At 35.6% G+C, this 72,089-nt stretch overlaps 5 protein-coding genes and 1 pseudogene across 5 annotated transcripts; 2 read left to right on the forward strand and 4 right to left on the reverse strand.

Annotated features, from left to right (window-relative positions):
* The first annotated feature begins 29,788 nt into the window (after positions 1-29,788).
* On the forward strand, positions 29,789-32,862 carry LOC113338340 (ABC transporter F family member 1-like). The gene is made up of 5 exons (XM_026583786.1): positions 29,789-30,271; positions 30,394-30,467; positions 30,554-30,764; positions 30,856-31,090; positions 31,403-32,862. Exons 1-5 carry the CDS (start codon positions 30,053-30,055, stop codon positions 32,458-32,460), a joined length of 1,797 nt encoding a protein of 598 aa, XP_026439571.1. The 5' UTR covers positions 29,789-30,052; the 3' UTR covers positions 32,461-32,862.
* LOC113338606 lies at positions 32,633-34,742 on the forward strand (annotated as a pseudogene).
* LOC113338607 (putative F-box protein At3g16210) lies at positions 34,460-35,744 on the reverse strand. The gene is made up of 3 exons (XM_026583986.1): positions 34,987-35,744; positions 34,689-34,878; positions 34,460-34,498 (listed from the first exon to the last, which is right to left on the reverse strand). The coding sequence occupies exons 1-3, from the start codon at positions 35,742-35,744 to the stop codon at positions 34,460-34,462; spliced, it is 987 nt and encodes a 328-aa protein (XP_026439771.1).
* Positions 35,745-52,666: 16,922 nt separating this feature from the next.
* On the reverse strand, positions 52,667-54,001 carry LOC113338608 (F-box protein At3g07870-like). The gene has a single exon (XM_026583987.1). The coding sequence runs from the start codon at positions 53,999-54,001 to the stop codon at positions 52,667-52,669; it is 1,335 nt and encodes a 444-aa protein (XP_026439772.1).
* Positions 54,002-62,536: 8,535 nt separating this feature from the next.
* On the reverse strand, positions 62,537-63,592 carry LOC113338610 (F-box protein At3g07870-like). The gene has a single exon (XM_026583988.1). The coding sequence runs from the start codon at positions 63,590-63,592 to the stop codon at positions 62,537-62,539; it is 1,056 nt and encodes a 351-aa protein (XP_026439773.1).
* Positions 63,593-64,008: 416 nt separating this feature from the next.
* Positions 64,009-65,076, reverse strand: LOC113338611 (F-box protein At3g07870-like). The gene has a single exon (XM_026583989.1). The coding sequence runs from the start codon at positions 65,074-65,076 to the stop codon at positions 64,009-64,011; it is 1,068 nt and encodes a 355-aa protein (XP_026439774.1).
* Between the last annotated feature and the right edge of the window lie 7,013 nt (positions 65,077-72,089).

A 72,089-nucleotide genomic window follows, 5' to 3' on the forward strand; every position in this document is an offset into this window, starting at 1 on the left:
CCCAAGTGACACGATTGATGTCTCGTGGTTTTAGTTAGTCAGTTGATGACTTCATGGGACGATGAGTCCATGTATTGCTGAATTGAACGTGATTTGCAAATGTTCTGAGACTCACGAATTGAATGTGTCTGTTGAGATAGAGGTATAATTCTTGAATAAATGTTGATAGCTAAAGTGAACAAATATTGTTCATTTGATGAATCGTTGAATATTGATGGTTGAACCAATACTCCTTGATGCGAGCAAATATTGCTCATCTGGGCAAATGTTTCTCGTTTGATGAATTATGGTAGTTGAACCAATATTCCTTAGTCTGACCAAATATTGCTCCTCTAAGCGAATGTTGCTCATTTTATGAAGTATTGGTAGCAGGACCAAATAAATATTAATGGCGACCGAACCAAGTATAATTAATTAGAGTGCTGACCATGGGATCAACATAAAATTTAGTGTTTGAATCTGGAATTATGAACCTTGGATTCAAAACCCTAATTTTGATCAACCGCTGAATTGATGATTAATTGATGAGTTACTGAAAACCGTTCATGATATGAAGGAGGGACCGGCTACATGGGATGATGAATCGACCGTGTAGCTCCCAAATGCTAAAGTGAGCAAAATACCAAAGTCTCCTGAAGACTAGTTGGTGAAAAGATGATTAAATGCTGGTTTAATCATTTATTAAAATATTGCTCGTGTGAGCGTCAGATAGTAAAACCTGATTATGGAGAGATGAGGGACCAACCAAGGGGGAATGAGACCGGCCCTTGGTGATCATGGGACCAGCTGATGGTCGTTTGACAAAACTTCAAGTTGTTTGGGAAGAGTTTGGACCCAATATGAGAAATTGAGAAAATTAGGTCAAAATTGTTAAAACACGTGGGAACGGATCTTTGCAAGCCTCATGGACAGCCTTGGTCGGTCAAGGAGACATGTACGTGTCACCATAATGTCCGTGTCTCAGTCCTGAGAGTTTCGATATTTTCTGATACGAGTTTGAGCAACATTTTGAGAAAATATGAAGGATTCAGGTTTTTGCTGAAACTGGGGAATCTTAATGAGATGAAAAATAATTAATAAAATAGGGAATTGCAAGGTGTGGGACCGGCCACGGCTAGGGCATGACTGGCCAGCTAGCAAGCTCGGTCCTGCAGCACCTTTCCCAATTTTATTTAATTGTATGTATTTTCCCTGATGTTAGGGAAATATCATGAAACTGAGGAATTTCACGAAGTTAAGGAATTACCATGAGATTATGGAAATAATAATAATAAAATAGGGAGTCATGAAGTGTGGGACCGGCTATGGCCAAGGCATGGCCGGCCGGCCAAAGAGCCCGTCCCAAGGCACTTTTCCCAATTTTATTATATTTTTCAGGGAATTTCCATGAGATGAGGGAAACATAAAAAATAATAATAAAAAAATAAGGAGATTGTGGGACAGGCTATGGCATGACCGGCCGGCTAGGGCCCGGTCCCACGAGTTTCCCTAATTTTTACATTATTTTCATGACTTGAGGGAAATTTCATGAATTCAAGGAATTTTCATGGTATGAGGGAAATAATAATAAAATAATAAGGACTCATGAGGTGTGGGGCCGGCCACGGCTAGGGAATGTCCGTCCGGTTAGTAAATCCGGTCCCACGACATCTTTCCTAATTTATTATTATTTCTTTGATACGAGGAAATACCATGAGACTGGGGAGTTTCCTTGAGACGAAGGAGATTTGCTCAAATGAAGGGATTTTCATGAGATCAGGGAAAATAACAAACTATGATAAAATATAAAATTGGGCGTGAGGACTGTCCATGGCACGACCGGCCGGACGATGGGCCCATTCTCCCAGCTGCTTAGATGCCCGTAAGTTGAATATTTATCATTAACCTATGGAATTATGCTGGGAAGAACCACAAATTGAAGTGATGAAATATTACGAAGAATCGTAGAATATTGTTGAATATTCAGTTAACGATTAGAGATAATTAATTGATGGCTCTATACTAGCAGGCATGCTGTCTAGAAGCATTAATCATCTGAGAATTGAGAGATATGAGCTTGTTGAAACGTCCTATCTCTCATATATAGTCAGGGAAAACGTTGTTGCATCCTGAAGACGTTGTTTCTCTTTACTAGAAGGCATGCTGTCTAGGAGCCGTCCAATCTTTCGATTCTATATAGAAGTAATTACCGAAATTGCGCAGTATTCATGAGATGTGTCGTTGCCTCAGCTGAGAGACTACACATATACATATACTCTAAGATACAACATTTTCGGTCAGAGATTTTGTGGCATGAGCTTTCATGCTTTCGACGAGAGGCATGAGTCTCAATCACTCATTTGATTGCTGGATTAGGAATACTACAATTATGGTTTTACGATTTTAACCCTTGTCGAAAATCCACCATCTACAGATGTGAATCAAGGTTTTGGAAATCTTGTGTTTATTTTGATAAAAACAATTACTAGGTAAAAGTAATATCAAATCAAACTTGTAGATTAGGGATTTTACTTACAATCAGTATACGTACACACAAGGAGTCCGTGAACCTGATTTCCGTAAGTAAACTTGGGTGATTCCAAAGATCAATTTCCAAGTTAAGAAAACCCTAATAATTCTACAATAAGAACAACTAGAATAAATCTAGATATCTTATTTAAAACTTCTTAAGGATTTTTACGAGATACCTTAATCGAAGTTTTCTTTCTAGCTTCCGATTTCGACTAACAAGTGTTGGTATACGATCGGAAATTGAAATCTATCAAAACCTAGGGTTTATGATCAACAACTCTTGAATGGTTTTATATCAGAAGAGAAAACCTTAGAATAGACAAGAGGTGTAAAACCTAGATTACAAGTTGTGTGATCAATAGAGAAGATTAAATCCAACTTGGATTTGTGATCCACAATACAAAGACTTTTATCTCACTCTTGTTCACGAAGAATAGAAGACATGGAAACAACCTGCAAAGCTTACACCAATTTTCCAAAAGGGGATGAAAAACGTGTAAACTCACGAATCCTTTATTTATAGTGAACAATAGCTTGGAGCCCAAAAATATCTTTTAGTCACGTAATTGGGCCCAAGTCCGTGAACTGTTACAAACAGCCCATGGATTGTTCCTTACTAACGAACTTTAACTCATAACTTCATCGTTATAACTCGGAATTGAGTGATTCTTGGCTCGTTGGATTCGTAAGCTCATCCACTATAACATGAGATTCTTTATGAGAATAAAGGTTATTGTCTCCAAGGTCATGAATCAAATAACCTTAAGTATATATACATAAATGTACATTTACCGTCATTGGAATTGTTCCATAGAGTGAGCATTTATCTTGATAGATTAGAAAGGTAGAATTGAACAAGAATACAAATGAAATCAATCACATACCTTTGTTGATGAAGTACTTGTTGATGTCTTCTTGTAGTCTTCAATCTTCAATCCTTTAAGGATAGCTTCGATTCAACTTCTTAGAACTAATCTAGTCCGAAACTATCTTTAGTATGCCAAGTCAAGAATGAATTTTGGAAAATAAAATTGACAACTAACTTGACATACCAACTCTAGTGGGTTCAACCGAGCAGTGCTCTAACAGGCTCTTCCGTTTAGCTCAACATAAGTTCCTTCGTCAGGTCCTTAGATCTATCTTATGTTCAATCACCCAAAGGTAATAGATTAAGATTAAGCCAACAACACCTTTAATTCGAAGAATCGTGTTGATGCCGATCTACTAAATTAATCAATCCAATCTACCACAAGGATAAACCGATTATTAATTGGATCCTCTTTTACCGAAACAAGTATTGTGCACACCAAAGATTATAAAAGCCAAGTAAGATCTTCAATATCTTCTTTGTATTAAAATCTTCTTAAATCTTCAATAAAAACCTGCACACAATCACTTGAAACTCTTGTGATGAATCACGCACAGAATGAAGTCTGTTAACAATGGATTATCACAAGATCGTCTTTAGAACTAACAACAGTATAAATATCCCTGTCGAAACTCTGAACTAGTTTGAGTGAATCTTATATCAGAAGAGAAGATTCTCAAGAATAAACAAACTAGGTTCAATCAGATTTCAACCACCGTTAGTCAATCAAATCAATCGAAAACAAAAGATAAACCACAATTATCTAGTTTCCCACCAACAGGTCGCGCTAGAGCTTATCAATCCCAATGAAGACTTTAAACTGAGCGGTCGTAAGAAATTTCGCCTAATTAGGTTACTCTCCTCTCCGAATAGGCGGCTACACCAGTAACAACAACAAAAGAGTAAATCTGTTGTTACGAAGGATTAGTTTGCTAGAAAGGCAAACTTCGAGTATTTATAAACAAGGAAGTTTGGACACCAAGGAATTTCCAAAACCGAAAATATTCTCAAGATACTCATTAAAGCACAGATTCGGTTTTCATAATTCCTGGAAATGCTCTGTCCAAAAATAACGATCGAAATCACAACTTCATTTAAGAACTCTCCCCCATAAGATGTCATTCCCGAAAGAACAACAAGAGTGACCTTACTCCAGAGATAAGGATTTATATATTGAATTTTAGAAAACCCACAAGGAGATACGAACTAAGAACCAATCATTGAAAGTCTCTCATGAGATCAAGTTACTGAACAATAAAACGATCTCATGGTAATAATACACAATATGTAATCATGAAGATCAAATGTTGTGATCATATTTTATAAGATACAAACTTGTATGAACAATGAATTGATATGCTTAGAAGGAAGAGTAATCTTTTCCGTAAGGATTTACACCAAGAATGCTTATCGTAAGAGTATGAAAAAGATTCTTTGACAATAAAAACCAACATCCATGGGTTTGATAATTGCTTCTAACCTGTTATATTTAAGAATTCCAATCACAAATAAAGTTAGGTAATTAAGACTCATATACACGTGGTATCTAACCATATTCATCTTAACCATAACTAGTTCAAATGACTCAAATGAACTAGTTAGAGAGTTGTTCAATTGCAAGGAAATCTTATGTAACTACACAAGACACAATTGAAGCAAAGACGATTTGATTCACTTGAATCGGTTCATGAACTTTATATCCACGGTTTGCAAAATGAATTCCTTAGTTTATATAAGTATAAGTTCACAAACAATCGTCTTTAGATATAACCTAACTCAAGTTCGCAGACTAGGTTCGCGGACTTAAGTTACCGGGCAGAGTTTATAAACTCCAGCAAAAATGAAGGGATTTTCATGAGACGAAGGAGATTTGCTCAAATGAAGGGATTTTCATGAGACCACCGAAAATAATAAAATATAAAATTGGGCGTGGGACTGACCATGGCACGACCGGCCGGCCGGTGGGCCCAGTCTCCCAGCGCCTCGATTAATATTTTATTATTTATTATTTTCTTCCTATTTTGTATAGGTTCATCGTTGCTTCGTGTTTTGGAATGCTCGTTTGTGCATTCAGGTGCTCATTTGTGCATTATTGCTGAGTACACTCGCACCATTTTGGTCGGGGCTTACTCGAGAGCTGCTCAGATGCCCGTAAGTTGAATATTTATCACTAACCCATGGAATTCTGCTGGGAAGAACCACAAATTGAAGTGCTTAAATATTACGAAGAATCGTAGAATATTGTTGAATATTCAGTTAACGATTAGAGATAATTAATTGATGGCTCTATACTAGCAGGCATGCTGTCTAGGAGCATTAATCATCTGAGAATTGATAGATATGAGCTTGTTGAAACGTCCTATCTCTCCTATATAGTCAGGGAAAACGTTGTTGCATCCTGAAGATGTTGTTGCTCTTTACTAGCAGGCATGCTGTCTAGGAGCCGTCCAATCTTTCGATTCTACATAGAAGTAATTACCGAAATTTCTCAGTATTCATGAGATGTGCCGTTGCCTCAGCTGAGAGACTACACATCTACATATACTCTGAGAGACAACATTCTCGGTCAGAGATTTTGTGGCATGAGCTTTCATGATTTCCACGAGAGACATGAGTCTCAATCACTCATCTGATTGCTGGATTGGGAATACTACAATTATTGTTTTACGATTTTAACCCTTGTCGAAAATCCACCATATGCAGATGTGAATCAGGTTTTGGAAATCTTGTGTTTATTTTGATAAAAACAATTAATAGGTAAAAGTAATATCAAAACAAACTTGTAGACTAGGGTTTTAACTTACAATCAGTGTACGTACACACAAGGAGTCCGTGAACCTGATTTTCGTAAGTAAACTTGGGTGATTCCAAAGATCAATTTCCAAGTTAAGAAAACCCTAATAATTGTACAATAAGAACAAATAGAATAAATATAGATATATTGTTCAAAACTTCTTAAGGATTTTTACGATATACCTTAATCGAAGTTTTCTTTCTAGCTTCCAATTTCGACTAACAAGTGTTGGTATACGATGGGAAACTGAAATCTATCAAAACCTAGGGTTTATGATCAGCAACTCTTGAATGGTTTTCTATCAGAAGAGAAAACCTTAGAATAGACAAGAGGTGTAAAACCTAGATTACAAGTTGTATGATCAATCACGAAGATTAAATCCAACTTGGCTTTGTGATCCCCAATACAAAGACTTTTTATCTCACTCTTGTTCACGAAGAATAGAAGACATGGAAACAACCTGCAAAGCTTACGCCAATTTTCCAAAATGGGATGAAAAGCGTGTAAACTCACGAACCCTTTATTTATAGTGAACAATAGCTTGGAACCAAAAAATAGCTTTTAGTCACGTAATTGGGTCCAAGTCCGTGAACTGTTACAAACAGCCCATGGATTGTTTCTTACTAACGAACTTTAACTCATAACTTCATCGTTATAACTCGGAATTGAGTGATTCTTGGCTCGTTGGATTCGTAAGCTCATCCACTATAACATGATATTCTTTATAAGAATAAATGTTATTGTCTCCAAGGTCATGAATCAAATAACCTCAAGTATATGTACATAAATGTACATTTAGCGTCATTGGAATTGTTCCATAGAGTGAGCATTTATCTTGATAGATTAGAAAGGTAGAATTGAACAAGAATACAAATGAAATCAATCACATACCTTTGTTGATGAAGTAATTGTTGATATCTTCTTGTAGTCTGCTAATCTTCAATACTTTAAGGATAGCTTCGATTCAACTTCTTAGACCTAATCTAGTCCGAAATTATCTTTAGTATACCAAATCAAGAATGCATTTTCGAAACTAAAATTGACAACTAACTTGAAACACAAACGCCAATAGGTTCAACCGAGCAGTGGTCTAACAGGCTCTTCCGTTTATCTCAACATAAACTCCTTCGTCAGATCCTTAAATCTATCTTTTGTTTAATCACCCAAAGGTAATCAATTAAGATTAAGCCAACAACACCTTTAATCTGAAGAATCGTGTTGATTCCGATCTACTCAATTAATCAATCCAATCTACCACAAGGATAAACTGATTATTAATTGGATCCTATTTTACCGAAACAAGTATTGTGCACACCAAAGATTATAAAACCCAAGTAAGATCTTCAATATCTTTTTTGTCTTCAAATCTTCTTAAACCTGCACACAATCACTTGAATCTCTTGTGATCAATCACGCACAGAACGAAGTCTGTAAACAATGGATTATCACAAGATCGTCTTTAGAACTAACAACAGTCAAAAGAGCCCTGTCGAAACTCTGAACTAGTTTGAGTGAATCTTATATCAGAAGAGAATATTCTCAAGAATAAACAAACTAGGTGCAATCAGATTTCAACAACCGTCGGTCAATCAAATCAATCGAAACAAAAGATGAACCATAATTATCTAGTTTCCCACCAACGGTTCGCGCTAGAGCTTCTCAATCCCAAATAAGACTTTAAACTGAGCGGCCGTAAGAGTTTTCGCCTAATTAGGTCACTCTCCTTTCCGAATAGGCGGCTACACCAGTAAAAACAACAAAAGAGTAAATCTGTTGTTATGAAGGATTAGTTTGCTAGAAAGGCAAACTTCAAGTATTTATAGAAAAAAAAGTTTGGACACCAAGGAATTTCCAAAACTGAAAATATTCTCAAGATACTCATTAAAGCACAGATTCGGTTTTCATAATTCCTGGAAATGCTCTGTCCAAAAATAACGAACGAAATCTCTCGAAAAATCTAATTAGTAAATGCACATTACTAATTCTGTAATTTCCCTACAAAATGAAATTAATAAACTTAATTAAAAGATTCTTAACTTACTTATGTTTCGATCCTGGGATTCTCTTCCCTTAGCCGTTAAGGAATATCTTTGAAATTTTAAAGAAATAAACATTCACATCACGTGTTTAGAGTTTGTCGACATCTTAACTTTGTAAGTGTTCTTTCACACTTACAACCTTGAAACTGATTTGCCACACTTCCAAACAAGTTTAAAATTGGTTCATTTGACTTTCAAGAACTTTGTGATTGATCAAACCAACATTCAATCACAATCATGGGTTTACGGTTCTACCTCCATGGGAGTACTGTGCATAGTCACACTAGCTTTCCAAAATTTCGGTTGACTAGGTACTAGGATCGGTTCCCCACATATATATAGTATATAACTTATATGTGTTGCACATGTCCATAGGATCGGTTCCCCTTTTCCTAAAAACGTGTTTCACATGTCCATAGGATCGGTTCCCCTTTCTTCTATAAACCTTGATGCACCCCATACAAGGATCGGCTCCCTTTGATGTATTGCACCCCTTACAAGGATCGGTTCACCTTTCCTATTAATTTGTCAGACATACAAAATCCGATCATACCACAGGTGATTACTTAAGATCGATTTTACTAATAAAAGTTATACCAATACATAAGTCAGGCCTTTGAAAATAGTTCTACCAAGAACACAACAAGTTGTGAGCGGTTATACTCTATTACACACATTGGTTGTTCATAAGATATGCAATGAATAACAATACCAATAACACCTGACAATTTCCTTTTCGGTCCACAAACAAGTTTATGAACTTACTTCCTTAAAAAACATTTAAACATTGTTCCCTAGGATGAAATCCTCACCTCATACTCATACATAATCACAATAGCATTCAAATGACTATGGCGATGTCTTATCTACAAATTTTAATGGTTAAGCAATAAACCTCCTATTATATTCCTTAATACTATGTCTATCTAGAGTTCAAATATGCTTCACAGTTATGTTTTCAATATGCACGACTTAAAAGATACGTTAGGGAATGAAACAGTTCAAGTCAAATATCACTAACCTCAAGTGGAAGGATGATTGTTGTCGTTGTAGCTCCTTGCTTCTTCAAATCTTCAAGACTTCGCAATACTTGTAATGTCTCATATCCTAATACTTTCAAGCTAACCTATACGAATTTGACTCTAGTACATAATCAAGCGACTCTTGACATGAGTTTTGATTCACTAAAATATGACAACCAAACTTGAAATACCAACGCTTGGTGGGTTCAACAGAGCAATGCTCTAACAATCTTCCCCTTTGTTAATTTTAGTTACAAAACTCTTACATCATATGAATAAACAAATTACAAGAATTCATTACAATCCGCTTGATTCCCAATTCAACAGCACAGTAAAATTGCTTACATTCAATCCTTGAAAATGTCGTTATTGACATTATAATAACAAAGCTAATACTCCCCCTAAGGAATATAGGTAAATATTCAATCCCCACGTCTTTGTTATACCAATTTATATGACATGTTACTCCCCCTTAGTCTGTGCTTTCACTCTTTCGTTAGATAAAACATTGAAGTACCAATGTTCTTTTCCCTAGCGATGCCAATCAATATAAAATCAATGCCAGCATTAATTGTTTACTCCATATATTTCTCCCCCTTTTTGTCATAAAAATGACAAAGAAACGAAAAAATAAAGGACAACACAAAAAGAATCTTACAAATCTCAGAATAGACTTGCAAACCTGTAGAGTTAGGAACGAGGGTTCCACACATCACGTTCTGATAACCAATATCAAAACCGAAACTACAAGCAGTCTTATTTTGATATGTTACCAAGGAAACAATTGTCCGAAATAATTTTTCCAATTTAGTTTAGCAAACCAAAAACAACTAGGCGACCCTTTGCTAAAACCGATTGTTCAAAAACAACCGCTTAATTCGATAAGACCAAAATAAAGATAAACTCCATTTTTCTCATCAGGTTCTAATTATCCATAAACTTAAACCTTTCAATTTTAATCAAGACAAGTACTAAGTTAGTTAACTAGCATTCCTTGTTTAGGCATTCGATTAGATTTGAATAACCAAAACCTCACTTTGATAAGACAAACTAAGATCAGAATTAACTTAGTTTCTTATCCGGAATCGAATTGTACTAAAAAACTCATCCCGTACAAAAATTATTTCGTTAAGCCATAAATAATTCATACAAAACCAAAATAAATCAACTTGCATAACTATTCACCTCAACCGGAAGCAATTGAAACAACATAGACATTAAAAGCATCGCAATTGCACCGTAATTTATTAAGCCTAAACAATTGATACCATACAAAAGAAAGATAACAACAGTTTTTCTTAACCGGAACCAATTAAATCACACACACATCAATTGTACCGAAATTTTGTAAGCCTAAACAATTGATACCATACAATAAAGCAAGATAACAATAGTTTTTCTTAACCGGAATCAATTGAAACACACATCCATACACACCAGAACCAGAGCTCGTCTTCCAGTAACAAGTACCGGGTCCGAGCATAGATAACCCGCGTAACGACCTTATCTCCAGAGATGCGGCTAAAGTTTTTACATTGGCTGCCTGCAGGCCTAGACACAACCCACCCGAAGGTAAGGAATAATCCTTGACACATACCGCGTCTCATTGCTTTCGGTACAGAGGGTGTAGTGGGAATCACTTCAGTGGGATTACGCGTTCGCGACCATTCAGTGATGTATCCACATATTCCATGTCCCGGCTGCAGAGCTAATGGGGGGGTCTCCCCCATTCACGATCCCGCTAGCTGCAGAGTTATTGGGGGGTCTCCCCCATTCATAATTCTGCTATGGTTGTTTACATGTTCGCTGTTTAAGCAATCCTACTAATATAAGAGACAGAAATTCAAAGGTAATAGGGTCAGCTCACGTACCTCGTGTACATACCTCTTTCACGTGGATCGCTTCTTTCCACACCCTTCTGTCCAATGCCAACTCTCTGTCCAATCCTCGGTCAGTCAGGTCTCACTTTATCAATTCATCCCAAGTGAGTTTTGGTCATCCCGGACGCTTCATTCTTCCTTCCGGCCGTGTGATGCGTCCTAAACGAACTGGGGCGTCAGGTGGTCTTCGTTGGAGATGCCCGAACCAACGTAGCCGATGTTGTGCCAGTATATCCTTCACTAACGCTGCCCCGAGTTTCCCACATACATACACACACACACACATCATGGAATAAATATCAATTGAACCGAAATTTTGTTAAGGAAAAGCAACAAATATATATAATATAAACTCAAGCTTTTCTTAAACAGTAAAGCAATTAACTAACAAGATTGTTACCTCAAATTTCGCATCCACTTCTCCAATATGATATCATCTTCGTACAGGGATAATTTATATCGAAATATCACCACGTTTTCATCCTTATGCATAAACAAAAGAATAATAACACACCTCAACCTTTACCAGAGAAAGGTTGAAAACCGGTTTTAACAATTGCAAGCAAAAGTTGAAAACCGTCGAAACACATATGCTTTTATGCTAAACCAAAACCGATTCAACATATTGTGAATTTTTCACATATTGTTTCTATCAGAACCCCTCATGATCCTTTGATAAAGCCTACCTACTAGGGATAGAACATAATCCCGTTAAATCAAAAAGTCACCCAAACCATAAGGTTCACAATATATGAGATCGAATATTAAGGTAATAAAACCGAAATCAAAAATCACATAAACATGGATAACAATAAGCTAAAAGTAATTACAGGCTATGTAAACCGAAAACTATCACAAGAAAAATTACTAATCAAATAATTTTATTCATAATAGTTTTATTCATAATAGACCAATACAATCAATGAAAGAAATCAAAAATTGATGTCTATTTTTCCTTGCAACCTAGTCCTTCATGTCAAAACTGAATGAAGGTAGATTACTACTTTTCAGCTTTTAAATTTCTTCAAGTAGAAAACCTTGTTTCTTGACCAGAATCTCTTGCAGATGAGAAATTTTCGTGAAGGATTCTGCAAGAGCATGTAATTTTGTCTTTCATTGAACACAAAAATGTATCAATGCCTCAATACACTGATCTTTCTTCAGAGTATTCTCTCTTTCCTTCTTGCTAAGCAAATCTCCCTTTCTGATTTTACCCTTAATATCAAGAGATAATATGGACTTAGTTTTAGGATGATTTTTCCGATCCTGCATCTCCTCCAGAGAAACCATTTGATCCTGACCATAATTCAGACAAGGAATGATCAAAATAAGAGAAGAATCTTTTTATATTTTTCATACTACCAAAAATATAATATTCCTATAATACGAATATATCAAATATCTTAAAATACTAGATATTATTTCCATAATCTACACAAAAGTGCCTTGAATTTTCTTCTTCCTCACTCAAAATTTGGCACACGAGATGAGGAAAGGATTCTAATACCGATCAAGTGGCATTAGTATGAGATTTTCTCTCATTATGGAATTTTGAACAACCATAGTGTTCTTGATCTAGTATAGTATGAAAGGATCTCTTTTTGTTACCTCGAACCAACGAAGTATCTTGGGATAGACTGAAATTGCAAACACAACTTTTAGCAATTCTGTTTTTAAGACAGTTTTGCATCTTGTCTTATTTCTCCCTTTACCATTAGATGATTTAATAACATTGGAAGACATGTCCATTTTTAAAATGGGTAAATCACTAATGGAGGAGGAAGGAATAAGATTGACAACTAACGCAACATCAGCTGTTTCCTCTTCTTCAGAATCATATGAATCGGAGGACTCGTCTAGAGTTACAGCCAATTCCTTGTTTCCAGTGTATTTCTTAAGATTGGGACAGTATTTATTAATATGACCAAACCATTTACACTTGAAGCACTGCGGCTGATATTCATCATCTTCTTCCTGATCTTTTTTGACAGGAACTTGATCATGCGGTCGAGAAGATCGATAAGTATCCTTAACAAATCTCTTGTTTCTTTTCTTCAAGAGATATCGAAACTGTCTAGTAATTAATGACAATGATTTTTCAATTTCATCATCATAATTTTCTGCAATCTGTTCATTTGAATCATACAACTGTCTATTCATTTCCATTTGAGCTTTTGGAACTTTTGCTTTAAAAGCGATTCCTTTGGTTTGAATAGACTGTGATTCATGATCAAAGATCTTTAACTTACCAACAAGTGTGCTTCGTGTGAGAGTTGAAAGATCGTTTGCTTCTATGATTGCATGTTTCTTAGAATCGTATCTTGATGGCAACGATCTGAGAATCTTGCGTACTATATCTTTTTCAGAAATAGTCTTTCCTAACGAGAAAGAAGCATTAATTATATCAGAGAGTTTAATGTGAAACTCCTCAAAAGTGTCGTTGTCATTCATTCGAAGGTTTTCCCACTCAGAAGTGAGGGTTTGAAGTCTAGCTTCTTTTTCTGAAGAATTTCCTTCGAATACGATCTGAAGATTATCCCAAGCTTCTTTCGAAGTCTGACATGTTGACACGTGATGTTGTAATCACGACTTACAGAATGAATAATAAAATTCAAACCATCTGAATTTTGCTTTGCAAGTTCCTTTTCTTCGTTCGAAAACTCTGCTAAGCGTTTGAGCTCAGTTTCTGAATTTTCTCTCTTTGGAAGGGTATAACCATCGACGACTAGTAACCAAGTATTAAAGTCTCGTGATTGAAGAAAATATCTCATAGAAGATTTCCACCATAGATAGTTTGTTCCATAAAATCTTGGCGGTACGTTAATTGAAGTCGATTCATGAGAACTCGAGTTCATTCTTATAGGTTGGATCGCACCAAACACAGATTGTTGATCTTTTCGTGTTTGCCTGCTCTGATACCAATTGAAAATGAGAGGGTACCCAAATATACCTCAAGATAAAACTTTTCCTACCTATAAGTCCTTTCTCCAAAATTGATTGTCTATGGACTCAGTCGAGACAATAAAACTAATCGGTTCACACTTCGTATGATCGTCTATGGATACGAGATCGAGACAATACAACAACGAAGTATGTTTACTTGATACAAAGGTTCATACTTAACCAAACACAATAGGAATGCTTATCAAGTAAATAGGAATTAACGTTTGTGTAGTTTACTTTAACTATAATAAAATAATTATAATGCGGAATATAAAAGTAAATGACACAGCAAGATTTTGTTAACGAGGAAACCACAAATGCAGAAAAACCCCGGGACCTAGTCCAGAATTGAATACTCTCGGGATTAAGCCGCTACACAAAATTACACTAAATTCGTATAGTTGAGACCAAGTAATTAACACTATAGTTCACCTACTTCCTTTTGTATTCCCACGCCTCCAACTTACAAATAATTCACGTACTTGGAACAATTCCTTTGGTTCGTATTCCAAACAGTAAAGGAACAATAAATCTGTTTGGTATTAACTCTATTCAACCAAGTGATATGAGTCGGACAAAGGCTCTTCCGTTTATCTCAACATAAACTCCTTCATCAGGTCCTTAGATCTATCTTATATTCAATCACCCAAAGGTAATCGATTAAGATTAAGCCAACAACACCTTTAATCAGAAGAATCATGTTGATGCCAATCTACTCAACTAATCAATCCAATCTACCACAAGGATAAACCGATTATTAATTAGATCCTCTTTTACCGAAACAAGTATTGTGCACACCAAAGATTATAAAACCCAAGTAAGATCTTCAATATCTTTTGTCTTCAAATCTTCTTAAATCTTCAATAAAAACCTGCACACAATCACTTGAATCTCTTGTGATCAATCACGCACAGAACGGAGGATGTTAACAATGGATTATAACAAGATCGTCTTTAGAACTAACAACAGTCTAAAGATCCATGTAGAAACTCTGAACTAGTTTGAGTGAATCTTATATCAGAAGAGAAGATTCTCAAGAATAAACAAACTAGGTGCAATCAGATTTCAACCACCGTTAGTCAATCAAATCAATCGAAAACAAAAGATAATCCGCAATTATCTAGTTTCCTACCAACGGATCGCGCTAGAGCTTCTCAATCCCAAAGAAGACTTTAAACTGAGCGGCCGTAAGAGATTTCACCTAATTAGGTTACTCTCCTCTCCGAATAGGTGGTTACACCAGTAACAACAACAAAAGAGTAAATCTGTTGTTACGAAGGATTAGTTTGCTAGAAAGGCAAAATTCGATTATTTATAGACAAGGAAGTTTGGAAACCAAGGAATTTCCAAAACCGAAAATATTCTCAAGATATTCATTAAAGCACAGATTCGGTTTTCATAATTCCTGGAAATGCTCTGTCCAAAAATAACGATCGAATCTCGGAAAATCTAATTAGTAAATGCACATTACTATTTCTGTAATTTCCCTACAAAATGAAATTAATAACCTTAATTAAAATATTCTCAACTTACTTATGTTTCGATCCTGGGTTTCTCTTCCCTTAGCCGTTAAGGAATATCTTTGAACAATTAAAGAAATAAACATTCACATCATGTGTTAAAAGTTTGTCGACATCTTAACTTTGTAAGTTTTCTTTCACACTTACAATGTTGAAACCGATTTTCCACACTTCCAAACAAGTTTAGAATTTGTTCATATGACTTTCAAGAACTAAGTGACTGATCAAACCATCATTCAATCACAATCATGGGTTTACGGTTTTTACCTCCATGGGAGTATTGTGCATAGTCACACTAGCTTTCCAAAAATTCGGTTGACTAGGTACTAGGATCGGTTCTCCACATATATATGGTATCTAACTTATATGTGTTGCACATGTCCATAGGATAGGTTCCCCTTTGCCTAAAAACGTGTTGCACATGTCCATAGGATCGATTCCCCTTTCTGCTATAAACATTGATGCACCCCATACAAGGATAGGTTCCCTTTGATGTACTGCAGCCCTTACAAGGATCAGTTACCCTTTCCTATTAATTGGTCAGACATACAAAATCCGATCATACCACAGGTGATTACTTAAGATCGATTTTACTAATAAAAGTTATACCAATACATAAGTCAGGCCTTTGTGAATAGTTCTACCAAGAACACAACAAGTTGTAAGCGGTTATACTCTATTACACATATTGGTTGTTCATAAGATATGCAATGAATAATAATACCAATAACACCTGGTAATTTCCTTTTCGGTCCATAAACAAGTTTTTGAACTTACTTCCTTAGAACACATGTAAACATTGTTCCCTAGGATGAAATCCTCACCTCCTACCCATACATAATCACAATAGAATTCAAATGATTATGGCGATATCTTATCTACAAATTTAATGGTTAATCAATAAACCTCGTATTGTATTCCTTAATACTATGTCTATATAGAGTTCAAATATGCTTCGCAGTTATGTTTTGAATATGCACGACTTGAAAGATACGTTAGGGAATGAAACAATCAAGTAAAATATCACTAACCTCAAGTGGAAGGATGATTGTTGTCGTTGTAGCTCCTTGCTTATTCACATCTTCAAGACATCACAATACTTGTAATGTCTCATATCCTAATACTTTCAAGCTAACCTATACGAATTTGACTCTAGTACACAATCAAGCGACTCTTGACATGAGTTTTGATTCACTAAAATATGACAACCAAACTTGACATACCAATGCTTGGTGGGTTCAACCGAGCAATGCTCTAACAGTCTCCATAAGTTCACTTATGTTGAGCATTTCCGGTTAAATTAATCATGAGTTCTCTTATGGTTAATTTAATTGAGTATTTTGGATTCAAATTCATACTTGTATGTGATTTTTTATGTCCAAAGAAATCCTTCTTTTCTTTCGAAATTAAGGTCGCTCTTGTTGTTCTTTTGGGAAATACATATTATGGGGGAGAGTTCTTATTTGAACTTGTGCTTAATTGCTAAATCTTTATGGGGAGTGCTGATGTGGAATATTATAGGGGTTATCTTGTATCTTTAAACTCCTTGATGAATGCATTTAGCTTCGGATTTATGATTGCATCTAAATAAGTTGATGTTTTGCTTTGTTTTGGTCAAGAAATATATCTTTCGGAAATTTTAGGATCCCGTTCTTGTACCTTTGCCAATTTTATTGACAAAAAGGGGGAGAATTAATATGTAGTTCACACTACAAATACATATGGTTTTCGGATCATTATGTAAGGGGGAGTGGTTTCCATGTGAGATGGAGTATTGACTAAGGGAGAGTGATACATATCACCATATTATTGTTGTTAAAGTTGTGATACAATTGAACTTTGACGTTGTATAATGATACTATGACACTGTATAACAATGATTGAGAACTATTGTCTTCTTGTTTTTATAGCTACGAACTTTCAACAACGATGGTGCTGAAGTTACAACCTTTGGGATCATTTGAGTACTTGGAAGTGACGAAGATTTCGAGTAATGTTGAAGATTAGACATGTGGAATAGGAGCTACAAAAGTTAATTTATTTATTTTTTGTATTCCATATGTACTAATGGTTTTGTCACTAAAATTTACAAAGAGGGAGATTGTTAGAGCATTGCTCGGTCGAACTCTCATGTGTTGCTATATCAAGCATGTTTGTCAATGTTAGTGATCAAAATTATAAGTCTTGATTTCTAGCCTATCATAGCTAAGGTCTTGGACTAGGATAGAAAGTGTAGTTGAGCTCAAGAACTCCATGGAAATCATCATACAAGGCGAAGGACTACTCAAGAAACTGGTGGAACTTAATCGACTAAAAGGTATGTGGAGACTTGAACTTATCTATCACTCAAAAGTCTATTTACTCTATCTCCCATTCTTGAGACAAAATTCGTTTTGATATATAGACTTTTTTTATACACATTTGCTATTTCGAGCCGAGTTTATCTGGCCTATCTATTTCTCGAAATATGTGTTGGTAAGCTTTTGCTTTAGCAAAATTCATCTTTACCTAGTGACGAATGTTATGTTATGTTATGTTTCAATCACTTTGAAAATTGCTCTGACGAAAAATGGTATGTGAACAACGACTATATAACATCATCTGAGAATGTTTCAGTGGTTGAAATGAGAGTTTAGAGTATATAACCATTGGTAGATATAAGCATTGTTGTGGAAACACATATATGTATAAGTCCTTTTTCCTTGGACCAAAGTTTGCGAACTTTGTTCATCAAGAGAAACGGAATGTGGCGTGAGCCAAGTCCGCGAACTGGCGGAAGTTCTCCACCCGAGAATTTCTACTGGAGTTTGTGAACTCCTTCCGCAAACCCAGTCCGCGAACTTGAGTTGGTTATATCTAAAATCAGTTGTTCTTGAACTCATGTTTATATGAACTAAGGAATGATTTTTCAAACCATGGCTATAAAGTTTATGAACCGATTCAAGTGAATCAAACCGTTTTTGCTTCGATTGTGTCTTATGTAGTTACATAAGATCTAAGCAATTGAAAAACTCTCTAACTAGTTCATTTGAGTCATTTGAAATAGTTATGGTGAAGAAGAATATGGTTGATATGAAATCGCTCATATGGCTAACCACTTGGTTAACTATTGTTGAACCAACAAATGTTCATGTTTGGGAACGGTTAGATAAACCCAAAATAGGACATTTCATTTGTGCGTAACAAGCTAAGTTTTCGATCTAACGGTTGAGAAATATTAGATTGAATCTAATCAAGTTTTCATCTAACGGTGAATACTGAATGCTTTGTTACCAAGCTAACATTGATTGCAAAACATGATTTGAAAGACTATATAAGGTAGAACTCTAGCAACTAGGAAACCTAATCCCCACAACTTACATGTGATACTAGTTGCATAAGCTAGAGTCAATTCTCCTTTAACCTTGGTTTTTCTTCTCTAAACCAGGTTAACGACTTAAAGACTTCATTGGGACTGAAAAGGAAGCAAGGATTCAAAACCTAGCTTCTAAATGGGAAAACCTTCGTATGGACGAGGACGATACCTTTGATGAGTTTGATCAAAAACTATCTGAAATAGTGAATGCCTCTCACGCTTTAGGAAAAACTATGTCAGATAAAGATATTGTGTGTAAAACTCTAAGGTATTTACCACCAAGATACGAGTCTAAAAATCATGCCATCATGGAAGCTAATGATCTTTCCACACTATCTAGAAGCGCTCTAGTTGGTAAATTAGAGATCTTTGATCTTGAATACCAATTCAAGAATGAAGAGGGTATTACCCTTAAAGCTGTAACTAAGACTTGTTCTTCGGATACAAAAACCAAGAACTGTAGTGTTGATATGACTGCACGACAATTTAGAAAGTTATTAAGACAAAAGAAAAGGAGTTCTTCAAAAGTTGCATCTTCTCCTTCTCAAAAATCACAGAAATGTGTAGAGAATAGAGAACAAAATGATGGTGATAGCCTTAACTGTTCCAAGGATCAAGAGAACAGAGCTTTCACTGCAACTGTTGAATGCACGCCTGAAAAGGATATTGAAGTAACTTTAGAGTCAAAGGCACTTGAATGTGATAGAATTTGCAAAGAGAATGAATGTCTTAAATAAGAAATTGATATTCTATATAAGGATATAGAACGTGTAAGCAATGGTCAAACTTATCTTGAAGTCTTGGAATCATTTAGAAAACAAATTGAAAAAAGTGATGATCGAGCATCTCCAGAGCCAAAGACACTCAACTGTGATCTTCGTGAAGAGAATGAAAGATTAAAAAAGGAACTTGATGAATTGGAGAACGATATAGAGATTATTGGTGGTGATAGGTATGTTGAATGCATGAAATGTTACAGAGAGAAAATCGAAGAAATTCATGATTGAGAAGTGAAGTTATACACATAGATGGATAATCTAAAGAACACCAAGGTAAGTAATTTTACCTAATCTGAAATAGATTATAAAGTTCAAATTGAAGGTTGATTTAGATAATGCTCTCGAAAAAATAAAAACTTTGGAGGAAGAGAATATGAGTCTAAAAGCGGACTTGAAAAATTTAGATAGTAGCACAAAACAACTTGACTCAATATTGAAGTCAAAAAGAGTTCCTCGTGACACTCGAGGATTGGGCTACAAAGGTAAACAAACTTTAACAGCTAAACAGGAGACAAAGTTTGTAAAACCTAAAGACTCTGGTGAAGAAATTGCTTCAAAAGTTGCCACAAAAGATTACTCTTCCATAAAAGAAAATTTTGTAGCACCTTCATCTTCAGCAAAAAATGGAAAACATAAATTCTGTCGAACTCCAATACAAGTGGATCCACAGCAAGGTACCACTAAACAACATGATTCGTGTGTTGTTAAGCATTGCTTTTATTGTGGAAATAAAAGACACCTGGAAAGGGGCTATAGATTCCGTAAAAGGAATGAGAAAGCCATAGATGCACGAGTTTCCTCAAAATTGGCTGAACTTAATAATGCCCGTCGTGGTAAATCAGGTCATCATTGTCCTAAAAATGAGAAAAAGAATTATTGTAATGATAGTTCAGAGTTTACTTATCAGGCTTCTACAAAGTTTTCTCACAAATCGCTCAAATAATAAAAGGAGAGATAACTTTGTAAAGACAATATCTGATGTTCCAAATTGGAAAAAGGCTAACTCTCAGAGTTTTCAACATTTCAGTTACCCTAATGTTTCTTCAAGAAATTCATCTTGGATTTCAGGAGGAAATAATAGGAAGAACAAAGCTTCTCCTGTAAAACCATTTCTAAATGGAGTCCAAAGTCTTCTCTAAAGACAACCAGGAAAGTATCAAAACATAGTCACAATGATGACACTCGAATGATAAGTTTCAATACTCATGACATTCAAAATATTGTGCTAAACGTTCTTGATCAAATGAATGTAGCTCCATGTTATCATCGTTATATCAGATAATTAGGTCTCATATCGGTTACCTTTTTATGATTTTGTGACTTTTGATTTAGCATATCTAACATTTTGGGTTTCTTAATCAAATAATCATAAAAGGATGATGACAATTAACCTCATATGTAAGTCACGATTATACTATTATCAATTTATTTGTCATAAGTTGTGTATATAGTATACATATGAGTCTTTGGTATTAGCTTATTACTATTGGCACGTAATAGTTAAAAACCATTTCAACCTTTCTCTGGTAAAGATTGCTTTTGCTGTTCTTATATCCTTGCAAAAGGATGAGAAAACAATGAGGAAAAGATGATGCAAAATTTAAGGTAACAAATTTGTTAGTTAATCGTTTTCCTGGTTAAGAAAAACATGATTTTATTGCATATTTTTATTTGCTTTTGCTTGACAAATTTTCGGTACAATTGGTGTTTATTCCATTATTTGTGTATGGACGTTTGTGTGTGATTCAATTGTTTCCGGTTAAGAAAAATCATTGTTATCTTTTGATATCAATTGTTTAGGCTTATAAAATTTCGGTACAATTGATGTGTGTGATTCAATTGTTTTCCGGTTAAGAAAAACCATTGTTAGGCTTACAAAATGTCGGTGCAATTGCAAAGCTGTAATGTCTATGTTGATTCAATTGCTTCCGGTTAAGATAAACAATTATGCAAGTTGATTTATTTGGTTTGTATGGATTGTTTAAGACTTAACGAAAAGTGTTTTCCGGATCATTTGATTAGTCCAAGTGATTTACGGATAAGAGAAACTAAGATTTTCGGATGTAAGTTTGACTTATCAAATGTGAGAGGATTTGGTTATTCAAGTCTACCTGAATGCCTTAACGAGAATTACTAGTTAACTAACCTAGTATTTGTCTTGATAAAAGTTAAAGGTCTAAGTGTTTTCTTTGTGAAAAACTAGAACCTGATGAGAAAAATAAAGTTAGTTCTTATCTTTATTTTGGTCTTATCGATCAAGCGATTGTATTTGTACAATCGGTTTAGCAAAGAACTATGTGATTAGTCGATTTTTGGTTTGCTAAACTATCCAAAACTGCTTAGTGCAATTGTTTACTTGATAAACATATTAAAACAAAATTACTTGTAGTTTCGGTTTTGATAAATGGTTATCTAAAATGGTGTGCCAAATCCTCATGCTTAACTCTTATAACTTTGCAAGTTTTTTTATTGTAAGATCCTTTCGGTTTGTCCTTATTTGCTCGTACCTTTATCATTTTGTGACAAAAAAGGGGGAGAAATATATGGAGTAAACAAGTGATATTAAAAGTGATAGTGTATTTGATTTGGTATCACTAAGGGAAAGGACATTTGTGTTAAAACGTTATCTAACGAAAAGAGTGACAACACAGACTAAGGGGGAGTAACATATCATGTGATAGTAGTTATGAGGGACTACATGAAATAACAAAGACGTGCGGATTGAAAATATACCTATCTTACCCTGTAGTATAGCTTTGTTATCATAATGTAAACAACGACATTTATTTTTGAATATATGCAGATTAATATGAGTTATTTTTGTAATTCGTTTATCTCCATATGTAATAGAGTTTCGTCACTAAATTGACAAAAGGGGAGATTGTTAGAGCACCGCTCGGTTGAACCCACCAAGCGTTGGTATGTCAAGATTGGTTGTCAAATTTAGTTCCAAAACTCGAGTCGCTAATATGTAACTACAGTAAACTTTGATAGGTTAGACTAGAAATGATAGAAGTATTGTGCTCCAGTTACTCACAAAGATCTGAAGATGGATTGAAGACAACAAAGACATCTCCTTCAGCTTGAGGTTAGTAACTATGACTTGACTTGTTTCTTATCTATCTTGTGTCTTTCAAATATTTTAGATTGAAAACATAACATGCAAAGTTATATTATTATGATCAAAGTGCTAAGGAATTTATTGAATTACGAAGTGAAAAGTTTATCTTTTGAACTTCGTAAATATGACATCGACATAATATATTGGATGTTACTATGACTATGTATATGGGTGTGAGCGAAGATTTCATCCTAGGAAACAATGTTTTTACATTCGTTTAAAGGAAGTAAGTTCACAAACTCGTTTGTGGATCGAAATGGAAATCGCTAGGATTATTGGTATTGTTACTCATTACAAGGGGGAACCGATTCTTTGAACATGTGCAATCGACCTCAATAAATCTCAACCCAATCTGAGCACGTTTTGTGTTTTTAACACAAAAATTTATCCAAAAATAGATTTTCGAATTTTCTATTATTCTAGAAATATTAGAGATACCGAAAATATATTTGGTTAATGTGGATACGTAAATTATGAAAATAAAGGACACCTTATTTACAGGAATTATGAAAACCGAATTTTGCTATTTATTGCATATCTTGAGAACATTTTCGGTTTTGAAAATTCCTTGGTTTCCAAACTTCCTTGGACTATAATTACCTAAGTTTGCATCTCTAGCAAACTATCCTAAGAGCCAGCAAAACTACCTCAGTTGTGTTGTTACTGGTGGAGCCGCCTATTGGAGAGGAGAGTACCCTAATTAGAAGAAATCTCTTATGGCCGCTCGGTTTAAAGACTTCTATGGGATCAAGAAGTTCTATTAGTATCGTTGGTGGGAAACTAGAAGATTGCATTGTTATTTTAGTTTTCGATTATTGATTTTGTTTGACTAACGGCTGTTGAATCTTTGATTGCACCTAGTTTGTTTATTCTTGATAACCTTCTCATCTGATATAAGGCTCACTCAAACTAGATAAAAGATCAATTTTTTTACGGATCTAAGTCTTTCTAAATCCGTAAGATAGATTCATTGATTTTCCATTGTTAACAAACTCCGTTCTGTGCGAAAAATCAATAAGGAATCAAGTTTGTTTTTGCAGGTTGTTACTTTGAAGATTAAATCGAAGATTGAAGACTTTGAAGATTTGAATACTTTTGTTCTTGTGTTTTTATCTTGGTGTAACTTTCTGTGACTTGATTTTCCGGGATTAAAGAGGTTGTTTATAACCCTTTTTAAGATCAACAAGTTTATTTTATCATAAACCTTATAATCAAGACTGATTATTTCGGTAATCATTATCTTGTTTGATCTTGTAACCAAGGAACTTCGGATATGATAACAGGTCTTAAAAATAGAAGATCCTTAACTGTGCTTATATCATATATTTCGGTATTGTGATTATAAAGTGACTTTTGTTACCAAACAGTTTATCTTTTACTGTTTGGAATACGATCCACAGGAATCTTGTCTAATTGAAGGATTAAACCATTAAGAAGATATATTAGATTTAAGTCCTAAAGAGAACGCCTGTTCTGCTAGGATATCTAGTATCAAATATCTATTGAGAACTTCGGTTTTGCTAGATATAATCAAAACTAATATCTATTGTGAACTTCGGTTCTGCTAGATATAGTCAAAACAAGAATACCGCTGAAGCTGAGTAACTAGTATTTTAGTCTACTTAGTATTGTCTACATGAAGTTGCAGGTTTACTTTTTGTAGCGTCTTAATTCAATTGAGTATTCAAAACTGGACAAGGTCCCAGGGTTTTTCTGCATTTGCGGTTTCCTTGTTAACAAAATTCTGGTGTGTGTGCTTTACTTTATTTCCGCATTATAATTGTTTTATAATTAAAGTAAATACAATTGTACGTTAACTAGGAACTTGATATTTATCCTATAAGGTTTCGGTTATCAAGTGAACAATTTGTCGTTGTATTGTCTCGATTTCATATCCATAGACAATCAGACAAAGTATATTGGATTTCTCCACTTGACTTTGATATTCTCACCTTGTTAGGCAAGTCAGTACTAACCCTATTTCAAGTGGACACCGTGTTGAAATATTCCTTGAGTGATTGTTGCTCAAAGAGGTTTATACACGGTATATATTGAATAGGTTGTGATCAAATAAAAATATTTTGGTGTATTTGGGTCCCCTCGTCTTTTCAAGTATTTTTACCATCAACATCTGAAGACTGAAAATGAGACATATCTGCTTGTAACTGAAGAATTCTGTTTAGTTTATTACCAAAAGTATACTTAATCCATTTTGAGATAATATGTCTAGTATTAGATAATTTGTTGGCAAGAATATAAGTATTTGAACCAAAAACATTAAAAACCATGCATACTTTATCTCTTCACAACATTTACCATTTTGCAACCAATGTTCATTTTTTTTTCATTTTCTACCTAATATTATACTAAGAGAGATTTCTTCAAATCAATCTTCACTCTTGTTGTTATCATGCTGCCAAAAACTGACCTGCAGTTTTCTGGGTCAGTCCAGATCTTAGGTCCTAACTTTTCCAAAGTTTCATCAATAACTTGCATTGAGAGGTGTTCAAGAAGCAGATTCTTAAATTGTACATTCCATTATTGGTGAGAAATAACCTAATATTTGACAACAATAGAAGCATCATACTTCTTAAGATTAAGGTGACACTTTTTAACATTTTACAGTCCTTTTTTTGGCACAACTTCTACCACTTCCATAGAATTGAACTTGAAGAGAAATATTTTTTTTATCTAAAGCTCCGACTTCACTTGTTTTTTATTGTTTCCACATCTGAGTTACTTCTTTTCTCACTGAGTCAGTTTCAATTAGATCTTTGGAAAAATTTTACCAATGAGGGTATTACTCCATTCGTCAGTAGCTACAAAGATGACTCTTGAGGTATCAACTGCGCGTCTCATCTTCTTGCAAAAATGTCACGAATATTAACATTTTACATTTGAGAGGTGATTCCAGAAGCTTGGTTATTTGAGGAGGAGGACATAGTTCAAGGGGTTGTATGAGATAGAGAAATCATAAAAAAAAATTTATCTCAAATAACTTTAATACAAATGTTGAGAATATTAAAAATAACCATAATTAGTTATGTTTTTATAACTACTAAAAGATATATAAGATAAGAAAATATACTGATAATAAGGAGAAAAATTCTTATGGTTGAAGAATGTTGGGGTCAACTGAGACGTAAACCGAAGAAAACTGCACTGCCTCCGATTACGCTTGGTTATAGGGGGAAGTTTGAAGTTCTAATGCTTTGGATTGGTTTCTTTGAAAATATACTGAGTGACTTATAAACATCATAATGATCATACACATGAACTAAATCATAATATTGGAACATAGTTTTAAAGTCTATCATATTGATAGATTGCAATAATGCTAAAGAAAATGTTGTTAGCTAGGACTACACGAGACTGCAACAACACTATTGACATAAGGAGATAAGATTGGAAAAATCATGATAGAGATAAGACCTTGCATAAAAAATTAACCATGCATGTGGAAATTAGACATCCTGAAAAAGAATAAGATCATAGAAGAATGAGAGAAAATAATATTTGGGAATCTCTAAAGAAGAAAATTGATAGACAAAAAGTCATGAGAAAAAAAATATTGTTATTATTTTTCTTTTAAAAGAGAAAAAGAAAAATCTAATCTGAGTGAAAATAATATGATAAAACAAAAAAGTTTAAAAAGATTTAGTCATAAGGACGTTAATAGCTAGATGGGAGAACTAAGCATCAATGATAAAACTATCAAAGAATCATTCAAACTTTGAAGTAATTTTGAGAAGAATATTTATACTGAGTTAACACAGTTTTTGCTGATTCATATTTTGTTAATTGTATTACATCTATCTGTCTATTCAGTTAGCAAGAATTGAAATAAAATTAATGAGTGACAAAAATATTGCGTTTATCAAAAGATTCCATACCATCTAAAATAAAACTAGATCTTGAATACTCTACTTGAATATCCGTGACATTTTTAGCCTCTGTTCTTGGAAAGGAAAATTTCCCACCACACAAAACCTACATAATCGAAAACATTCTTGAAGTAAAAATATTTATAGTCCAGCTAATACACCCTGGAGATCATTTGTTGCATCGATTACATTTGTATTACTCCCTCTCATAACTAAATAACTTCAATGCATGGCTTTTAAATTATTCCCACCTTATTGTTTTAAGAGCACATATAACTTATGCATGTCCCTCGCTAGTAACAATAACTTACGAGATGATTTTGTTGATGCTGCTCATGAGTCATGAGACTAATGGGTCTAAAGTATGAAATCAACTCTTTCGCCAATAGTAACTGGGCCACCTCGAGATAACAACAAACCACGACAATCTCTTATAGACCCTTTTATTTCTCTTTTGCCGAAAAGTGCATAGGACACGTTCGGATGGGGCTCTTGAAGCATGGACAAAATGTGAAAGTGCCAAAATTAAAGCTTTTTTGGCCAAGGTCGGCAGTTTGAAAAAACAAATAACTTCTTGTTATCTGCATGAACTAGCCCTAACAGAAGCGTGCATGGTTAGGTTATTTTTCAAGCTTCCTGACTCAAGGAAGAGATTTTGGTTACGCACCCTAACATGAACTAGATAAATTTAATTTTCATTTTCTTTTGTGTTAAGTTGCACCTCCGGTTCCAGTCTCTCGAATGTAATGGTTTATGTCAAGATGCTAGAACTTTAGTACTTTCTTGGAATTTTTCTAATACGATGTATAATTAGATTTTCGTGTGGCGGATCCCACAACTCAGTGAGATTCGGGAGATAAATCACGATTTATCCCTCGGTTGATTTAGCATTTCAGTTTTGAAAATTCTTTTTTATTCCAATAAATTATCTTAATCTCATTAAAAATAAATAAAAATAAGACTATCTTATGAATTTATATAAATAAAAAACATAGTACGTTTAAATTTGTAAATTATGTTTTTTTTATTATGTCAGTAATTGTAGATGGTGAAATTTGGATAAGGGGCAAAAATATCATTTTAAGACGATATGAAACAACTTAACTCAGGGGAGAGGCCAGTGACTGATTTTCAGTACATCATCGCGAGATACACTAGATAGTCATGTCTATTCTAGGCTCTGACTCAACAAACTGAGGTTTCCAAATATTTATAGGGCATCCCCGCGAGACACGCTGGTTATTCTTCCTCAGGGACCTTTCGACGGAATCCTAGAACATCCTTTAGAGATACACTGATCATGTCGTCCCCACAATACGGACACAATTGACTCCTCGCACCTCTCTGCAACATACGTTGGTCAAAGACAAGTGAACCGAAGTTTTGCAAAGACATTATTATGCATGAAAGCTTTCCTTCTCTCCCGACCATGTCCCAGATGAATTCAGAGAGACTTAATCGCGTCAGCCAAGTCTCAGACAGACTCAATCGCGTCATCCAAATCTCAGATGGCCTCAATTACGTCAGTTGAATCCCAGACAGACTCACTCGTGCGGGATAAATCTCAGATAGCCTTAGTCGCGTCAATCAAGCTTCAGATGGCCATATCCGAGCTGAGCCATCTCGTATGAAAAGTCTTACACAGTTGTAAGACCTAGGCACAAGCCTCACCTAGAGATCAATCATATTTCTCAGCACCTCAAACACACTCACGACTAGTAAATTTTTCTTGAAATATATATGTCTATCCAAAAATGTGGATAAGCACCTTTGAGCTCTGCATGCTCAACAAAAGGACCCACAAGCAATAGCACAGTCTCCTTGTGACATGTATGACCGACCATGGAGAGAGGGAGCTAAATCTCAGCTTCTCTCGCACTCTACACACAATTTCGGAGGCATTCCATGTCTTTTCACGTGACTCATCATAGTCATTCTCACAAGTCAGAGAATATCTCTCTATCTCGGCCAATTTGGTTATAGAGAATATTTCTCTCTCTCAACACATCGTCGCAAAGGCTGACTCAGCTTCACACAAACAAATGGATATCAATTAGGGCTTTGGTATGGCGGTCTACGACACATGTGAGAAATACCTGTCCTATTTCTCACCGCAGAAGAGAGTAAAGGCGGTGAAATAAAGAGATAAACTCAGACTAGTTTATCTTCACCGACCCGAGATTAGAAAATTCAGCTATAAATAGGTCATCTATTTTCCCAAGCTAACAACAACTTTCTCATAAACTCTCCTAGCAATTTTTCTTCAAACCCTAGAATTCTCTTATCTCTCTCTTCTTCTGGTTCCCTCCCCAAGACCAGCCTAACCTCTCATTGACTGAAGCAGTCTTTGAACGGCCACTGTCCATGGTTTATGCGAAGATTGTTCCTGCTTAACCTCTCGCAATTCACTTTCAGAAACTCTAGATTCCCATTTTAGCTTCTCACCAATTTTAGGTAACTACAACAACGAAAACATAGTACATTCAAATTTATAAATTATGTTAGTAAATGAAATGAGTGTGAACCACTTCTTTTGTTATCATTGTTAACCTCTAACTAATATTACTATACATTTAAGAAACCACTGCTATTACTAGGTGGGTTTGAACAAAAAGTTGTTCATACATTACTCGAACATTTTCGATCCATCAGCATCTTTCCCTCACCTGAAACAATAAGCCAATTTCATAAATTCTGCTATTACATGTTTAGAACTACGCGATCAAATTCAATAGCAACACAAGTGAAATGAAATGAGGCGGCAATGGTTTAACTACTAGTCAGTCAAACTGTGATTTGGGGGAGCAATTACGGAAGTGATTAAACAGATCCATACGGGTAATTTTAGAAAAGAAAAACAGAAGAAGGTATCCTATGTATCTTAGCTTATAAACATTCAATGCCCTAACTAAATCCATCTCCATAGATTCTGTATCTCCAACACTCATGTAGGACCACGTTCAAAATCTTAAATTTTCGACACGTTTTAACTACAAAAGTAACATAGATTCGTAAGAGACTGAAACACTTCGACTTTATGTTTGACAACCAAATTCCCAGTTACTCTACAACTCTGACACCTGACCACTGCCATTATATACTCCCTTTCTCGAAACTTCTACCCAAAATAAAGAAAAAATCAGCCAGAAAAAAAGAAGAAATTAGATAGATAGAGTCCGGAAAGTAATCTACAGAAAACCCTAACTGATTAGGGCAATCAATCCTTCCGAATCGAGTCCCAAAATTCCTTGGTTTTTTAAGGGATTTTGGTCGATCTGATTTTCTGATTGAATCAATCTATCTAGGGTTTTGGTATTGTGAGAGAGAGGGAAAAGGATGGTTTCAGAAGCGAGTAAGAAGAAAGCAGCACAGAAGAAAGCAGCAGCAGCTGCAAAGAGAGGAGGGAAATCAGTTTTGGCAGCAGCCTCATCGAAATCAACTGAGAATTCTTCAAATGGAAGTGAGAAATTGGCGAACGGTGTTGCTTCGTTGCAGATATCTGATAGAACTTGTACTGGTGTTCTTTGTTCTCATCCACTCTCTAGAGATATTCGTGTATGTTGTTGCCCCCTTCTTATCCATAATCATCTTCTTCTTCAGATTTATTCAAATTTTGATTGCCCTGTATTTGAGATACTGAAATTTGCAAATTGTTTGTTTGTGTGGATGTATTGCAGATAGAGTCATTATCTGTTACTTTTCATGGGCATGATCTGATAGTGGATTCTGAATTGGAACTTAACTATGGCAGGTTTGTTTTTTCAATGGATTGCTTATGGTGATTTGTGTGGAAATTTTTATATCATGTATATTGACTTGTGTTTTGTGTGTGGATAGGCGGTATGGTTTGCTTGGGCTGAATGGTTGTGGTAAATCTACGCTGCTTACTGCGATAGGTTTCAGAGAGCTTCCGATTCCAGAGCATATGGATATTTTTCATCTGACCAGAGAGATTGAAGCTTCTGACATGTCTTCGCTGGAGGCGGTTATAAATTGTGATGAAGAGAGGATTAAATTGGAGAAAGAAGCTGAAGTTTTGGCAGCACAGGTGTGTTTTTATGTAATTAGTGCATGTTTCTTGTCTTAGGAAATTTTGGGCAATCCTAACTTCATGTTCAATTTTGTTTTTGTGACTCCAGGATGATGGGGGTGGAGAGCAGCTTGAACGTATATATGAGAGGCTGGAAGCATTGGATGCTTCGACTGCCGAGAAACGTGCGGCCGAAATCTTGTTTGGTCTTGGTTTTAACAAAATGATGCAAGCTAAGAAAACACGGGATTTCTCCGGAGGCTGGCGAATGAGGATAGCATTGGCACGAGCGTTGTTTATGAACCCAACAATCCTGTTGCTCGATGAACCAACAAACCATTTAGGTAAACTGTGAGAGATTTTAATTCATGTTGATTTACATTCTTATGTGTATAAGTGCTTTATCTGATTAACCGGCTATTTGAATAACTAATTCTGAATTGCATGTATAGAATAAAATTTATACTCCACATAATGGAGTTATTGACTAATATTTATTGCCCTTTAAGGGTCAGTTACGATGATTTGTTTCAGTTGCTTCCTTTACTCCATCAATTCCTTGTCTTTAATGAAGTTTAGTTTCTTGGATTCACTTTTAACTTTTAAGTCTATGTTGTATCTAATCCAACTATGACATGACTTCTTTGGTAACACAGATTTAGAAGCTTGTGTCTGGTTGGAGGAAACCCTGAAGAACTTTGACCGTATCCTTGTTGTAGTGTCTCACTCCCAAGACTTCTTGAATGGTGTATGCACAAATATCATACACATGCAGAACAAGAAGCTGAAACCCTACACTGGTAACTTTGACCAGTATGTTCAGACACGGGCAGAACTTGAAGAGAACCAGATGAAACAGTACAAGTGGGAGCAGGAACAGATTTCCAATATGAAGGAGTACATTGCAAGGTTTGGGCATGGATCTGCAAAACTTGCTCGTCAAGCACAAAGCAAAGAGAAGACACTGGCAAAGATGGAGAGGGGTGGACTTACAGAAAAGGTTGCCAGAGACAGGATTTTAGTCTTCCGGTTCACTGATGTGGGTAAGCTCCCTCCACCAGTCCTCCAATTTGTGGAAGTCACATTTGGTTATACAGAAGATAATCTTATCTACAAGAGCATCGACTTCGGAGTGGACTTGGACTCGAGGATAGCGCTTGTGGGTCCAAATGGTGCTGGGAAAAGTACGTTACTAAAGCTGATGACAGGGGATTTGGTTCCTCTTGATGGCATGGTTAGGCGTCACAACCACCTGAGGATTGCTCAGTTCCATCAGCACTTGGCTGAGAAACTTGATCTGGAGTTGTCTGCACTTCAATACATGCTGAAGGAATATCCTGGCAATGAGGAAGAAAGGATGAGGGCCGCTATAGGAAGGTTTGGGTTGACCGGCAAAGCACAAATAATGCCGATGAAGAACCTGTCTGATGGCCAGAGGAGCAGAGTCATTTTTGCATGGTTGGCATGGAGGCAGCCTCATCTGCTGTTGCTGGACGAACCTACCAACCATCTTGACATCGAGACAATCGATTCTCTGGCGGAAGCGTTAAATGAATGGGATGGTGGGTTAGTTCTTGTCAGCCATGACTTTAGGCTTATCAACCAGGTAGCTGAAGAGATTTGGGTGTGTGAGAATCAGACCCTGACACGTTGGGAGGGTGATATTTTGGACTTCAAGGAACACCTCAAGAGCAGGTCTGGCGTATCTGATTAAGTTAGTGAACTGAGTTGCAGCATCGGATAGTTATTCTGGTATATTACATAATTATTTCACCATATCATCTGGGGCTGTGGTATTACCTTACGCACTACTGCTGTCACAAGAGACTACGGGGGTGATTGTAGCGATCAAGATGATCATATTGTAGGTCTGTGTTAAGGTTTATATGTCTGGGGATTTTCCAGATTTTAGGTTAGTTCTTTTAGTAATATTTGTTTTGTGTGGCTTGATGATGATGAAAGAATGTTATTCCTGATTTCTGAATCCTTGACTATTTCGTAGGATTTAGATTGTAAGAAGAAAGAGGCATTTAGAGCTTCTTAATTTCATTTTGCCGCTTTTTCTGTTGAATGTCTTGCCTTCAATTCTGAAACGGAAGTTGTTTTACTTGTGTGATATTGGTCACTTACAGTAAGCTCTGTCTGCTCGTGGGTATCCAAGAATTATTTCTGTGTCTTGTACCTTTTAACAGTTGGCGCCGGATGACAAAGGTCTTTGCGATTTGACTCAGTTTCTGCAAACACAACTTCGTGTTGCTGGTGGCTGGGTCCGCGATAAGTTACTAGGAAAAGATAGTAACGATATTGATATTGCATTAGACAATATGGGAGAAGAGTTTTGTCGTAAGGTTAATGAATACTACTCATTGTTTAATGGAGAAGAGAAGCAAAAGATTGGTGTTGTTGAATCCAATCCTGATAAGTCTAAACACTTGCAAGCAGCAAGGATTGAAGTGTTTGGCGTACAGGTTGATTTTGTAAACTTGAGATCTGAAACGTATAGCGAGAAGAACAGTCGCATTCCTAAAGTCAAGTATGGTTCTCCAAAAGATGATGCGTATCGAAGGGATTTGACTATTAATAGTTTGTTCTATAACATTAAGGAAAGATTGTAACTCCTTTACATCCATTAACGACATTCTTGGATGATCCGTTAAGAGTATTTCGTGCTATTCGCTTTGCTGCAAGGTTTGGTTTTGTACTTTACGAGAGGTTGGAGGAAGCTGCTGCAAGTGATGTAGTCAGAGATGCTATTAAAAATAAAATTAGCAGGGAGCCCATTGGTGACGAAATCAATTTCATGATGTGCGGCAATCGACCTGTTCAAGCAATGATGGATATCTGTAGGTTGGAGCTATTCTGGGTTGTATTTGCTCTTCCTGAGCTTACTGTGTCAGAAGAATGCGACAGGCTTTGTGCTGCATATGTGGATGCTGCATGGAATCTATTAGAACGGATTGGATGCTCGCGTTTTGATGATGCGCAAAGTAGGCTTTACTTGTATTCAGCACTTCTTCTTCCAATTAGAGAAAGGGGAACTGCGTATTACATCATTCTGGAATCTCTTGAACGGACGAAAAACGATGCAGAAATGGTTCGACGATTACATAGTGCATCGGAAAGATTCATATCATTGATTCCATTGTTAACAGAATTACCCAATACTGCTGTAGCAACTGGTAACGCAGATGAAAAACCTGATGTAACAGTGACATCAGATGTGCGGGTATTGACAGGACTGCTATTACGAGATATCGAGGAGCCTCACAAGAAAAAAAAGGGCATTGAGAGTTCGAGTTGGTGGCGTATTGCCTTGATGATTTCGACATTATTGTACCACCCCATGACTGTTGATCCTCTTGAAGTTTCTGCAGACAAGCACGAGCATATTGAATTAGGCATGCGCAGAACCTTGTTTACAACAGTTGAAAATGCCATTGTGAAACTAGGACTCGAAAAGGTGTGCGAAATGCCATTGGCGGGTGGGAAAGAAATCATGGAAATTTTGCAGATCAAGGAAGGAGGATCAATTGTTGGTGAATGGAAGCAAAAATTGCTTGAATGGCAGCTTGCCGATCCCTCTCGTACCCCTGAGCAATCCCTTGATTGGATGAGAGGCTGCCTTTCGAACTGTTCAGAGGTGGAGTGACTGCTCCGCTTGTGGTGAATTGTGGCTAACTTCAACTGCGGCATCGACCTATCTCAGGAGTTCTTCAGAGAAGTTCATCAATGACATCTGCATGATCCAGCCGCTATCCAATCCAAGCAGTGAGTATGGAATGGATGCGAATGAGCTTAAGGATATTTTCAGCAGAAACACTTCTAAATTTTACCCAAAAGAGAAAGCACAAGAAAGATAAAAATCAACTACACATTAGCTGCAGCAGTTGGTATGGTATACGCTTTCTTCTGAACATTTGTTACATTTTCTTCTTATAATACCTTCAATGAAACAAAGCTGTGAACGTGTGATACTGAGTTTAAACCGGGGATCATTGTATTCTTTAGATTCCCAATCTTTTCGAAGGTTGCAGTTTTTGGATCATAAAAAGTGGCAACAACAACATTTTTATTATTATAAGCTGCAATTAGAACTTCACCCCTTTTAGTGACAGCCAACGGAAAAGCATACCTTCCAAGCCAATTATTCTCCAAAGTAAAGTTTAAGTGGAAGAATGCACTGTCTATACCAACTCCAGGGTTCGGAATGTTGTTCATTCTTAGTACTTTTATTTAATACCCCATAAATCTGCTTCTAGAACCCGTCTTTGATGAAAAAGACAGAGCGAGTCTCCCAGTACTTGAAGATGAAACTTCTCGTACCATTCGAAAGTTGATAAACCAGGTAAAGAGTACGTAGAACTCCTCTACCAAACCGAAAGGCACAATTTTCCCTGTCCAATCCAGCCAGTGAAGAGCTCCATTGACAAACACATTCCTTAATTCCATTATAAGCCGGTAATCGAATTTTCCTTTATCTCTCCAGACACTGCCAGCACCAAGAGTATATACTTGTAGCTTAGAATTCAACCGCTCATTATCATCATAATACTCTATGATTCTAACAACCTTGTACTCGTTACTTGAAGGAACATAGCCAAATCCGGATAATATTTTGTGAACTTTCATCCCTTCATCCTTAATGAGAAACTTTGGAAGTTCCAAATATTCGCTTGATGAAATTATGGCTTCTGTAGGCATGCCGAAGCAAACCAAACCGTTGCATGAACTAACCAATTGCGTGATTTCAGTCGGAAGGGGAAAGTTGATCCTTGTCAGTTTCTTGCGAGATTTGTCATCGAAATCTACATTATAAATAGAATACGATGCATCGAGGAAAATAAAACTCAACCTATTACATGTTTGTTGTTGCTGCGCTCGTAGATGCATATCACTGAAATATTTATCATCTAACGTAAATAGATTTCTCCATGCTCTACAAACTTGTCTGCAAGCTAATGCCGACTCTGCTGGTAGTCGAGAAAGTATGTTTACCATGATATCTGAGTTCAAAAGTAGTATGTATGGTTTATTCTTCTTTTTGGAGAGAAACCTCCGGAATATCCACCAAAGTGAAATACTCCGTCCGTCCGTACCTATCATATAAGCGGAATCTTCATTCTTCTTTGCACCATTATATAGGCGGAGTCCAAATTTCAAAACGCTTTTTTATTTATATTACCCCTATTTATTTTCTTGGGAATCATCACAATTGAATATATATCTCTAGCATTGGGAATATAATTAAGGACAAAACAGAAAAAAATATAAAAATTTATGAAATCAAAAAAATTTCTTAATCTAAGAAAATTAGTCCCTCCGTCTATATATGTGGTACGGAAGGAGTAGTTTTTCTTTTTTTCCTTTCAAAATCAATCATGTTAAAGGGGCGGCGGATTCCATTGGAGGGGCAGCAGTGAATAGGACAAAAAGGATCATTACATGGTAATTCGAAGTGCCCATTATAAAAAAAACTGAAAATGACTAATTAACCCTTACATAGTTTGGTGTTGATAAACTAGTTTAGTGTTGATAATCAAATTTCACTTATATTAACTCTAAAACAAATCAAAATCAGATTTTTAGAGCTTAAAAAAAAAGCTTAGAGGAGAAGAAAAGAAAAACTTTTGTGATATTTGTGAAAACCGTAGATTTTGATTCACTCAACCAAAATGAGTGATTCCAGTGACAAATTTGAGATGGGTGAATCTCTCAATTAGTTCCCATTAGCTTTTTGTCGCTCAAAATTATCTAAAGTACGTACAAAAATAGAAACTTTTAAAATTTCAGAAGAACTTACTGTAGCGCCCCCTAAGCTAGCAGCTGACTAATCCAAGAGATTAACTAAATAAAGAGGCATTACGAATCTAATTCAAATACTTAAACATTCAATTAAGAAATCTTCTACAAAATTTATCCCAAAACTAACCCCACTCAGAATATATATACATGAACTTCTCTCAAATGATACATATATAATAGTCAATTGGTTTACAGATACAATAAACAACATAAACATAGCGAAAGTTAACTAATTAACGGAGTCAACATTTGTGGCTTTCGCTGCGCAACTCTGACCTGTCTATGAAAACTGAAAGTGGGAATAATTAACATTTAACTTCTAAGTAATCATAAACAAGATTAAGAAAAAAAATAATGTTTTCTCAGACATTAAGTAGTGACCAAGTCACTGAGATACACAAACACGAATACGGACAATCTCTTTCTTCAAACAATGTATACTATGATTGCAATTCCGAACTCGCAAATACACACCTAATCGTAAATATGGATGTCGACAATTCCGAACTCGCGAACTATCGACCAATATATCATAAAAGCTCTAGGTATAATTGTGAAAGCGCATATCCTCACAGAAGTAAACAAACATTATATGGACAAACTCCTTATTCAAACAATGTATACTATGGTTGTGCAATTCCGAACTCGCAAATCCACACCTAATCGTAAATATGGATGTCGACAATTCCGAACTCGCAAGCTGTCGACCAATATATCCTAAAAGCTCTAGGTATAAATGTGAAGGAGCGTATCCTATATACCACACCTGGAAATTCTTATTTCCCATAACAATTCATATTGACCACAATACATTACAGGTCCTTTCCAAACCATGGAAAGATTAACAGAATCAACAGAATTATCGTAAAACAAGTTAAACAATGCATATAACGCACAAACAGAAATACATGAGTTTGTTAAACATAAAATTTTGTAAAGGAAACAATAATGGTTACCAAAGAGTCAAATGTATTCCCACCTCTTTTGATGACAAGCCACGCCTACCTCGAGGTCCATGATCCACTGGTTCATCTTTTGGATCGATCGTTGTTAATAAAGTCTAACTGTTAATCACACAAGAAGTCTAAGAAGCTAGCCAAAATGGCTCATACAAGAATCGTACAAGTCTATCTAATTTCTCTAAGCCCATTTATGGTTCTACACTTCTTTATTATCCATCTCTTGCATATCTAAAGGTTTAATTAATCCAATTAGATTGATTCTATAGTCCATAGTTAAGTCTTATGAATATCTACAACTTTGTAGAAGAAACCAAATGCTAAATCAGACCATAAGGGTCCAATACATCAAAATGGGAACATTAAACCTAAACCCAAGTCCAACTAAACAAGCCCATTACACAAGGCCTGGTCCACTAGGGTCAACTAACGGTCTCTAACAGTCAACATGGTCAATTAACGGTAAACGTCCAGTCAAGGTCAAGTCCTGGTCCAATGGTCAAATCTAAATCGGTCAACTGAGTCAACTCTGGTCAAGACAGGTAACTCAGTGAGTCCACTAGTTCCAACTCAGTCAGATACTTAGTCAGATAAGTTCATTAAGATAAGTCAGCTAGCAGACTAGATGATCTGATACAGGCCAGTGCATAGGCCAAGGGTACTATTGCACCATAATGGTACATCACTCTAGCTTCAAAACTCTATTACAAGCATTCTTATAACTTTTGACTAAGCAACAACAACTCAATCATTTTAATTCATAAATCAAAACTCAATTAAAATTAAAAACTATGCCTACCTGCATTGCAGCTTTAAGCTTCTACATGAGAGATTCAACTCCACACATCCATCTAGAAATCATCTAATACCTCAATCACATAACTTCTTCTGTTGGATCACTATCAGTTCACCCAAAAATTCATTCCATGTACCCTCACCTATTACAGCTCCTTCCAGCACAATTAACTTCAGCTGAACTCATTACAACTTCATCATCTCACAAGCAACTCCAACAACTACAACGCCATCCAGTCCTGCACCTCTAAATACTAACATCAACAATTCCATTTCACATAATTGCAACCCTAACAATCCACTTCTATCAGTTCAACAGTATAATCACCAAATTAAACTAACCATAACATCAACTCAATTCCATTAACAACATCATCTTTACAACTACATATCTTCATCTCAGTATTATTCAACCACAACAACTCAGTTCTCTTCGGCACGACTCAAGACATCTCAAAAACACATATCCAACAAACCATTCCAATTCTTAATTCATAAAGAAGTTTATAAACTCAATAAGGAACTTGAACTGATTAATACTACTAAAGACAATTACCTCAATTCAGCTTTACCTAACCATGGCCTTCAACAGTTAAATTTGATTTTTCTTTGATTTCACTTGGCTCAGCAATTCATCTCAAAACACTAACAAACCATCATTCTTGTTCAATTAACACTTAGTAAGCATCAGCACCAATATTAATTTATCGAACCCTAATTATCTTTTCCTTTCAATTCAGCTTCAGAACAGCTTCACTTCATCAATTAAACACCAACCCTTTCCTCAACCAGCCAAACCCAATATTTAATTCTTCTCATACATATTTAATTTGAACTCTAATTCAATTCTTTGAGAAACCCTAACTTGGTTCTATGATTCATCTTTAAAACGATCTCAGAACTCCAATTCAGGTTAAACCCACTTCAAATCAATAGTTTATAACCTCAATTTCATCATCTGTGACTTTTCATAACAAACCCTAATTCCATTTCATCACAGAAACCCTGTCTCTTCAATTAGACATCAATTAAGAGTAAACCCATCTCTAATCAGTTCTTTAGACCTTCAATTTCATCTTCCCATCCTCTTCTGCAATTCTCATGAAACCCTAACTCTTTCATTCTTCGATTCATCTTCATAACAACTTCAATTCACAAACACAGCATCAACCCATTCGATCTTCATCCATTAACAACTAGAAATCATCATTATCAGCTCCATGCAAATCTAGCTTCAAATCCAGAAACCCTAATTAAATGATTTATTCCAGAACATCTTCAAGACTTCAATTAAACCTCAACCCATTGCTTCTTCATCTAGCAGCAACCTAATTACCCTATCAATTCCTTACGAACTCAGTTAACTAGTTTTACAAACCCTAACTGTAATTCCCTTGATTAATATCTTCGATTATTAATTGTTCTCTTCCCAACTTACAACAGCACCATCACCTTCAACCTCTGCATATTCTCATCAACTGATTCTCTCAAACCGAATCTCAAACTCACCTCTCAAACGTCGGCAGAAAAAAGAGCAAAGAGAAAAGAAAGAGAAGAAGAAGGAGGAATGAAGAAGAAGAAGAAAGAATGAGAGTCATCCTCTCGAGTTGGCTATAGATAAGGTCAAGGTTTGTTAATGGGACACCTCAAAATGATAAGGACATCTGGGTCGGCTAAAACACCAAATGCTTATTTTTCCTTTCAAACGGTTCCGATGATATCTTCTTCGTCTAGTAACCGAATTACACGTTCGAGTAGTCTAATCCACGTAACTTTTCAAGATCTATCCATCGGTACTAGTTTCGTATCTAGGTCGTTGTTAGATTAATTCCTATTAATTAACGTTCGTGTTACACTAATCGAGATACTATTGTCTAATATGTCTCTTGACTAGTCTAATAGCGTTGACGAGCTTCGGGGTCCTTCCATTCTCCCCACCTTATTCATTTTCGTCCTCGAAAATCGAACCACCTTCTGGTCTTCAAAACTCCCCACCTTAAAGAATAATCCACTCTTTTCTAAGCGCAAACAACATAAAACAAAACACAAACCTATACGGATTTCTACTACTACGATTTGCGGCTCTAGGTTCAACTATACTAATTTCTATTTGATAAGATAATTGTCTCTAATTACAAGGGAGATTCCCTACGAATCTTTATAAGTGAGATTATATCTATCGGTTTCTAAAAGAGTTATACCAAATTTCTATGATCGGTCATCTCTGAATGAAGTTGCCGTGTCAAGGTTGGCCAGTCCTAACAATGCCTTCCTACGAACAGAGAAAACACAACCTTCGTTATTCCCCAGTGCTGGATTAACTAATTATTAATTTATTAAAATTAATTATTCTCTAAACTTTTATTGTAACTGATTTGACTTAAAAAATTTACTTCATAAACTATGTACATAATTCACATCATTTTAACAGTTTAGTTATCCGAGTCATTTATTTTATTTCCATAAATTTTTATGATTGCTAAATAATCCTTGAGTTGTACTATTAACAAAAATTACATTTTGTTATTACTATCCTATAAAGTAGTTAGTATTATATAATGTTATTATTTGTTGTTACTATCTTATCAAAAATTAATGCCTTAATTATATTATCATTTTCATTATTCTTAAGTTAATTAATCCAGATGATACACTAAGCCTTAATCTTCTAATTATAAATCTTCATTTATGTAAAGATTGCTATAATAGATTTTATATTCATATTTGATCAGTATTCTATATATATCTTGTTAAATATTGTGTTGGTAATTTAATATGATCCAAATTCGAGTCTTCATAAAATTATAATATATCCTAATAGTCTTTAGATTTGCTATCAAGTAAAGTATCTGATTAAAATACTAATTTATTTTCTTTTAATTAAAAGATTACACTAAACATCTGATATTAACTTTTATTACTTCGTGTATATTTGTTTCATTTTAGAGAGTTGCTGAAATGAATACTAACACTACTAACAAGTTGAGTCTTTCTGTTTTATTTATTATGTCCTCGCTTTCTTAAGTCTAACGCCTAATAAGTATGGTACTAATTATCTACACATATCTCTAATTTGTAATTAGTTTAATTTATAAAAAATTAATCGAAGATAAGCGTTATTAATTTTATGTAGCTCTTTAATCATAATATTATTTTTATTGTTATACATATTTAATGAAATATTAGTTAAGCTAAGTTCAATATGACACTGATTAATAAATGCTAATCATTACTTTATTAAAATTATTATTACTATTATTATCATCATTAATTACTAATATAATATTTTATTATCGACATTGATGGTCAAACTATTATTCTAACTACTCTTCCAAATATTATTGAGCCCCAAAAATATTATTAACATTTATGTAATTATAAACTGTTGACTCTACGTATAAGTCAAGGTGCTCAATAAATTTCTATGTGACTTTCAAGATCTATCAATAATACTAACCTCACTATTTTTAGTATTAGATTGTTTACGTGTTCATACTTTTTAGATCAATTCTTCTCAAATCCATATCAACTAAATCTATTGGTGTACCCTACAATTTTTACTTCATTACAAACAAACAAATCAATCAATCAAATAATTCCTTTAATTGTAGATAGTTTTTAGTGGTTAAGATTTATCTCACAACCCAACCCAGTTCTAAACTAATCTAGTTCACTAACTGGCACAGGCTATTCCTATTGTCACCCATATAAGATTTAATAGTGAGCTCTGATACCAACACTGTAGCACCCCCTAAGCTAGCATCTGACTAATCCAAGAGATTAACTAAATAAAGAGGCACTACGAATCTAATTCAAATACTTAAACATTCAATTAAGAAATCTCCTACAAAATTTATCCCAAAACTAACCCAACTCAAAATATATATACATGAACTTCTCTCAAATGATACATATATAATAGTCAATTGATTTACAGATACAATAAACAACATAATAAACATAGCGGAAGTTAACTAATTAACGGAGTCGACACTTGTGGCTTTCGCTGCGCAACTCTGATCTGTCTATGAAAACTGAAAGTGGGAATAATTAACATTTAACTTCTAAGTAATCATAAACAATATTAATAAAACACAATAATGTTTTCTCAGACAATAAGTAGTGACCAAGTAACTGAGATACACAAACACGAATACGGACAAGCTCTTTCTTCAAACAATGTATACTATGGTTGTGCAATTCTGAACTCGCAAATCCACACCTAATCGTAAATATGGATGTCGACAATTCCGAACTCGCAAACTGTCGACCAATATATCATAAAAGCTCTAGGTATAAATGTGAAAGAGCATATCCTCACAGAAGTAAACAAACATGTATATGGATAAAATCCTTCTTCAAACAATGTATAATATGGTTGTGCAATTCCGAACTCGCAAATCCACACCTAATCGTAAATATGGATGTCGAAAATTCCGAACTAGCAAACTGTCGACCAATATATCCTAAAAGCTCTAGGTATAAATGTAAAGGAGCGTATCCTATATACCACACGTGGAAATTCTTATTTCCCATAACAATTCATATTGACCACAACACATTACAGGTCCTTTCCAAACCATGGAAAGATTAACAGAATCAATAGAATTATTGTAAAACAAGTTAAACAATGCATAGAACGCACAAACATAAATACATGAGTTTGTTAAACATAAATTTTTGTAAAGGAAAACAATAATGGTTACCAAAGAGTCAAATGTATTCCCACCTCTTTTGATGACAAGCCACGCCTAGCTCGAGATCCACGATCCACTGGTTCATCCTTTGAATCGATCGTTGTTAATAAAGACTAACTGTTAATCACACAAGAAGTCTAAGAAGCTAGCCAAAATGGCTCATACAAGAATCATACAAGTCTATCTAATTGCTCTAAGCCCATTTATGGTTCTACACTTTTTATTATCCATCTCTTGCTTATCTAAAGGTTTAACTAATCCAATTAGATTGATTCTATAGTCCATAATTAAGTCTTATGAATATCTACAACTTTGTAGAAGAAACCAAAGGCTAAATCAGACTATAAGGGTCCAATACATCAAAATGGGAACATTAAACCTAAACCAAAGTCCAACTAAACAAGCCCATTACACAAGGCCTGGTCCACTAGGGTCAACTAACGGTCTCTAACAGTCAACATGGTCAATTAACGGTAACGTCCAGTCAAGGTCAAATCTTGGTCCAATGGTCAAACATAAATCGGGCAACTGAGTCAACTCTGGTCAAGATAGGTAACTCAGTGAGTCAACTAGTTCCAACCCAGTCAGATACTTAGTCAGATAAGTTCATTAATATAAGTCAGCTAGCAAACTAGCTGATCTGATACAGGCCAGTGCATAGGCCAAGGGTACTATTGCACCATAATGGTACATCACTCTAGCTTCAAAACTCTATTACAAGCATTCTTATAACTCTTGACTAAACAACAACAATTCAATCATTTTAATTCATAAATCAAAACTCAATTACAATTAAAGACTATGCCTACCTGCATTGCAGCTTTAAGATTCTACATGAGAGATTCAACTCCACACATTCATTTAGAAATCATCCAATACCTCAATCACATAATTTATTCTGTTGGATCACTATCAGTTCACTTAACCCAACAATTCATTCCATGTACCCTCACCTATTACAGCTCCTTCCAGCACAATTAACTTCAGCTGAACTCATTACAACTTCATCATCTCACAAGAAACTCCAACAACTACAACGCCATCCAGTCCTGCACCTATGAATACTAACATCAACAATTTCATTTCACATAATTGCAACCCTAACAATCCACTTCTATCAGTTCAACAGTATAATCACCAAATTCAACTAACCATAACATCAACTCAATTCCATTAACAACATCATCTTTACAACTACATATCTTCATCTCAGTATTATTCAACCACAACAATTCAGTTCTCTTCAGCACGACTCAAAACATCTCAACAACACATATCCAACAAACCATTCCAATTATTAATTCATAAAGAAGTTTATAAACTCAATAAGGAACTTGAACTGATTAATACTACTAAAGACAATTACCTCAATTCAGCTTTACCTAACCATGGCCTTCAACAGTTAAATTTGATTTTTCTTTGATTTCACTTGGCTCAGCAATTCATCTCAAAACACTAACAACCCATCATTCTTGTTCAATTAACACCTAGTAAGCATCAACACCAATATTAATTTATCGAACCCTAATTATCCTTTCCTTTCAATTCAGCTTCAGAACAGCTTCAATTCATCAATTAAACACCAACCCTTTCCTCAACCAGCCAAACCCAATATTTAATTCTTCTCATAATCTTTAATTAGAACTCTAATTCAATTCTTTGAGAAACCCTAAATTGGTTCTATGATTCATCTTTAAAACGATCTCAGAACTCCAATTCAGGTTAAACCCACTTCAAATCAATAGTTTTTAACCTCAATTTCATCATCTGTGACTTTTCATAACAAACCCTAATTCCATTTCATCACAGAAACCCCGTCTCTTCAATTAGACATCAATTAAGAGTAAACCCATCTCTAATCAGTTCTTTAGACCTTCAATTTCATATTCCCATCCTCTTCTGCAATTCTCATGAAACCCTAACTCTTTCATTCTTCGATTCATCTTCATAACAACTTCAATTCACAAACACAGCATCAACCCATTCGATCTTCATCCATTAACAACTAGAAATCATCATTATCAGCTCCATGCAAATCTAGCTTCAAATCCAGAAACCCTAATTAAATGATTTATTCCAGAACATCTTCAAAACTGCAATTAAACCTCAACCCATTGCTTCTTCATCTAGAAGCAACCTAATTACCCTACCAATTCCTTACGAACTCAGTTAACTAGTTTTGCAAACCCTAACTGTAATTCCCTTGATTAATATCTTCGATTATTAATTGTTCTCTTCCCAACTTACAACAGCACCATCACCTTCAACCTCTGCATATCATCATCAACTGATTCTCTCAAACCGAATCTCAAACTCACCTCTCAAACGTCGGCAGAAAAAAGAGCAAGGAGAAAAGAAAGAGAAGAAGAAGGAGGAATGAAGAAGAAGAAGAAAGAATGAGAGTTATCCTCTCGAGTTGGCTATAGATAAGGTCAAGGTTTGTTAATGGGACACCTCAAAATGATAACGACATCCGGGTCGGCTAAAACACCAAATGCTTATTTTGCCTTTCACACGGTTCCGATGATATCTTCTTCGTCTGGTAACCGAATGACACGTTCGAGTAGTCTAATCCACGTAACTTTTCAAGATATATCCAGCGGTAATAGTTTCATATCTAGGTCGTTGTTAGATTAATTCCTATTAATTAACGTTCGTGTTACACTAATCGAGATATTATTGTCTAATATATCTCTTGACTAGTCTAATAGCGTTGACGAGCTTAAGGGTCCTTACACTTACGGTTGAAATTTAGCTCGTTACCAACCGTAACTCTTAGTTACTGTTCCAAAAGTATCGAATACCAACCGTAACTGGTTCAATTTGGGTAAAACCCAATCGTAGTACAAGTTACGGTTGGTAGAATGACAACATATAGAAACCGTAACAAATTGCGGTTGGTAACTAATGAATCGGGATCAACCATAACTAACCTACGGTTGGTAAGATAATTTTAGTTACAAGTCGTAACTCAAATATGGTTGATAACAGTGATGCAATTACAAACCGTAAAAAAAAATGAAACATCCAGGACAACTTATGTTTCGTAACTTAAGTAACGAGACCAACCGTAAGTAATTTCCGGTTGCAAAAAAATTTCGTAACTGAACATTTTATCTCAAAATCAAGAACTTACGGTTGGTATTTGAGCTAAATGAACCGTAACATCAACCAAATCTATAGTTATGGTTCCAATTGGAGTTATTACCAACCGTAACTCACATGCAACACAGAAATTTCAATTTCAATTTTGATCCAAAACCCTAATTTTTGATACAAAACTAACTTAAATCAAACAAAATAAACTAAATCCTAACTGGGTCTTTTCGAAATATAGTTTTCAATCAACGATTATCAATTTTCAAATTGTTGATTAATTGAGGACGATGAAATTTCAATTTTAATGAAGGAGGAGAAGAGAAGATGAAAAAATCAATAAAGTTTTTTGATTTTTCTGATTCCATTAGGTTAAAAATTGGAGAAGGTAATCTAGTGCATTTACACCCCTTATAGGACACCCCCCAAGCAATAAGAAGGACATTGCTATCACACTTTCCGCCCCTCTAATGAAACATGCCGCCCCTATAACAGGGTTGTTCAAAATAGTCTAGATGACTGCTCCCATCTCTCAGGCCTTTTTATTTTAAATTGACTAGTTTATCACCCGTGCGATGCACGGGTCTGTTTATTGCTTGTGGAATATTGAATGCTCTTTTTGTACAGAGATTATATATCACAAAACCATAGTAATCCTAATAAGTGTGCAAGAAAATAAAATGAACAAAAAAGGGCCAAAATTATTGATAATAATAAAATTTTAATATTGGTGATTCATCAACCAACAAAGAATTGATCGAAAATAATAAACATTCTTTGTCGTCTATGGTTTTGATGGCTCCTTAGCTGTATTCCCGATTATTAAACTTGTTTTGGTTGGTTGAATAAAACCATATCATTCTTATCAAATCGAAGATTCACATCCTTTCGCCTATGGTTTCTTTGTCGTCTTTGTATGTCTCTTCTTCTTTTTTTTCTTCTAGTCGTGAAGTTCTTCAAGGTAGAGATAAGTATACTTTTCCTTTTCATATTGTTCTGCAAGTCTTCTGTGTTCTTTCTTTTGTGAATCTGTTGTTTTCTGCCATTTTTTGTTGTTGTTCTTGATTACCGCGTGTAGGTAGTGATACTTGTACCTGTTTATACTATGAAGATTTTCTAGTTTCATCATGTGATTTTTTTTGGTTAAAGATCGCTTACATTTGGTTTACATATATAGAGGATAACATGGTGTAATTTTTTTTTCTTTGTAGTATTCATCTCTTTTTCCTACTATAAATCCGATGTTTGCTCAGTTTTGTGTATACAATGCAGATATAGATAGAGAAGCAAATCTCAAGAGGAATGTGTTTGTGAAGGCACATGAGGGAAATGCGGGTTCGTCAAAGAAGCAGGCAAGTGTGTCCTTGAAAAAACAGGGAAATGCAGGTTCGTCTGAGATGCGTTATTGTTTGGAAATTGCGATGCGTCTAAGTGTGTAAGAAAAAAATGAATAAAAGAAGGCTAAATATGACATTTATTAAAAGGGAACCATAACATTTACTAAAAGGAAAACTATAACAAAGTTGGAATTGTTTGTGATTTCTAAAAAAATCTATTTCTAAGAAAAATAAAAACAAAACTCACTTTCCTAATTAAATATAAAGCTAAACTCTAATTAAGGACCCAAATCATTCTAACCTTCCTCTACTCATGATTCCCATCATAGGCCACTGCTTGGAGAACTATATGGTCTATAGATCCGAAATTTTCAGGATTGTGTTGATGGACAATGGTTTTGGTGTATCCATCTGGTAAATCATTCTTTCTGATGATAATGATTTTTGTTTTCATGGTTTCTTAGTTGTATTTGAAAAGCCAATGTATGACGGATTATCATCCTCCAAGTAAAACCCAACACTGTGTAAGCTTTGTGCCTTGCATCTATCAATGTGCATTGCAAAGGCAATTTTCACTGAAAACTGACATCTAGTTAGTGGTACGGTGTCCCTTGATTTCATCACACTTTTCCTATCACCACTTATTCCCCGACTGCAGCTCCTGTTAACACTTCCGCAACAATTTCATGTTCTTGTAGCTCTGTTATAATCAACCTTGTGCCCGCAGCAATGTCTTGGTCCCTGGTTAGTCCACTCAAGAGAATAATTGGCAGTCCAATTTTTAATTTTAATTCATGAGGCGACATGTACGCGTTTTCAATCTTTTTTAGAAATTCTTTATGATACAACTGCGCTGCTTTAGTGTAATTATTAGCAGTAAAAGATACATAATCCATGCTCAGGTATTCACGTCCTTCTCCTGGAAACAGGGCCGCCATGCGTTTATTTATTTCATTGATCTTGTCATCTTGAAGAGAGAGAATAGCAGCATGAGCGACGTACTATTTTTTGAATCTATTTCTTACCAAATCTCCATATGAGTCTGCGATTACTTCATTGAGAAACTCACTCTCGGTGGACAGAAATGTCCGGGTAGTAATTACTGCCTGAGCTCCTCCGTTAATGGTACTTAAAAGAATTCTCAAAAACTGCTTCTATACCCGTGGTTCAACAAACAGTAAGCCATAAAAAAAAAACAAATCTAGAAGACATCAAGTATTGGATAAGTATTTAAGCTTGGTATTTTTTGCTTTGAAATGCAGAGAAAAACTTATTTCTTAAATTGAGAAGAATGTGCTAGATGATTTCTCAACAAAAGCTACTTTCGTATGATATATAACACTTCATTTACATAAAAAATACATAATCGACTTTGTCATTGAGATTAAACTTGAATTAGATGAACACAAATCATGTAAAAGTATAGGAATACAATCGAAAAATGTCTTCTAGCTTTTGTTTGACTGTTCAAGTTGTCTTCGTTAATTATGATCGGATTTTGTATTGTTCTGTGACTAAGTGAAAATTGAAAAAAATCGCTAACAAAACTATGGAAGGATGCAAACTTTTCGAGGGATTTCCATTTATTTCTCTATGAACGGTCATCGAAATCTTCAACTCTAGATCATGATCCGTTTTATATCCGTCTTTAGACAACTCATTAACAAATCAGAAGTTGCCATATATCTGAAAATTGAAATCCTTATCTTTGCCAGTCATCTGTAAAGTGAACAATTAACTTAGGACCCTAACTCAAAGTAAAAATGTTAATTAACAAAAAAACATCAAGTGGGACAGCTTACTCGTATAACATTCGGCACTTACCTTTTTCAGTATACCACTACATGGAAAATATAGGGACAAATATACTCCCACATAAATACAAATAGTTAGAGAGAAAAAAATTTATTTGTTCAAGTTTTTGACCAATAATTAACTCATATAGTTAGAAAAAAAGAAAATGGACTATTAATTACTTACTTTCTTCCTCCTCGATGGACTGATGATCTTCATTTAAAGAAATTGACTTCCTTGTCCTAAATTTTACAGGATAAGCGAATCAAGATCTTTTCCAAATCCTTGTTAAACCCGTAAGTTTTACGTGTTATACAAAAAAAAAACGAAGAATAAATATTATGATGTTGATATTACCTTTTTTTTAATCGAAGCTAGAAAATAAAAACGATTTTATCCCGCACAAAAATTGCGGTTGCAACATTTTAAAAAATGATTTCATCACGATCACGTACTGCACTTACAGTGGTGCACCAAAGATTTTTCTTATAACTTTAAAGTCGCCATCCATCTTATCTACAAAACAAACTTTGTATAAAAATTTATCTCCTTCCTTAAACTCTGCATGAAATTACTATCTATCGGTTAACAAAGGGGAAAAGGAAAGCCAAAGAACATTTTAAGTGAGGATATTTACCATTCAAATGACATTAAGCATTTACAATACCGATCAAAGTTTAGAGATACCTACAAAATAACAACATACCGGGATCAGATAACAAAATCAGGAAAAAGGAAAAAAAAACACCATTAGAAGAGAGAAGCGGCGTTAAACGATGGGATTTGCTTATGCTCGATTCTTTATATAAAGAGATATATTACCCACAATAAAAATATTTTGTCTAAATACAAAATAATAAAATGTCTAAAAATATAATACATGATTTTTATTTTTACGGCCTGCTGCATTTACATGTTGTGTTATTTTTGGCAAGTTTAGATTATGAAAATCACGGGTCTACCTTTAGCTTTTTACCAAAGGTATTTTACCGTAAATATCATGCATCCAATATCTTTTGCCATTTTTACATGCAAAAACATAAAACAATATATTATATTTTTGGATGTCCACTATGTTTCGAATTGCTACATTTATTTGTTGAGTTATTTTTCCAAAATAACTTCCACACTTCCGAAAATAGAAATTTCTTTAATTTTCTTTTAATATTTTTATGGGTCGAAAGTATTAAGAATTTCTTTTTTTGTTATTTTTATGCAATGATAATATTCAGAAAAAATGGCATGAATCATTTTTTCTCCGCAATCTTATTACTACATTTTTTTGTTTGCTTATTTGCTTGATTATTATGTTCTAACGCCATCAACATGATTTCCTCTTAATGATTTTGTATTCTCTATAATTGTACAGGATAAACAAAGCCTTTTATAAGCCCCAGAGAAAGAAGATCCCCTTATCTAACGGCGACCATTCACAGATCAGGTATTCTTCTTTTTATTGTTGATATAAATTTGATCAATAATTTGATAATTTCATATCATTTGGATGGGTAATTAAAATTTTAAATTAGGGGTTTTAATTATCGGTAGTCTGGAATTGTAAATAGGTGAGTTTTATTAATAAGTTATAAGAAGTGTAATTGGACACTGAACTTTAGACATTTTTTTTTTAATTTTTATGATCGATTTAATTTTATGATGAAATCACGATGAATACTTCATAGTTAATTTTAACAAAAAAAATTTCTATTTTTTGGTAGTGTTATTTTTTTTTTTTGCGTTTGTTTGGTAATTTTTTTAGATTATTTAAATTTTATAATTTTAGATAAATAATTTATAGAATATGATTGGCCAAATAATATTTCGTGGGACCAAAAGATTTTCTCGAAATTTTATTGGCTGAAATTTAAAATGGTGGGGCCAGAATCAATCAGAAGCTCCGATTAACCACGTTGCTCGAAAAAACTCTGTTTTTATATAGATAATTATTCCCTACTTTCCTAGACTGATTGCGTCAAATTATTTTGTTGAGTTTGTATAGGAAATGGAATTTCCGACCCATACAACGGATACAGTATTTGGCAACCCTTATTGGCTAAAGCTCTTCAGTTTTTGCGGGTTACTTTTCCAGACGAGAATGTATAAGGCTTTTCGAGGCGGACATCTTCAATTCTCTTATGCTGAACTCTAAGATCATAAGAAAACATCCTGGAAAAAATAAGAAAAAGATAGACGTGAAAGGCGATAGTGGTAATTTTTTGCAGGTAAACTTATGGTGGTCTTTTTTACTGTTTTTTTTGTTTTTGTTTTGTTTTGTTTCTTTCTTGAAAATTCTTGCTTGCAGTGTATAGACATACGAAATGTGATTTTTAGTAGTCTTAGGAGTTGAAAAATATCAGTCATAGGCTTGGTTTTGAAATATATCGTAATTCTTGCTGGAATGAAGAGATCTTTCTAGTTTACCTGCTATAGCTGTTCGGGGTCTTAAATTGATAATATAGTTCTTACAACCAACAAAGGAAGAAAATGTCGCAGAAAATTGATACATACAGTTCCATGATATATATAATTAAATTCGAATAAAAATATAATAAAGAGAGCACAAAAAAGGTGGAAGAATCAAAACATCTCAGAACTTTGAGCCTTATCTATTTATTATGGGGAATTTTGATAAAGTATCCCTGTTTTTTGATATCCAAAAAATAAATGCTCCCATTTTTTTACAATTTGTTAAAGTGTTCAGGGTTTAAGTGTCCTCACGTTAGTTTTTCCATCTAGTGTTAGTTAAGTCTAATTTATTTTACATATTTGCCCTTTATTTATTCCCACATTGATTTTATACATCATTTTTCAGGCTTTTCGAGTCCAGTTCAGGATTGTTACACCGCTTTCAGGTTCGTTACTTCATTCCCCAAAAAGGGTTCATCATCTCAAGTGTTTTGGGGTTTTTGGTTGGAAGAAATCGACCGTCTACGACATATTTTTAGGTTCGTCGAGCCCGGTTCAGGATCGTGACAACGCTTTCAGGTTCGTCGAGCCCCGTTCAGGATCGTTACACCATTTTCAGGATCGTCGGAACATTTACCCTCCCCTCCAAGGAGATGCAGCTCAGGGGTAAATAGAATTTTTAATCGGAAAGATAACTACCACCTAGCACTTAACTGGATGGAATTTGCCTTTTGAACTAAACGGGGTACTTTAACAAATTTCAAAAAAACGGAGCATTTTTTTAGTGTAATGTGAAAAGTAAGGGTACTTTATATAAAGTAGGGGTACTTTATATACATGAGCACCCCTAAATAGTTATCATGAAGAAAATAAGATATCGAGATTCATTGACTTCTACTCATCTTCTTACCAAAACACTGTTGAGAGAAATTTTATTGAAATATATTTCTTCAAAACACTGATAGAAATTTTACATATTTATTGCATATTAATTCTAAACTACATTGAAAAAACACAAGAAAGAAAACAGTCAACTACACACTGGCTGCAGCAGTTGGTATGGTAAATGCTTTCTTCTGAGCATTTGCCACATTTTCTTCTTCTAATGCTTTCAATGAAACAAAACTGTTAACGTGTGATTCTGTGTTAAGATCCGGGACAATTGTATACTTTAGATTCTCAATCTTTTTTAAGGTTGTAGTTTTTGGATCATATGAACTGGCAACAATATCTTTTTCATTATTATAAGTGGCAATCAGAACTTCACCCCGTTGAGTAACAGCAAAAGGATAACCTCTCCTTCCATGCCACCATTTATGCCACAAAGTGAAGTTAAGCGGAAGAGTATACCGTCTATGCCAACTCCAGGGCTCGTAATGTTGTTCATTCTTAGCGTAACTAGTATTTTTGGCTAATACCCATATATCTGCATGCCTACCTCTTTTTTGATGAAACAGACACAGCGACTCTCCCAGTACTTGAAGTTCAAACTTTCTGTGAATTGCTCCAAATGATGAACCATGTAAGCACGGTGGTGTTGCGAGTACGTGGAACTCCTCCTCTGCCAAACCGAAAGCCACAATTTTCCCTCTCCAATCCAGCCAGTGAAGAGCTCCATTGACAAACACATTCCTTAACGCTATTATAAGTGGATGATCGAATTGTCCTTTATCTCTCCAGCCACTGCCAGCACCAAGAGTATATACTTGTAGCTTACAATTCAACCGCTCATTACCATCATAGTACTCTATGATTCTAACAACTTTGTACTCGTTGCTTGAAGGAACGTAGCCAAATCCGGATAATATTTTATAAACTTTAATATCTTCATCCTCAGTGAGAAACTTTGGAAGTTCCAAACATTCTCTTGTAACTAGATTGCAAATATAGACAGGATCAACACATGATGGAATTATGGCTTTTGTTGGTATGCCGAAGCAAACCAAACCGTTGCATGAACCAACCAATCTCTTAGTTTCAGTCGGAAGGGAAAAGTTGATCCTTGTCAGTTTCTTGCGAGATTTCTCATCAAAATCTACGTAGTAAAGAGAATAAAACACATCCAGGAAAATAAAACTCAATCTATTACATGTCTGTTTTTGCTGCATTAGTAATCGCCTAAGATGCATATCACTGAAGTATTTATCATCTAACGTGAAGAGATTTCTCCATGCTCTACAAACTTGTCTGCAAGCTAATGCAGACTCCGCTGGTACTCGAGAAAGTATGTTTACCATGATATCTGAGTTAACAAGTAGTATGTATGGTTTTTTCTTCTTGTTTTCCATGATTTCTGAGTTATCAGGTGGTATGTTTGGTTTTTTCTTCTTTTTGGAGAGGAACCTTCGAAAAATTCCCCGGAGCGACATTGTTTTTTATTAGGTATTCCCCTCAAGATATTCCAGCTGACTGCCCCGTCTCTCTCCTCTTTATTCTAAATTGATATGGTAGTATCATAGTAATAGTCAAATTACTTTGTTGTTGAGTTTGTCTAGGAAAAGGAATGTGTGGGAAAATAAATCGGTTTCCCTGTTTGATAGTTTTGTCTTATTTCCTTACGTAATTCGTCATTGTCAGTTCCTTGGCTGGGAAATTCTGGCCAAGAGATGGCCTTCTCCATTTGGTCGGATCCTCACAATCCGGCCAAGTATATTTATATCAAAAAAACGAAAAACATTGGTCTGATACTTATTATCTGGCAAACTCTATCCGGCCATAATATCAGTTTTTTCCAGTTAAATTTTCTCTATGAGATGCTGCAAAAAGTTTTACAGAGAGAGAAAACTAAGGTGTCAGTTGGTTGTGATTTAGCTACCATAACAGTTGCATTTCTCTATGGTACTTGCTCGTAGAGATAATTTTGAGGACCATAGTACTTGCCCCCGACAGTAATTTTTGTGAAAACAAAATCTTAAAATTGGTGAACCCTTGTGGTGAATGTCAAAACTAAGGTATAATTTGAGTAGCGCTACACAATAAGCCGGATCTTCGGGTGCATATCGTTTTTGCTTCGGCCAAAATTGATGCGATGCAGAATGAATAAGGCTTTCCAAGACGAGAAACAATATTTGCACTTACCAAATTAAAATAAAAACTTCAATGCTTTACGTGAAGGGTAGGCGGTAGTCTATCAGATTCCAGAACGTCGATATGTATTCCCTAGTCTTTCCTCCTAGTGCTTCCAATGAAATAAAGCTGTTAACATGTGATACTGGATTAAATATGCATGCAGAAAGATATATTCTTTAGATCCCCAATCTTTTTAGAGGTTGCAGTTTCTGGATCATAAGAATCGACAACGACAACTCTTTTTCATTGCAAGCTGAAAAAATCACCCCTTTTAGTAACAGCAAAAGGAACACCGTGCCCTCCGTTGAAACTGAAGTCAATTGACAGAGTGAACTGTCTATTCCAACTCAAGGACTCGTGATGTCGCTCATTCTTGTAGCCCATAGACGTCATCCTGTACAAACTCACTACGATAGTACTTGATCATTCTGAGAATTTTATACTCATTATTTGAAGAAACATAACCGAATCCTGATAACATGTCAGAAACTCTTTTATTCTCTGCATTGATAAATTTTGAAAGTCTCATGCGTTCTTTTGTGATGATATTGCAGATATAAGCAGGGTCAGTATTGCCAAATGTTACGGGTTCAGTCGATATGCAAACCAAACCGTTGAATGAACCAACCACTCTGTGAGCTCCTCCAGTAGGAGGTGGCAAGTTGATCCTTGTCAGTTTTCTTTGAAATTCAGCTTACTCATCAAACTCAATATAGTACAGAGATTCACGCATACTACGCATGTAAATAAAACTCAATGTACTAATTTAAAAAATAGAATTAGATGCATAACCTTGGTGGTTAGCATCTGTGTGCGTTAGTAACCGCTGTGGATGCATCCTTCTGAAGCATTTATCATCTAACAAGTTTAGATTTCTCCGTGTTTTGCAAACTCTTCTGCAGTTTAATACTGACTCCACTGGTAGCCGAGAAAGTATGTCCACCATGATATCTGAGCTAAGAAGAAGTATGTTCTTTGGGGGTGAAACCTCCAAAAATTCCAGCAAAGTGACATTGGTTTTTCTTCCTCAAAAACATTCTGGTCGACTCCTCCCATCTCTACTATTTATTCTAGCGGAAATTAAGATCCTAGTCGTAATCAAATTACTTTGTGGAGTTTGTCTATGAAAAGGAAATTTGTTTTGCTTTTTTTGATGAATAGCCAGACGTCTTAAGAACTAACCAACATTTTTCACAAAATTTCACAAAACGGGTGCATCAACCCTGACAACACTATACCGAGTTCAACTGGTGGTTGGTTTTGATGTACTTGCGAAAAATGGGGAAAAAAACTATATAATTGGTGTAAAGTGCAAACAAAGACGAACATAATATAATTGGTACAAACAAACATTACATAACCGATCACAGATATTTCTCATAGCCTTACGGGCATTTCAGACGATTGATATAATTGTTTCAATTATATCAAGGACGATTTCTTTCGGCATTGACGTTATTCTACATTCGCATGAAGACCTATGACTACGGGACATGTGACAATGTTGTTTTGTGCTTGTTACTCCCTTATGAAACAATTCCATCTTAACGAAGAGGATAACTGTTGGGTTTACTCCTTAGGGACCCAACAACCCAGTGTCCCCTTATCAAATGGGGGGAGCTAGTTATCAGTTGACTTGTTAGGATATAACAAGTGAAAACATCCAGGAGATGTTTCATCTTTTTCTCAAGTCGTGAAGAAAAGAAAGAGAGGCAGTAGAGAAAGAGAGTGAGGGAGAAAGGTTAAGCCACCATTTTTGGTGAGATTGAAGTTATCTTGAAGAGAAGAAGAAAGGGTTCTTGTCAAAGATCCGTTTGGTTCGTCGTGGTGAAGATTGTTCCATCAATTTCTACATCACTTCAAAGGGGGGAATCTAGGATTTGCTAAAACTCTAGTAGTAAGTAATCTTACTCTTGCTATTGTCAAATTGATAGTGAATCTCATCTTATTGGTGAATGAATTGTTGATCAATCCTTAAGGGTGAGTGTAATTAGTAAAATAGGTATCCAAGTGCTATATGCACCTTGAAGTTGTAGTTATCCCCAAATTGGGAGAATTGTGTGTAACCCATTATTGTCATAGTGGAAGATTTTCCCGTGGTTTTTTACCCTTCACCTTGGAGGGGTTTTTCCACGTAATTTCCGGTGTTGTGTGATTGCTTCTATATTGCGTAGTTGTGTATTTTCCGCATTTGTGTTTCAGTGTTTTTGTAGGTTTCGTATTGCGCATAGCGGCTCGGATTTGGTAAGTCTCCCCCAACAAGTGGTATCAGAGCTTTTGGGTTAAGCTAATCTTGTGCAATGACGGAAGCCAGCACTAGCAATAGAATGGTCAATTTGACCGGTGAGAACTTTGTGATATGGAAGGCGAAGATGGAAGACTGGTTATATTGTAAAGATCTCTATGGTCCAATAGAGAATAAGGGAGTGAAGCCTGAGAAGACAACTGGGAGAATTGTGTGTAACCCATTATTGTCATAGTGGAAGATTTGCCCGTGGTTTTTTACCTTTCACCTTGGAGGGGTTTTTCCACGTAATTGTCGGTGTTGTGTGATTGCTTCTATATTGCGTAGTTGTGTATTTTCCGTATTTGTGTTTCAGTGCTTGTGTAGGTTTCTTATTGCACATAGCGGCTCGGATTTGGTAAGTCTCCCCCAACAAGTGGTATCAGAGCTTTTGGGTTGAGCTAATCCCGTGCAATGACGGAAGCTAGCACTAGCAATAGAATAGTCAATTTGACCGGTGAGAACTTTGTGATATGGAAGGCGAAGATGGAAGACTGGTTATATTGTAAAGATCTCTATGGTCCAATAGAGAATAAGGGAGTGAAGCATGAGAAGACAACTGATAAAGATTGGAAAGTTACTAACCGTAAAGAAGTTGGTTTTATTCGTTAGTGGATTGATGATGGTATTTTTCATCATGTGGCTAGTGAGACACTAGCATATTCTTTGTGGACCAAGTTAGAGAAGATATATGATCAGCAGTCTCCTTGTGCAAAAACTCATCTATTCAAAAGGCTTGGAAAGCTGTGCTACAAGGAAGAAAGTTCAATGACGCAACATTTAAATAAAATAAAGGGTATTATGAATCAGCTTACATCTATGGAGCTCATAATTCCTGAAGAGATTCAAGCTTATTTGTTGCTAAATACTTTACCAGACAGTTGGGAGCCATTGAGGAATTGTCTTAGTTATTCTGCTCCAGACAGGAAGTTGAACATGATTGTTGCAACAAATAGTTTACTGAATGAAGAAGTTAGAAGAAGGTCGTTAGACTCATCTTATTCAGAAGCTCTTGTTACAGAAAATCGGGGTAGAAGAAAAGACAGAATACAAGTTGGTCGTAGCAAGTCAAGGGGTAAATCAAAGTCCAGAAAGGACATTGAATGTTTGAACTGTCGTATGAGAGGTCATTATTCAAATGAATGCAGGAATCCGAAGCAAGAACATAAGAAGGGGAAAGGAAATGATAAACAAGACAATGATGTTGCAGCTATTGCAACAGATGGTGATATCATTTTATTCTCAGATTGTAATGATGTTTGTGTGAGTTCTGCAGGTTCTGATTGAGAGTGGATAGTTGATTCAGGTGCATCTTATCATGCTACTCCTCATGAAGATGTATTTACCTCCTACAAGGCTGGTGATTTTGGTTCAGTCAGAATGGAAAACAGTGGTGTTTCGAAGATTGTAGGAATGGGTGTGAAGGTTGAGACCAGTGTTGGCTGCACATTGGTTCTCAAAAATGTGCGATATGTACCAGATCTTCGTTTGAATCTAATGTCACCTGGAGTGTTAGATGATGAAGGGTACAACAATCACCTGGGTGATAGAAAATGAAAGCTAAGCAAGGGCTCCATGGTTATTGCAAGAGGCGAGAAGTGTGGCACATTGTACAAAACAAGAGAAGGTGTTGAAAGGTGAGTTGAATGTTGTTGACAAAAATTCAACCTCCGAGCTGTGGCATAGAAGACTTGCTCATCTCATTGAGAAGGGAATTCAAATCCTCACCCAAAGACAAGTCTTTCGAAAGGCGAAAGGTATGCAATTGGGTAAATGCACTCATTGTTTAGTTGGTAAACAAACTAGAGTCTCTTTTCATAAAGCTTTACCCAAGCGCAATTCTGGTATTATTGATCTTGTTCATTCTGATGTATGTGGACCTTTAAGGGTCAAAACACTTGGTGGTGCTGTTTATTTTGTTAATTTTATAGATGATGCTTCAAGGAAGGTTTTGTCATGTGCAATCAAGACCAAATATGATGTTTCTCCTGTGTTCAAGATGTTTCACAGCATGGTGGTAAGAGAAACAGGTATAACCTTGAAGTGCTTCGTTCTGACAATGGGGGAGAGTATATTGGACCACTTGAAGTGTATTGCAAGAGCATGGGTATACGTCATGAACAATCAGTGCCAAAAACTCCATAACATAACGGTGTTGCAGAGAGGATGAACCGCGCTATTCTTGAAAGAATCAGGTGCATGTTATCTCATTCCAAGTTGCAGAAGCATTTCTAGGGTGAAGCAATGAATACTGCTGTGTACTTGATCAATCGATCTCCTTCAAGACCGCTAGATGGAGAAGTAGCAGAAAAAGTATGGAGAGACAAAGATCCTACTTATGATCACTTGAGAGTGTTTGGTTGCAGGACGTTTGTTCATATCCCAAAATATCATAGATCAAAGCTTGATGACAAATCAAAGCAGTGTGTGTTCCTAGGCTATGGGACAGAGAAGTTTGGTTACAGATCTTAGGATCCAGTTTAGAATAAGGTTATCAGAAGTAGGGATGCAGTATTCCTTGAACACCAGACTATTGAAGACTTTGAGAAGATTGAATTGCCAAAGCTTCAAGATTATATGACCTTGGATCCAAATTCAGTTGTTCCTTCTCTTGAACAACATGATGATGATGTTGATGGTAATGGTAATGAAGAAAAAGAACACAATCATGAATATGAAGCTCATGAAGATGTTGTAGTGGATGATGTTGAGCAAGAAGCGCAACAACAACCAGAAGCTGAGGTGAGAAGATCCAGCAGGACCAGATTACCTTCAACAAAGTATACACCATATGATTATGTGATTCTCACAGATGCAGGTGAACCAGAGTCTTATGAAGAAGATCTTAGTGTTCCTGAAAGTCAGAGGTGGTTGAAATCCATGAAAGAAGATTTTGGCTCTTTAGATGAGAATGACACTTTATATTTGGTTGACAAGCCAGAGAACCAGAAAATTCTGAAGAACAAGTGGGTGTATAGAATCAAGACTGAAGATGGTAACTCACAACCAAGGTACAAAGCACGCTTAGTTGTGAAGGGTTATGAGAAGAGAAAGGGTGTTGACTTTCACGAGAGTTTCTCACCGTTGGTGAGATTTCCTTCTATTCGGGTTGTCTTGGGAATAGCCGCTAGTTTGGATCTTGAGATAGAACAACTAGATGTCAAGACAACATTTCTTCACGGTGAGTTGGAGGAAGATGTGTATATGGCACAACCCGAGGGTTTTGAAGTCAAAGGCAAAGAGCACATGGTGTGCAAACTAAAGAAGAGTCTATATGGTTTGAAGCAAGCTCCTAGAAGATGGTACAAGAAGTTTGAATCGTTCATGAAGGAACATGGGTACAAGAGAACAACTTCAGATCATTGTGTATTCATTCAAAAATATGTTGATGGTGATTTTCTTATTCTTTTTCTATATGTTGATGACATGCTTATTGTTGGAAAAGATAAGAAGAAAATTGACAGGTTGAAGTCAGATTTGAGCAAATCTTTTGTTATGAAAGACTTGGGTGCAGCAAAGCGTATTCTTGGCATGGAAATCACTCGTGATAGAAAAGTAAGGAAGATGTGGTTATCACAAGAAAACTAGATTGAGAAGGTGTGCAAAGATTCAACATGGTCAAGGCTGAGCCGGTAAGTTGTCCACTTGCAAACCATTTTAAGTTAACTCGTGATCAATGTCCTGTGAATGATGTTGAGAAACGGAAGATGGAGAATATTCCTTATGCATCCGCAGTTGGTAGTTTGATGTATGCAATGGTGTGTACAAGGCCGGATATAGCTTATGCAGTTGGAGTGGTAAGCATATTTCTATCAAATCCTGGTCCGGAGCATTAGGAAGTAGTGAAATGGATATTACGGTATCTAAGGGGTACTTCTAATATGTGTTTGTGCTATGGAGGTGACAAGCCAGAGTTAGTTGGTTACACAGATTCAAATTTGGCAGGTACTCAAGACAGTCTCAAGTCGACATCGGGTTACTTATTTGCCTATGCAGAGGGAGCCGTGTCTTGGCAATCCAAGTTACAAAAATGTGTGGCATTATCTACTACAAAGGCAGAGTACATTGCAGCTACGGAGAGTTGCATGGATATGATATGGATGAAGAGGTTTGTTAGAGAACTCGGTGTGAAGCAACAAAGGTTCATCGTTTATTGTGACATCCAGAGTGCCATCCATCTCAGCAAGAATTCGAGTTTTCACTCGAGGTCCAAGCACATCAATATTAGGTATCAGAGGATACAAGAAGTTCTCGACGAGAAGGTCTTGTATATTGAGAAGATCCATACAGATGACAACGGTTCTGATATGATGACAAAGTCTCTACCAAAATACAAGCATGTGTATTTCTGCAGCAGGGCAGGGTTGGTGGTGACGGGTACCTTGCCATAAGTCGTAAGGGGGAGATTGTTGAGTTTACTCCTTATTCACTCAACAGCCTAGTGTCCCCTTATCAAATGGGGGGAGCTAGTTAACAGTTGACTAGTTAGGATATAACAAGTGAAAACATCCAGGAGATGTTTCATCTTCTTCTCAAGTCGTGAAGAAAAGAAAGAGAGGCAGTAGAGAAAGAGAGTGAGGGAGGGAGAAAGGTTAAGCCACCATTTTTGGTGAAATTGAAGTTATCTTGAAGCGAAGAAGAAAGGGTTCTTGTCAAAGATCCGTTTGGTTCGTTGTGGTGAAGATTGTTCCATCAATTTCCACATCTCTTCAAAGGAGGGAATCTAGGGTTTGATCAAACTCTAGTAGTAAGTAATCTTACTCTTGTTATTGTCAAATTGATAGTGAATCTCATCTTATTGGTGAATGAATTGTTGATCCATCCTTAAGGGTGAGTGTAATTAGAAAAATAGGTATCCAAGTGCTATATGCACCTTGAAGTTGTAGTTATCCCCAAATTGGGAGAATTGTGTGTAACCCATTATTGTCATAGTGGAAGATTTTCCCGTGGTTTTTTACCCTTCACCTTGCAGGGATTTTTCCACATAATTGCCGGTGTTGTGTGATTGCTTCTATATTGCTTAATTGTGTATTTTCCGCATTTGTGTTTCAGTGCTTGTGTAGGTTTCGTATTGCGCATAGCGGCTCGGATTTGGTAAGTCTCCCCCAACAATAACGATATGAAGACAAATTCTTAAAATCCAAATGGAAGAATTTTAATTCAAATGTCATCCCTCGGATATCATTAATTTCGTTCTGAAATTAATGTAGTTAATACGTTTGTATTACAATTTGATTACTGCTGTGATACAAAAAAAAAAATCGTATTTTGGGTTATTATTCTTGTGGGATCTTACCAAAACTAATCGAAATTTTACATATTAATGATATTTACATTGGATAGTATTTCAAAACTGCGTTATCTAGATAAAAGAGAAAGCACGACAAAGAGAAAAGCCAACTAGACATTGGCATGCAGCAGCTGGTATCGTGTATGATTTCCTCTAAACATTTGTAACATTTTCTTTTTCCAATGCTTTCAATGAAACAAAGCTGTTAACGTGTGATGCTGAGTTAAATCGAGGGAAAATCGTCTTTAGATTCCCAATCTTTTAGAAGGTTTCAGTTGTTGGATCATAAGAAGTGGCAACAACAGCATTTTCATTACTATAAGCGGCAATCAAAACTTCACCCCTTTTAGTAAGGGTGAACGGAAAACCGTAGTTATCACACCCTCCAAGCCATTTATACTCAAAAGTGAAGTTAAGTGGAATGGTGTACCGTCTATACCAACTCCAAGACTCGTAAAGTTGTTCATTCTTAGGGTAACTAGTACTTTTATTTAATACCCATATATCTGCATCTCTATTTCCTCTTTGATGAAAAAGACAGAGCGACTCTCCCAACACTTGAAGTTGAAACTTCCCTTGCAATACGAAAGTTGATGAACCAGGTAAGCACGGTGGTGTTGGGAGTAAGTGGAACTCCTCCTCTACCAAACCGAAAGGCACAATTTTCCCTGTCCAATCCAGCCAGTGAAGAGCTCCATTGACAAACACATTCCTTAACTCCATTATAAGCCGGTAACCGGATTTTCCTTTCTCTCTCCAGCCACTGCCAGCACCAAGAGTATATACTTGTAGCTTACAATTCAGCAACAACTCATCACCATCGTGGTACTCTATGATTCTAACAACTTTGTACTCGTTGCTTGAAGGAACATAACCAAATCCGGATAATATTTTGAAAACCTTAATATCTTCATCAGTGAGAAACTTTGGAAGTTCCAAACTTTCTTTTGTAACTAGATTGCAAATATAGACAGGATCAACACATAACGGAATTATGGCTTTTGCTGGTATGCCGAAGCAAACCAAACCGTTGCATGAACCAATCAATATCTTAGTTTCAGTCGGAAGGGGAAAATTTATCCTTGTCAGTTTCTTGAGAGATTTCTCATCAAAATCTACGTAGTAAACAGAATTAAACACATCTAGGAAAATAAAACTCAATGTGTTACATGTCTGTTGTTGCTGCACTAGTATTTGCCGCAGATGCATATCCCTGAAGTATTTATCATCAAACGTAAATAGATTTCTCCATGCTCTACAAACCTGTCTGCAAGCTAATGCCGACTCCGCTGGTAGTCGAGAAAGTATGTTTACCATGATATCAGAGTTAACAAGTAGTATGCATGGTCTTTTCTTCTTTTTGGAGAGGAACCTCCGAAAATTCCACCAACTTGACATGGTCCCCCCCCCCCCCCCAATACTCCCGCTGACTGCTCCCATCTGTCTAGTCTCTCCTTTTTATTCTTGATTGGTATCCTCCTAATCCTAGTAATAGTAATTACTTTGTCAAGTTTGTATACGAGAACGAAAATATTTTTTTCATAAATATCCAGACGGCTCAAGAACTAATTAACATTTTTCACAAAACGGGTGCATCAACACCAACTGGTGGTTGGTTTTACTTGCGGAAAATGGGAAAAAAAAATTATGTAATTGGTGCACAGTGCAAACAAAGACGAGCATAAATAATTGGTACAAAGTATAAACAAACGTTACATGACCGATAACATAGATTAGGATTCTATTATGACTCTTGAAGAGTTGCGATCTCGATCGGTTTTTTTCCTAATGCATTCTTTCAATGAAACAAAGCTATGCATGTGTGGTGCTGCTTCAAAACGGAACAAGATCTGGTCAACTTCCCATCTCTCCTTTGTAGTTGAAGTGTTTGTGTCATAACAAATAATAGACTTCCCAATCTCAAAGAGGGAAATTAAAATTTCACCGCTCTTTGTAATGGCGAATGGAAGGGTAAACGTTTTACTCCAACTCAGGGATTCGAATGGAAGGGTGAACTCTTTATTCCAACTCAACGAGTCGTAGTCTTCCTGCTCTTTTACGCCGCAATCACCACTAGTTTTCTTCTTTAACATCCATAAAGTTGCGTTACTTACATATCCTCGTAGCTGATGAAAGACACACAAACACCCTCCAAGCACACAAAGTTTGAAAATCTGAGACTCGGTGGAAGCAGGTAAAAAAGGTGGTGGTGAGAGTAACTGGAACTCCTCCTTTGCCAAACTGAAGGCCACTATATTCCCTTGGGAATCTAGCCAGTGAAGAGCGCCATTTGCAAGAACATTGTTCCTTGCTTCATTACTTAACTGGTAATGGGTTTCTTCTTTATCTCTCCATCCACTGCCGTCACCAAGAGTGTATACCTGTACATGCCCCAACAAATCTTCGTTGTTGTTGTAGTATACAATTCGAACAACTTTGTACTCGTTAGTTGAAGGAACACAACCAAACCCGGATAGTACTCTACGAACATCCTTTTCCTTCTTGTTGGTGATGAATAATGGAAGATTTATACGTTCTTTCGTGATGGGATTACAGATATAGGCAGGAAAATAAATGCCAAAGTGGTTTCTCTTGGCCAAACAAACCAACCCGTTGCATGATCCGATCACTGCGCACATAGTACTAGGGAGAGGCACGTTTATCTTTCTCACTTTCTTGCAAGATTTCTCATCAATCTCTAAAGTATACAAGAAAGAATAACCCGAGAATACAAAACACAAATTGCCATTATTAAGATTAGAGTTGTAAAGACAATCACCTCCATCATCTTGCTGCTGCATTAGTAAGTGCCGCAGATGCATATCTCCAAATTATTTATCATCAAACACGGGCAGATTTCTCCAGAGCTTACAGACTCGCCTGCATTGGAGTACTGACATGACTGGCAATCGAGAGAATATGTCCAACATGATCTCTGGATGAAGAAGAAGTATGCTCGACATTTTTTTTTGAAGAAAGGAAGAGGGATTTAGATCGGCTGTACTCCAAAATCAAGACCTTCACCTAAATACTTATCAGGGTCAAGAATTTTGTCCCCCTGAACTCCATAGATGGCCATATATTAAAGTTAGTCTAAAATAAGAAAAAATGTACTGGATTTTGGTTGTACTATTAAGTATTAAACGTGTGCATATATAAAAAACTAATGACATTCCATTTTAGCTCTTTATAACCATCTTAGGAAGATGATGATATTCATGCAAATTGAGATGAACATCATCCGTTATCAAATGATGAAACATAATATGGGATCATACCAGAGCAACATATTGCTATCTTGCTAAAGCACCATCCACCCTACAGTGTCTGTATTCTCCAGTACCGCTACTCAAATAGTAGTACATCAGTATCTAAGTACTGGAATAAAGATAACACTCGGTTGGTGCTATCTTTTTGTTAAATGACAACTCTACCCCTGTACAAGCTTACAATTCCTACCATTTTAAACAAAACTCTTTTCTTTTTCTGGAATTTTTTTATCATCGTTCGCTTCGTTCCTAAACTCTCTCTCTAAACTCACCATTATCTCTAACTTTGATAAAACCCATGTAGAAAAAAAAAAACCAAAATTAATATCAAAATCCTAATTAGTTTTTCCTACCATCCAATTAAAATGAAAATAAAAGAGTGAGGTTTACAGATTTTGATTACCTTAATTTCTCATCTGTTATTATTCTCTTTCTCTATTAGTTACATCATCAAAGCCGAATCCAGCGCCGGCCCTGAGGCAAGGTCAACGAATGTTGACTTTGGGGCAGCGCAGGAGAGGGGCAGCAAAACCAGTTTTTTGTCCAGGGGTGATTTTGTGTTGAAAAAAAAAGGAAGGATTAAACAGTGATTGATAAAAAAATAAAAGAACATATTTCTAAGAGATTTAGGGGCGTAATGCAAATAAGAGATTGCTTTGATGGCTTATTGCTAAATATACAACAAGTCTACAGTTATTGTTTCAGGAATCCGATTCCTCCTTTGTATCCTTTTGCTGGTTCTGTAATTTTTGTCTTTTGAACTTTATTGTATTCTCAAGCAACATCCAAAAAAACAAAAGCAATTCATTTTTTCCTTTTGGTTAGACGCATAAGAAAAAAATTGAATTTTGATGTATTTTGTTGATTCTTATTACTAGCCTTACACTTTCCACAAACACTTATTCTTAACATATGAATTACTCCTTTCGCGTTATTTGATCTATCAGCATGAACTGAATAGTGCATTTCACTCCTTTACGTACTGTGAAATGGGGAAACAATCTTACTGCCGTTTCGGGGCAGCAAAATCTCAGGGCCGGCCCTGGCCGAATCATCCGATCAAAACATGCATGATCATCTCTCTCTATATTAGTATCATGATCATCCAATCTTCTCCTGATGATGTCTTCAATGAAATCTTCTTCAAACCGAAGTTTTCTTTTAAGGGTAGGGAAGGAAAATACTTTTTAATAGAAAATCAGAAAACTAATGAATTTAATCAGTCGTCACTACTTCGTAATTAAAACGAAATTACTTTCATAACCCAGCAGCTAATGTATGATATTTCTATACATATGAATATCCATCACTAATGGGCCATGTAATAATTGTGTTAATTACATAATCGGAAACTTAGGCGCAGGTCCAAAAAAAATAATATTCTCATTATCAGGCCCACGATTAATTTTTAGTTCCGTGACATCCATAATTATATGAAATTATTAAAAATATCTGCATGATGAATTATGCATCCGCATGACGGGTTATGCATCAGGGGTATAATTGGTAACGCAACTTGGATATAACATATCTAAAAATCCGCGTCTTGGAATTTTCCAAATTTTATATCATTGGAAATCTTTTTAAGAGAGCTACGCAACGAGTACAAACACGAATATCAAATTTTCGTTTTTCACGGAAAAAATCGAAGGTGATCATCATTTTAGGCAAAATTTTCGAAAACTTGATACATTACATTATGCAACCACCAAAAAAGATGCATAACACATTCTGCAGACGCATAACGAATTATGCAACCATTTTCTCCACTGCATAACAAATTATGCATTTGGATAACAAAGTTATGCATCTATAACAAGTTATGTAACCATTGTTTTGGTTGATTTTAGTGCGTACATATAAAAAATTGATGCATAATGCAGTATGCATCCATATTTACGGATGCATATCAGGTTATGCATCTATTTTCTCGATGCATAAAATATTGTGCAACAATTTTCTCGATGCATATTGCATTATGCAGTCGTATTTTCGGATGCATAACAGGTTATGCATCGTTATGCAGATATTATTATAGGTGCATAACGTATTATGCAGCCTTTTTTTTTTTGTTGGTTTCAATACTAACAAAAAGTAGCTGCATAACGTGTTATGTAACCATTCTCTGTACTGCATAACAAGTTATGCAAAAAAAAAAATAATAACTGCATAACTTTTCATCCACCTACAGTAATAGCTGCATAACATGTTATGCAACCATTTTCGGGACTGCATAACAAGTTATGCAACAAATTTTTTTAGATGCATAACACCTGCAGCACAACTGTAGCGCCCCCTAAGCTAGCAAATGACTAATCCAAGAGATTAACTAAATAAAGAGGCACTACGAATCTAATTCAAATACTTAAACATTAAATTAAGAAATCTGCTATAAAACTTATCCCAAAACTAACCCCGCTCAGAATATATATTCATGAACTTTTCTCAAATGATACATATACAATAGTCAATTGGTTTACAGATACAATAAACAACATAATAAACATAACAGAAGTTAACTAATTAACGGAGTCAACACTTGTGGCTTTCGCTGCGCAACTCTGATCTGTCTCTGAAAACTGAAAGTGGGAATAATTAACATTTAACTTCTAAGTAGTCATAAACAAGATTAAGAAAAACAATAATGTTTTTCCCAGACATTAAATAGTGACCAAGTCACTGAGATACACAAACACGAATATGGACAAGCTCTTTCTTCAAGCAATGTATACTATGGTTGTGCAGTTCCGAACTCGCAAATCCACACATAATCGTAAATATGGATGTCGACAATTCCGAACTCGCAAACTGTCGACCGATATAAGCATAAAAGCTGAATTCATGTAGATATAAATGTGAAAGCGCATACCCTCACAGAGGTAAACAAACATGTATATGGACAAACTCCTTCTTCAAACAATGTATACTATGGTTGTGCAATTCCGAACTCGCAAATCCACACCTAATCGTAAATATGGATGTCGACAATTCCGAACTCGCAAACTGTCGACCAATATATCATAAAAGCTCTAGGTATAAATGTGAAGGAGCGTATCCCATATACCACACGTGGAAATTCTTATTTCCCATAACAATTCATATTGACCACAACACATTACATGTCCTTTCCAAACCATGGAAAGATTAACAGAATCAACAGAATTATCGTAAAACAAATTAAACAATGCATAGAACGCACAAACAGAAATACATGAGTTTGTTAAACATAAACTGTTGTAAAGGAAAACAATAATGGTTACTAAAGAGTCAAATGTATTCCGACCTCTTTTGATGACAAGCCACGCCTACCTCGAGATCCACGATCCGCTGGTTCGTCCTTGAATCGATCGTTGTTAATATAGACTAACTGTTAATCACACAAAAAGTCTAAGAATCTAGCCAAAAGGCTCATATAAAAATCATACAAGTCTTTCTAAGCCCATTTGTGGTTTAACACATCTTCATTATCCATCTCTTGCATATCTAAAGATTTACTAATTCCATCAGGTTGGTTCTATAGTCTATTAGTTAAGTCTTATGAACATCAAACATCTACAACTTTGTAGAGGAATCAAATGCTAATCAGACCATAAGGGTCCAATACGTCAAAATAGGAAACTAGCTATAATTCCAAGCCCAAAAAACTATCTCCATAAACTAAGGCCCGGTCCATCTGGTCAGCTAACGGTCTATAACAGTCAATGGGGTCAATTAACAGTCAACGTAAGTCATGGTCAAGGTCCAGGGTCAATGGTCAAAGAAACCAACCCAGTCAAGGTCAACTGAGTCAAACTGATTCAACTCAGTTAGGTCAGCTAATTCAGATCACACAGATAATCTCAAGGCATGAGCCTTTGCTCAGGCCAACACAATTGCAACATCATTTCTCACTAATCTACTTCAAGCCTGCATCTTAATTTAACTTCAACATACTCTTCTTTACATAGTTACTCAAATTTCTATTTCTACAACATTATCATAACTCATTCATTCAAAGCAACGATTCATAACTCATTTACAAAACTAAACTCAGTTTACCTGCAATTACAGATACAAACTTCTACTGAAAGGATTTAACTCAACTCTTTCCTGCAACTAACAATTCCATTCCCAATTACTCATACATAATCACTCCACTCTCAACAACAATATCATCATTAACTCAGGAAGACCACATCGTTCAACATACTAACCACAATCTGTAACCTCCCCTGTATCAATCTTCTTTATAATAAAGCAATGCATTACTTAACTCATCATATTCATACCAATTAAACAAATCAATACATTTGCAACACCACTGTCACTGCATACCACCATCTCCATTATTTTCTATTTATCTCAGTCACATCCACTGTGACCTTCAACATTCCAGTCATACATGCAAACCTATTCTACAACAACAGTTCCATTTCAACCATACCAACTATCCAGAAAACACATTCAAACCATGTATTCATCTCAAACAATAATCCAAACTCAACAACTCCAACACTCTGAAATCAGCAAAACAACAGTCACAGCTCTATACTAAACTCAAACTCAACCTCAGCTTCATCCACAAACGCAGAAATTCAATAATCTAAATAATTTAAATTGAATTACCAAACTTAAATGAAATTGAGGTCTTACCAAAACGTCAGCTTCCTCTGAACATCTATTTCCCCAATCCAATTATGATCCCAATTTCACAAACCCAATTCTTCTTCACAGAACCCTAACTTTCTCGATCTTCATCACTCTTTGTATCTACACCATATTCTCCGAAATGGATGTGCACAACCCATCTTCATCTTCTCCTTGATAATTATCATCACATCGACTCCATTCTTCTTTACCACAAATCCAATTCCATATCAACTAACCCTAATTTCGGATGAAACCCTATCTCTGATTCAATTCGTATAGCAACTGAAATCAAACCTAATTCACCCATCTTTAATCCGTCACTTAAACCCTCGATTTCATCTCCCAGCTCTTCGTATGAATTTCCACTCAACCCCTAATTCAAATTCCAAACTTCGATTCTCTGATTCACACTCCAGAAACTCAATTGAGTAACAACCCTTTTCGTTCTTCGTCATCAACCACTCAAATCCATCTTTAATTAATCAAATCTTCCATATCTTGAACTCAGACCGAACCCTAACTTCTAATTTACTTTCTCTTTCGAGTATGAATCAACAGCAGATAACAACACCATCACTATCAGTAATTTGGTGATCTTCTCCAACCTATTTCGATCTCAAAACTGTAATCCATATCTCGAGCACATGCAGAAAAGAAGAACAGAAGAGGAAGAGATTGAATAGAGAAAGAGAAGAAGAAAGAAGATGAAAGAAAAAGAAGAATAAGAGATTTATCTTCACGATGCGGAGATAAGGCCGACCCAATCTTCTGAGTCACCCACTCGCTTCGACACGTGTAACCAATAGGATAAAATACAAAATTATTATTTTACCCTCTAAAAACAATTTGATAAATCTTCTTCGTTCGTATCCGAATGACACGTGCGAGTAGTCCATCTCACATAACTTTTCAAGATCTATCCAACGGTACTAGTTTCATATCTAAATTGTTGTTAGATTAATTTCTATTAATTAAAATCTATAGTAGCTAATCGAGTCATTATCGACCAAATCGTCTCTTGACTATTGCTAAACCCGTCAATTAGCGTTGACGTCCGTGGGGGTCCTTACAACAACAACTCACACTAGGCTTAATATCTCAGATTCAAGCTTCATAAATCCTTGGCAGTGACATCAGTTCCCTGTAGTGGCGTCCTCGGGTGGCGATAGGGTGATGGAGTGTTGGTAATCTCCAAAAGAAAATAACTGGGCCAGCTGTTGAGACGTGGATATTAGCATGTAGATATAGCCTGGCAAACAAATGGTAGGCCAGGTGTTGAGAGTATAAGTGGAATGTTTCCACCTTCCCACCAAGTCTTATTTCTCTTTCCTAAAAAAAAAAGAAATTTTCTTAATTTTCACTTCATCATTTTCGGGTGTTCATGTACTGGACACAGTTTCGGGTAACAAATTTGTGAGAAATATGGGCGGTTGAAGAACACAGATGAAGACCTTCTCCAACAGAAACAAGAGATGGGAGATTCGGGTTTACTAGTTGTTTCCATGGGGTTTAAGAGCCTTGTGAAAAATGGTGCTGAATCGATGGTTGTCGATGCAAAAAATTGGGTCATACGTCGCCGGAATTGTGTGCCGAAATATTAAACGAAAAACCATGTTTTGTTGTCGTTCAAACAAGTGATGTATGTAAATCTTTAATTGAAGTCTTGGTGGTGATTTTTGTTATGTATGGAAATAGTATAGCTAATAATGGACACTACGGATAAAAATTGGATGAGTTCTTTATGATGTCTTCTTATCGACTTCGACAATTGATGTATAAGGTAGTAGTCTCTTCGGATAACGATGGGATTTGGTGGTGGGTTCGGATTTTTGGTGATCGAGTATAGATACAGGAATATAGGAATTGATTAACTCGATGGTTGTTTGGAAACTCGATGGTGTTTTTGGAATTGATTA

The sequence above is a fragment of the Papaver somniferum genome, unplaced genomic scaffold (genome assembly GCF_003573695.1).
Source record: "Papaver somniferum cultivar HN1 unplaced genomic scaffold, ASM357369v1 unplaced-scaffold_19, whole genome shotgun sequence".
Lineage (NCBI taxonomy): Eukaryota > Viridiplantae > Streptophyta > Magnoliopsida > Ranunculales > Papaveraceae > Papaver > Papaver somniferum.

Coding starts and splice junctions, on each gene's coding strand:
- LOC113338611 (XM_026583989.1), bottom strand. CDS start 65,076: ATGCAGCAGCAAGATGATGGAGGTGATTGTCTTTACAACTCTAATCTT.
- LOC113338610 (XM_026583988.1), bottom strand. CDS start 63,592: ATGGTAAACATACTTTCTCGACTACCAGCGGAGTCGGCATTAGCTTGC.
- LOC113338340 (XM_026583786.1), top strand. CDS start 30,053: ATGGTTTCAGAAGCGAGTAAGAAGAAAGCAGCACAGAAGAAAGCAGCA. Junction 30,272..30,393: donor CACTCTCTAGAGATATTCGT/GTATGTTGTTGC, acceptor GATGTATTGCAG/ATAGAGTCATTATCTGTTAC. Junction 31,091..31,402: donor TGAACCAACAAACCATTTAG/GTAAACTGTGAG, acceptor TTGGTAACACAG/ATTTAGAAGCTTGTGTCTGG.
- LOC113338607 (XM_026583986.1), bottom strand. CDS start 35,744: ATGGTAAACATACTTTCTCGACTACCAGCAGAGTCGGCATTAGCTTGC. Junction 34,879..34,986: donor TCTAGAAGCAGATTTATGGG/GTATTAAATAAA, acceptor TTGGCTTGGAAG/GTATGCTTTTCCGTTGGCTG. Junction 34,499..34,688: donor ACAGCTTTGTTTCATTGAAG/GTATTATAAGAA, acceptor TGGATTGGATAG/CGGCTGGATCATGCAGATGT.
- LOC113338608 (XM_026583987.1), bottom strand. CDS start 54,001: ATGTCGCTCCGGGGAATTTTTCGAAGGTTCCTCTCCAAAAAGAAGAAA.